Below are 72,089 nucleotides of genomic sequence, written 5' to 3'. Positions count from 1 at the left end.
AGGTCTATATAACCAATGATGGATATAAGCATTGTGTGGTAACACATATGTGCATAAGTCATATTCCTTAATCCGAAGTTTGCGAACTTTGTTGATTGAGAAAAACCGGAGGAATTGGCTTTGCCAAGTCCGGGAACTCAGTTTGCGAACTCAATCCGCGAACTGACGGAAGTTCTATTACCGAGAATTTCTGTTGGGATTTCCAAAAACTCGTTTGCGTTTTTAGTCCGCGAACTCAGTCGGCGAACCTAGTCCGCGAACTGGCGGAAGTCTCTTTGCCGAGATTTTCTGCTGAGTTTGGAAAACTCTGCCGGTTGCCTTAAGTCCGCGAACTTGTTTGCGAACTTGAGTGGGTTATGATCTAAAGATGTGCTCTGAACATGAAACTTAAATTACTAAGGAATGCAGTATGCAAACCTTGGCTATAAAGTTCATGAGGTGATTCAAATCGAATCGAATCATCTTTGTTTCAATTGTGTCTTGTGTAGGTACATAAGATCTCATAGCAATTGAACAACTCTCTAACTAGTTCGTTTGAGTCAATTGAACTAGTTATGGTGAAGAAGAACAAGGTTAATATGAAATGCTCATATGGTTAACCTTTTGGGTTACTATGTTGAACCAACATACACGTACACGTTTGGGCACGGTTTTCACAAATCCAGTAAACTTATATCTCAAGTGTGTGTGACAAGCTATGTTTTCGATCTAACGGTTGAGAAATATTAGTTTGAATCTTAATCAGGTTTTCATCTAACAATGAATATTGATTGCTTTGTACCTAAGGCAAAACCCTGATTTGAAGACTATATAAAGGAGACATCTAGCATTGGGAAAAACCAATCCCCACACGTCTGTGTGATACTAGTGCGCTCGCTAGAGTCGATTTTCCTATAACCTTTGGTTTTCTTCTCTAAAACCAGGTTAACGACTTAAATACTTCATTGGGATTGTGAAGCCAGACCGATACTACTTTTATCGTAGTTGTGTGATCTGATCTTGCATCTTCTGGCGTACGAGTACAATCTTATTGATTGGCTTGATCGTGAGAGTTCTCCGATAGGCAAGATAAAGAAGTCACAAACATCTTCGTCTCACTGTTTGTGATTCCTCGACGTCCTCTTGTTTATACAAGTAAGACTATTTAGAGGTGATTGATTAATCTAGGGTGTTCTTCGGGAATATAAGACCGGATTATCAATTGGTTCCTGTTCACCTTGATTCCATATCATAAGACGGAACAAAAACCTAGGGTTCTTCTGTGGGAGACAAATTTATCCTTTGATAGACTTTTCTGTGTGAGACAGATTTGTTTATTATCAAGTCTGCGATTTTGGGTTGCAACAACTCTTACTTGTGGGTGAGATCAGCTAAGGGAATCAAATGCGTAGTGTCCTGCTGGGATCAGAAGCGTAGGGAGTACAACTGTACCTTGGATTAGTGGGAGACTGATTGGGGTTCAACTATAGTCAGTCCAAAGTTAGATTGGAATAGGCTAGTGTCTGTAGCGGCTTAATACAGTGTGTATTCAATATGGACTAGGTCCCGGGGTTTTTCTGCATTTGCGGTTTCCTCGTTAACAAAACTTCTGGTGTCTGTGTTATTTATTTTCCGCATTATATTTTTTATATAATTGAAATAATACAGGTTGTGCGTTAAATATCATCAATTGGAAATCCGACCTTTGGTTGTTGATTGATATTGATTGATCCTTGGAAATTGGTCTTTGGTGCCGTCCAAGTATTCCTTGTGTTTGATTAGGACTCGCTGATTTCTTTTAGCTTGAGTAACATCAAAAACAAGAGAGAGATATTAACTCCTTGAGATATTTTTATTTAGATTGAGTTTGATTGTCTAGTTGATTCTCTAGAAAAGTATTTCGGAGTTAGTCCATACAGATTGCTAAGTGAAATATTGGGTGGTGTTGTTAGACCCCCGCCTTTTCAATTGGTATCAGAGCAGGCAAACACACTAAGACCTCATCAGTTTGTGTTTGTAGCGATCTGACTCTATGGACAGAGGTGCTATCTCTACTAACGTACCACCAGTCTTCGATGGCTCTAATTACTTATGATGGAAAATTGTTATGCGAGCCTTCATACAGTCGCGAGATTTTCAATCATGGGTATATGTTGTCAATGGCTATGATGCGCCTGTTGCTGCAGCTGGAGATGTAAATGTTCCCAAGAATATTGGTGAATATAATGTTGCCGAGATTCTTGCTGCAAAAAAGAATTCTGAAGGGTTAAATGTTATCATACATGCCATTGCCCCAAGTCTTCAACACCATGTGTCTAATTGCACTAGGTCTAAAGATGCTTGGGATATTTAAGAAAGCGTATTTGAAGGTAACTCCAGTGAAAAGGAATCTAGGATTCAAAACCTTAATTCCGATTGGGAAAACCTTCGTATGGCAGATGAAGAGTCATTTGATGAGTTTAATCACATAGTGTCTGAAATTGTTAATGCATCTTTTGCATTGGGTAAGACTATTCCTGAAAAGGACATTGTGATGAAAATTCTCAGATCGCTGCCATCTAGATACGAGTCTAAGAAGCATGCCATCGTTGAGGGTAATAACCTCGATAATCTTTCCAGAAACACCTTGGTTGGAAAGCTAAAGATCTTTGACCATGAGCATACATCCAAAGTCGGTAAGGATGCTGCCTTTAGAGCATACCTCGGTCGACCTCGCATGTGTTGCTATATCAAGCATGTTTGTCAACGTTAGTGATCAAAACTATGAGTCTTGATTTCTAGTCTACTTAGCTAAGTCTCGGACTATGATAGAAAAGTGTAGTTGAGCTCAAGGACTTCATGGCGATTCATCATACAACGACGAATATCTACTCAAGGAACCGTGGAACTTCATCAACAAAAAGGTATGTTGAGACTTGAACTTATCTATCACTCAAAAGTTTATCTCTTCTATCTCCTACTTCTTATGATACAAAAGTCGTATGCTATATAGACTGGATCATACACATTTGATATTTCGAGCCGAGTATATCTCGTCTATCTATATCTCGAAATCATGTGTTGGTAAAGCATTTCACGTTGATCGGGTTTATCTTCACCTAATGACGAAAGTCATAATGTCTCAATCACTTTGAAAATCGCTTTGACGAGAAATAGTGTAACAACTATATAACGTCCTCTAAGAATATTTCAATGGTTGGAATGAGAGTTTAGGTCTATATAACCAATTATGGATATAAGCATAGTGTGGTAACACATATGTGCATAAGTCCTATTCCTTAATCCAAAATTTGCGAACTTTGTTGATTGAGAGAAACCGGAGGAATTGGATTTGCCAAGTCCGCGAACTGACGGAAGTTCTCTTACCGAGAATTTCTTCTGGGATTTCCAAAAACTTGTTTGCGTGTTTAGTCCGCGAATTGGCGGAAGTCTCTTTGACGATATTTTCTGCTGAGCTTGGAAAACTCTGTCGGTTCCCCTAAGTCCGCGAACTTGTTTGCGAACTTGAGTGGGTTATGATCTAAAGATGTGCTCTGAACATTAAACTTAAATTATTAAGGAATGCAGTATGCAAACCGTGGCTATAAAGTTCATGAGCCGATTCAAATCGAATCGAATCATCTTTGTTTCAATTATGTCTTGTGTAGTTACATAAGTTCTCATAGCAATTGAACAACTCTCTAACTAGTTCATTTGAGTCAATTGAACTAGTTATGGTGAAGAAGAACAAGGTTAATATGAAATGCTCATATGGTTAACCTTTTGGGTTACTATGTTGAACCAACATACACGTACACGTTTGGGCACGGTTTTCACAAACCCAGTAAACGTATATCTCAAGTGTGTGTGACAAGCTAAGTTTTCGATCTAACGGTTGAGAAATATTATCTTGAATCTAAATCAGGTTTTCAGCTAACGGTGAATATTGATTGCTTTATACCTAAGGCAAAACCCTGATTTGAAGACTATACAAAGGAGACATCTAGCATTGGTCAAAACCAATCCCCACACGTCTGTGTGATACTAGTGCTCTCGCTAGAGTCGATTCTCCTCTAACCTTTGGTTTTTTTCTCTAAAACCAGGTTAACGACTTAAAGACTTCATTGGGATTGTGAAGCAAGACCGATACTACTTTTATCATAGTTGTGTGATCTGATCTTGCATCTTATATCGTACGAGTACAATCTTATTGATTGGCTTGAGATCGTGAGAGTTCTCCGATAGGCAAGATAAAGAAGTCACAAACATCTTCGTCTCACTGTTTGTGATTCCTCGACGTCCTCTTGTTTATACAAGTAAGACTGCTGAGAGGTGATTGCTTAATCTAGGCTGTTCTTCGGGAATATAAGACCGTATTATCAATTGGTTCCTGTTCACCTTGATTTCATATCATAAGACGGAACAAAAACCTAGGGAGACAGATTTATCCTTTGATAGATTTTTCTGTGTGAGACAAATTTGTTTATTATCAAGTCTGTGATTTTGGGTTGCAGCAACTCTTAGTTGTGGGTGAGATCAGTTAAGGGAATCAAGTGTGCAGTGTCCTGCTGGGATCGGAGGCGTAGGGAGTACAACTGTACCTTGAATTAGTGGGAGACATATTGGGGTTCAACTATAGTCCAGTCCGAAGTTAGCTTGGAGTAGGCTAGTGTCTGTAGCGGCTTAATACAATGTGTATTCAATCTGGACTAGGTCCCTGGTTTTTTCTGCATTTGCGGTTTCCTCGTTAACAAAATTTCTAGTGTCTGTGTTATTTCTTTTCCGCATTATATTTTTTATATAATTGAAATTATATAGACTGTGTGTTAAAGATCATCAATTGGAAATCCGAACTTTGGTTGTTGATTGATATTGATTGATCCTTGGACATTGGTCTTTGGTACCGTCCAAGTATTCCTTGTGTTTGATTAGGACTCGTTGATTTCTATTAGCTTGAGTAATATCAAAAACAAGAGAGGGATATTAACTCCTTGAGATACTTTTATCTAGATTGAGTCTGACTGTCTAGTTGATTCTCTAGCAAAGTATTTCGGAGTTAGTCCATACAGATTTCTAAGCGAAATATTAGGTGGTGTTGTTAGACCCCCGCTTTTCAATAGGGGTTATCTTGTATCTTTATAAACTCCTTGATGAATGCATTTAGTTTCGACTATATGATTGCATCTAAAAAAGTTGATATGTACTTTCTTTTGGTAGAAGTGTCTTTATGGAAATTTCATTAGGATCCCACTAGTTTTCATACCTTTGCCAATTTTATTGAAAAAAAGGGGGAATCAATGTGTAGTTCACACTACAAACACATAAGGTTTTCGGATCTTTTTGTAAGGGGAGTTGCTTTCATGTGAGATGAAGTATTGACTAAGGGAGAGTGATACATATCACCATAGTATTCTTGTCGAAGTTGTGATAAATTGAACTTTGATGTTGTGTAATAATACTATGACATTGTATAACAATGATTGAAAGCTATTGTTTTCTCATTTTTGTACGGATATGGATCTTCAACTACGATGATGCTGAATTGAATACCTTTGGAATCATTGGAGTACTTGGAAGTTACGAAGATTTCGAGTAATATTGAAGAACCAAGGAGATCAAGCATGTGGATGAGAAGCTGCAAAGTTTATTTACTTTGTATTCCATTTTGTTACTAAAATTGACAAGGGGGACATTATTAGAGCACTGCTCGGTCGAACTCGCAAGCATTGCTATCTCAAGCTTGTTTGTCAAGTTTAGTTGCCAAAACTATAAGTCGTGATTTCTAGTCTACTTATAGCAAAGTCTCGGACTAAGATAGTAAGCATAGTTGAGTTCTAGACTCCACGACGTTCATCATGCAAAGACGAAGAACTACTCAGGGAACTAGTGGAACTTTATCGATAAAAAGGTATGTGGAGACTTGAACTTATCTATCACTCAAAAGTCTATCTATTTTATCTCCTATCTTGAGACAAAAGTCGTATTGCTATGTCGACTTCGATTATACACATTTGCTATTTGGAGCCGATTTTATCTCGCTTATCTATTTCTCGAAATATGTGTTGGTAAGATTTCGCTTTGGCCAAGTTCATCTTTACTCGTGACTAAAGTCATGTTGATTATTTCAATAATTTGAAAATCCCTTTGATGAAAAATAGTTTCTAAATAACAACTATATAACATCCTCTAAGAAAGTTTCAATGATTGAAATGAGAGTTTAGAACACGTAACCATATTTGGATATAAGCATAGTGTGTTTTCACATTTGTGTAAAAGTCCAAAACCGGGAACCCAAAGTATGCGTACTCGTACACGTACTGGCGGTTGTTGGAAATCCGGGACAGTATGCGTACCCGTACGCGTACTGGCGGAAAGTTCACGTCCGTGAATTTCAGCTGGAGTTTGGAAGTGAAAACAAACTCAATCCAGTTACTTAAGTACGCGTACCCGTTTGCATACTTAGGTAGGTTACTTTCTAAAATCGGTTTGTTCATGAACTAAAATATTTATATATTAAGCAATGCAATCTTTGCAAACCAGAGCTATAATGTTCATGAATCAATTCGAGTGAATCAAAACCGATTTTGCTTTTATTTTTTCTTATATACTTCTATGAGATCTAAGCAATTGAACAACTCTCTAACTAGTTCATTTTAGTCATTTGAACTAGTTATGATGAAGATGAATAAGGTTGATATGAAAGTGATCATATGGCTAACCATTGGTTAACTATTGTTGAACCAACTAGGTGTACACGTTTAGGTACTTTTACTCAAACTTATATGAAGTTACATTTCATTTGTGTATAACAAGCCAAGTTCGATCTAACGGTTGAAAGATATTAGCTTGAATCTAATCAGGTTTTCATCTAACGGTGAATATTGAATGCTTTGTTACCAAGATAACTTAGATTGCAAACCCTGATTTGGAGACTATATAAAGGAGAATTCTATCAACTGGGAAACCTAATCCCCACACCTCCTGTGTGATACTAGTTGTGTAAACTAGAGTCGATTCTCCTTTAACCGTAGGTTTCTCTTGAGACCCTGTAGGTTAACGACTTGGGGGCGAGGTGTAAGAAGGTGGAGAGGTGAAAGAAGATGGGGTGGCGAGGATAGGGGGTTGTCTTATAACAGTATCAGGCAGAAGCCGCACAACAGTAGGATGCATGATGGGTATGGTGATTAAAAGACTGATTGTTTTGAGAATGGGTTTAATGATTATTGCAAAAAGTTTTTACTGAAGGGAATGGATGAATTTCTGGGTTGTTTTAGGTGAGTCTGAGATATGGTTCACTGAGTTTTCATGGATATTTATCCTAGAAACTGGACAAACATCAATATTCATGGGGTACGAGTCTGACTCAACAATATTAGGTAGTGCAGAATGTCTCTCCGTCCAATTCTGAATAGGCTTTGAATGGTTTTCCTTCTTCTTAGACTTGGACTTTTTTTTCTGGATTTTTTCTTTTTCGATTCTGAACCATGATGAATTGTCTTCCGTTCAGCATATTTGAAGAAATCTTTCTTGACCCGCAAGTCAGGCGCCGAAGAATCTGCAGATATACCTAAGTCTTGAATAGATCCAACCAAGCTGCGAGATTGATGCTGAAAATTACCTTCCACAGTGCGAGATTCATTGTAGGATTTGTGAAGCTAGATTTTTGGGATGACTGATATTCAGAACTGTGAATTTTGAATTTTCTGGCGACAAAGGTTTAAGGTTCCGATAGTTAACTGGTGCTCCGACGATGAAAATATTTGCATTGAATATTCCAGTTTCCGTTACCAAAGAGACAGCTCTAGGAATATTATTAATTCCCCCTTGGGTTCCTGATATTCATCCTGATGGCAGTGAGATCTTGCATCTTCAATTATGATGGATTTATAAACAAAATATCACCACAAAACTTACCCAAAGAATGAATTACTTCTGATGACCAATATTGAGAAGGCACCCTAAAGATTTCAATGTTGAAATCTGTGTTTAATTTTGTACTAGATTTCCATAAATGATTGTTCCATCTAAACACAGATAAGTCCACATTTTCAAAAGAAAAACATCAAATCAAGAGCAAAATCAGTTGCAGAAGCTTCGTCAACATGAAAAATATCTTGGCAGGAGTTGATTGGAAAAAACGTTAAAGGGATTTTACGTTGAATCTTAGCATGAAGAGCTTGACCAATTATATCCCAAGTGTTAATTGGTATTGGGGATGAGATGAAAAAAGCATTTTCCCATTTTCCTAAAGAATGATGATTTCCCAGCTCCTTAATATTAATAGTTGCAGTCTGCCGAGAGGTTACGATGTGGATAGAAATGGCAAAACTATCACAGAAAAAAGGATATTGTTTTGAAGCTTTTGGTATTGGTCGATTAGGTTTAGAGATTGGATGATTTTAGGTCAATACTTGAACATAAGACCGGGTAAAATTGTTCTTTGTGGGATGGACATTAAGATATGTTGATGGATTTAACTTAAGAATTTCTCCTAGTGTAGATGCAAATTGTTAGAGCATAACTCGGTTGAACCCACCAAGCGTTGGTATGTCAAGTTTGGTTATCATATCTTAGTGAACCAAAACTCATTTAAAGAGGCGCTTGATTATTTACTAGAGTCAACTTCGTATAGGTTAGCTTGAAAGTATTAGGATATGAGACATTACAAGTATTACGTGAAGACTTGAAGAATGTGAAGAAGTAAGGAGCTACAACGATGACATCATCCTTCCACTTAAGGTTAGTAATATTTGACTTGAACTGTTTCATTCCCTAACGTATCTTTCAAGTCGTGCTTACTGAAAACATGACTGCGAAGCTGTGAATGATTATACTCTAGTTAGACGTAGTATTAAGGAATACAATACGAAGTATAACGTTTATCTTTTGAACTTCGTATATAAGACATCGGCATAATCGTATGAATGCTATTGTGATTATGTATGGGTATGGGTGAAGTTTTCGTCCTAGGAAATAATTATTTACATTCGTTTAAAGGAAGTACAATTCATAAACTTTTTTTATGAATCGAAAGGGAAATCGCGAGGCTTATTGGTATTGTTGTTCATTGCAAATCTTTGGATTACCAATATTGTGTTTAGTATAACAGCTCATGACTTGCTTATGTTCTTGGTAAAACTATTCACAAGGCTTGACTTTTGTATTGGTATGACTTTTATTAGTGAAACCGATCTTAAGTAATCACCTGAGATGGTATGATCGATTTGTTGTAATTGGTATGATGATTAATATTTTTGATTGTGGTTGTTGTAGTAGTAAAGATTCGAACTCTAAGACTTGTTAAGATTAATTTTAAAGGAATAAAATAGAGAGTTACTGGGTCTAGGATTCGACCAAACTCATATCAATAGGTTCAATTATTCATTCTCAAACAATTATCGCTCGACAAATAAAACAATATCGACTCTTATTCTTGCCAAGGTAGATTCTCCAAACATTAATTATAAATCGTAAGCATGGGACATCAAACATCTAAGCAAGCATGATCCATCTAATAAAATAATAACTAATTTTTTCAAATCATAATTCTATTTTAATTAAGTGCAAAAGTCAAATAGAAAATAAAACAAATTCACCCAACTATGAAGTCCGGCTTCCTCCGTCGACCCAGTGTTGGGGTTTAGCTCCACATGGTGAAAACACTCTCAAAATAATATTTCATTGCTCAAAAAGGTGTTTACAAGGAGAAAAGGTATATAACAGGGCTTTTGTAACAGTTATAATTGTTACAGATACAACAATAAACTGTTACCGACGATGTAGCTTCTACGACTGTCACTATGTGTCGCAACCACTGTAGATATACGACCCAATGCTAAGTGTCGTTGTCACTGTTGGAAAACAACTGTCTTTGCAAGTCTATTCTTCATTCTTCACTGTTTTTCTGCTGCTGCTGTAGATTTTTCTACAGCAATTCTCTCGACTCTGTAGCCTCCCCCAATCACTCGATGCCCTTCTTTGGAATGCCAACAACCTATTTATACTTCACAGGCGCATCAAATCTCTGTGCAGTTACTCCAAATATTCGACAGTAAATAGAAAATATTTTCTTCATTTTTCTTTCCATGCTACGGGATTTCCTTCCCACTTTCTCTCTTTCACGCGTCTGATATTTGAGTAGACACCTCATTGAGTGGTAAACACACGCCAAACTTCGCCTAATAATCCCGAGTCATACTCCAAACTCTATTTTCATGAGGCAAACATATAACTTCCCTGTTTTATAAAATCCACGTACACATCCCTTGTTTTATGTTTCTAAGCCTCATATCAATCCTGTTTTGACTAAAAAGGATATTCCCAACTAATTCCAGCGATTAAATCTCCACCGAACTCCTCCAATATCTTCACAGAATCTCGCAATTAACTCCATCCCCTGCTTTCTTCAAACCTTCGATTTTAACCAATTCTGGTTGGTTCAAGCAGCCTTACCAACTCTGTTAGGCCCAAAGGAAGATACCCAAACAATTTCAGCCATTGAATCTCCCTAGAACAGCTCCGAAATCAAAACTCTAATTCCGGCAGTTCAATAACCAGTTTTCCCGCCAATTTATGTTCTTCCTGTTTTCATCAATCCGTGATTATCCAGCCCATCTTAACTGATTTAGAGCACATTACCATCCCTGTTTAGGTTCTAGGAACAAACCCATTTGATTTCAGCGCTTTAATCTCACCCAAACACCTCCAAAACCGAAACCCTAATTCTGTTCCATTGAAAACCAGTTTTTCCCGCCATTTTTCAAATTCAAAAGGAAGAAGATGACCTCCCCCTTATCCTGGTCTGGTGTCACTTTAGCAATAGGTGTTGAATAGTAAAGAAGGCGCCCCTTAGTTATTGAGGTGCCCTTTAACCAACAGTGAGAGTCCGAATAACACGTGTCCTTCGGGGTGCAAAAACCACTTTTCGAGCAACTTTCTCCATAAGAGCTTATTTCCTTGAAAAGACTTAAAACTATTTTATTAGAGAAATAATGAGTCCTAGCCAATGTATTTATGGGTTAAAATGCGTCGCACTTTCGTGCTTATCATATGACCAACTCTAGACATTGGGGACCGATCCTAGGAAGAGGTGCAACCGATCATAAAAGGGGAATCGATCCTTGTAAGAGGTGCAACAAGTTTTTAGTAATTGGGGAACTGATCCTATTAACATGTGCAACAAATACAATTTAGATATCATATATATGTGGGAACCAATCCTAGTACCTAATCAACCAAGTTTTGGTAACTAGCGTGACTAATTCTAGTACCCACATGGAGGTAGAACCGAAACTTGTTTTGGTAGAACCGTGAAACCCATGATTTGTGATTTGATAGGATAATCAATCACATAGTTCTTGGAAGTCAGATGAACCAATTCTAAACTTGTTTGGAAGTGTGGAAAATCGGTTCCAAGATTGTAAATATGAAAAAGAATTTACAAAGTAAAGATGTCGACATACTTTGAACATGTGCAGTAACTCTTATCTTTTATTGTTCAAAGATATTCCTTAATAGCTAAAGGAGAATCCCGGATCGAAATAAATTGAGATTTTTTTAATTAAGGTTTTTAGTTATATATGCTTTTAATTTCCAGCAATTAAAATGCATATCTTTAGAAAATAAAAATTAGCAATGTGCATTTACTAGTTGGACATTTTCTACTGAGATTTTGGTCATTAATTGGAAAGAGCATTTCCAGGAATTATGAAAATCGATTTGGTGTTTATTGCATATCTTTGAGAATATTCGGTTTTGGAAATTCCTTGGTGTCCAAACTTCCTTGGTCTATAAATATTAAAGTTTGCATTTCAAGCGAACTAATTCTCAGAGACAACAAAACTACCTAGTTGTGTTGTTACTGGTGGAGCCGCCTATTCGGAGAGGAAAGTACCATAATTAGGCGAAATCTCTTACGACCGCTCGGTTTAAAGACTTCTTTGGGATTGAGAAGCTCTATTAGTACCGTTGGTGGGAAACTAGATAATTGCAATTTATTATTAGTTTTCGATTGATTTGATTGACTAACGGTTGTTGAACTTTGATTGCACCTAGTTTGTTTATGCTTGAGTATCTTCTCTTCTGATATAAGATTCGCTCAAACTAGATCGAAGTTTCGACGGGGATCTTTAGACTGTTTGTAGTTCTAAAGACGTATTGTGATAATCCATTGTTAATAAACTCCGTTCTATGTGTGATTGATCACAAGAGATTCAAGTTGATTGTGTGCAAGTGTTTATTGAAGATCAAAGATGATTTGAAGACAACGAAAATATTTGGGTTCATAATCTTTGGTGTGCACAAAACTTGTTTCGGCTGAAAAGGATCCAACTATAACCGGTTTATCTTTGTGATAGATTTGATTGATTAGTTGAGTAGATCGGCATCAATACAATTCTTTGTGATTCAAAGTATTGATTGCAAAATATTGACAATTACTTTGGTAATTGTTATTTGACCTGACTAAGGAGTTTATTGGGATAAACGGAAGAGCCTTTTATCAAACTCATATCACGTGGTTGAAAAGAGATGTTACTGAACAGATTTATTGTTCCTTTACTGTTTGGAATACGAACCAAAGGAATTATTCCAAGTGCGTGACTTATTGCAAGTTGGAGGCGCAGGGATACAGACGGAACTAGGTGAACTATAGGTTTAGTTGCTTGGTCTCAACTATACGAAGTTGGTTTAGATTTTATATAGCGGCTTAATCCTGCGAGTATTCAATTCTGGACAAGGTCCCGGGGTTTTTCTGCATTTGCGGTTTCCTCGTTAACAAAATCTTGTTGTGTCTTTTACTTTTCTATTTCAGCAATTATAATTATTTTATTATAATTAGAAGTAAAATACACAAACGTTAATTCCTATTTACTTGATAGCAATCTTATTGTGTTTGGTTAAGTCCGAACCTTTTATCAAGTAAACATACTTCATTGTTGTATTGTCTCGATCTTGTATCCATAGTCAATCACACAAGTTATCTTGTTGTCGTATTGTCTCGATCTCGTATCCATAGACGATCACACGAAGTGTGAACCGATTAGTTGTATTGTCTCGACTCAGTCCATAGACAATCACTTTCGGAGAAGGACTTATAGGTGGAATTTTTTTAGATTGAGGTATATTTGGGTACCCTCGTCTTTTCACAAATGAAAACCATCCTTCAATACAATTTCCAGAAGGAATATAAAATGAAACAGGATTATCTTGGGGGTTTGGTATGGATACGAAAATAAATAGATAATATTCATTTGTTTTTGATCGGTGATAAAATTCATTTTTATTAGACTGTTTGTGGACCATGAACCAGATCTTGTTGTCTTCATGTTTCCAACTCTTCCTAGCAGCGTCTCCGTTCTTAACAACTTCAAAAACTATGTTGTGTAGACATTTGGAAAGAGGCAAAGAAAAAATACCTTGAGCTGAACTGTTAGAATAGAATTCAGTCAAGATGACGGGTGAGGAAGGAATGTGTTTTCTGAAAATAAATCTGAAGAACTTACGATCAATTTTTGAGTAACGATGTTCAGGATGCATGATTATGGAAAAACCTAAAGGAAACTAAGAAAACCTAAAGGGATCTATGGATTCTAAGAGGATCCAAAATCTAAGAATTCGAAAAAATGCAGTGATCGGAGAATGGAGATAGGGGATGAGGAGAGAGAAAGGTCGTTGTACTGACATATGTAGGTTTGGCCACAACCGAGAATAATTATGCATATGTAATCTAGTCTTTAAAACTTTAAGTTTATGTAATTGATTTAGTTCTCCCTTTTTAATGTAACCTTTTTTATTTGAAAAAGAAAATATATCGTAGGGTTTGTCTTCGAAATTCATGTATTAATACTGGTCATGAGTCCTGCAATATACTACTTATTTTTGTGATACGAAATATAATTCATATATCTCGTATGTTCAATGTATTTGATAATGTTAATAATGTATTCTTGTACAATGTGATTACAAGGATGTAAATACCATCTGAATTCAAAAGAAAGGATAGAAAAGAAACTCCATATCGTCAGTCACTTGTGACTTCGTGAGCCCCTATTGATGGGAACAATCTTCCTCTTACACACTGTTAAAGGGTTTCAAATCAGAACCAAATCTACATAGAAGCTAGCGCCTAAAGATAACAGTCACCATGGTCCAATTGCTGATCGGCAATTGCCAATTGACATCCTACACAGCAAAACTAACAACATCCTACATATTTCACGTTAAGGGGCACCTATGGTACACAATAGCAGAAGGCATATAAGCCAATGACCTAATTTAACAAACAAACAGTTCTACAGAGCTCCTGCATTTTAAAACTGAATTAAACTTTGTCCCTTCTTCTCTTCTCAATTAATCAATCAAGTAACCAACCTTTCGAGGATCTCAAGGGCCTTAAACCTTCGATGCCTCCAAAGCTCTCCTCTTTTCCTCTCTCTCTTTAGAAATTTCAACTCCTTATTAAAACAGAGCAATTGAAACGTACCATTTTGAAACAGAGCACCTGCAACAACCCCTTTCTTAATCTTAATTCAATAATGGCAGCCCTTTCTTCATCAACTTGTTATTCATCTTCGTCATCATCCTCACTCTATTCTCCTTCTTCTTCTTCATCTGGGAATTATGTACGCAGTGTATCAATTTCTTCAGTATCTAAGAGATTCTTACCTAAGAAGATCTCTTTATCATCACCTCGATATTGGAATGTTGTCAACATGCAAGATGGTTGGTATTTTTCTTTATTTTTTGAGATATGTGTTCTCTTCAAAGTTTCCATTTTTAGCTGATTTTAGGTGCATTTTGAATCTGGGTTTTAATAATTTTCCATCTAATTTAGTGTTTTCTAATCCGGGTTTTATTAATTTTCGTCAATTTTTTTGTTTTTGAATCTGGGTTATTGAAAAAGGCATCAGCTTCATGAAATTTGTTATGTGGTGTTAGGTTTAATTTGTGGAAAGAAGATTAGATTGGTGCTAATTAGGTTAATTAAATGGTTTTTAGGTGCAGTGACTGCTAAAACAACACCATTACTTGAAAATGTAATTCCTGTCAAGGAGGAAAAAGCGAAAGTGGGTGGTTTATCAGTGGAAGAAGAAATACTTAATGTTGTTGGTTCAATTCCCGATGAAAATGAGACAGTTAGTATCACTGTAGTTGGAGCTTCAGGTGACCTTGCTAAGAAGAAGATATTTCCTGCCCTTTTCGCACTTTATTACGAAGATTGTTTACCCAAGGTTCGGCTTTTTTTGTTAAAACTCGATGCATCCTAAGTCTAGTAACTCTAGTTTGTTGTAGACTTGAAAGTGTTTCGATGCAATTTGAACTGAATGTGTGTATGTGGTTCTGTAATTGTAGCATTTCACTGTGTTCGGATATGCTCGGAGTAAGATGACTGATGAGGAACTACGAGACATGGTTAGCAGGACTCTTACTTGCAGAATTGATAAAAGGTCTGTAATGTCTACGGATTGCATTCTTGTCAAGGTTGTGGGTTCGACTTCTTATATAAGTTTGTTGAAAGATAATGAGTTTGCTGTGGTACTTTGCTGTATTTAATGAGAATACCTTTTGGATTTCAGGGAGAACTGTAGTGAAAAGATGGAGCAGTTCTTAGCAAGATGCTTCTACCATTCTGGTCAGTATGACTCGGAGAACAATTTCAAGGAGCTAGACAAGAAGCTGAAGGAGCATGAGGTAATGTAATGGTGTTTTATTGTTCTTATGTTTAAGTTTAATAAATGAATAACTCGGCATCTAAGTGTTTGGTCCCACTACTGTCTCCTTGCTCTTCGGTAAGACTACTTTTAATGTATGTTAAGTGACATAGGTTTTATGGGCATATGTTTAGTTTTGTACAACTAATGAGTGATAAGATTAATTTGCTAGGAGTTTAAACTTTAAAATTGCAACTTAGCTGTTGGTTGTTTAATATAGGTGTTGTTCTTTTGTCTTTATGGGATGAGACATATCTGGAAGTAGTTTTAAACTGTCCTGGATTGAAATTCCTAGCAACTTTAGTGTTTCAATTTCTATATTACTGAGGGAAAATGTTACTGTTGTACTATGGCATGCCTTTCATTTTACATAATAATGAAATTGGGAGAAAGAATGATGAAATTGCTATAGCTTGTCGCTATTTTGGTTCTTCGTCTGTGGTGTGTTCTAGTTTCATAAATTGACATTGATAAATTGGTTAATCAGGGTGCAAGGGTTTCAAACCGTCTTTTCTATCTATCGATCCCTCCAAATATATTTATAAATGTTGTAAAATCTGCAAGCTGCTCAGCATCTTCATCTAATGGCTGGACTAGGGTCATTGTTGAGAAGCCCTTCGGCCGAGACTCTGAATCCTCTGCTGCTTTAACAAGAGGCTTAAAGGAGTACTTAGTGGAGGATCAAATTTTCAGGTTGGGGCAAGCCAGACTTGAATTTATTTTTTTCTCTTTCACGAGGAATTTGATCTCTAACATGAGAACTGTGGTATTTTGTTTGCAGAATTGATCACTATTTGGGGAAGGAACTAGTGGAAAACCTTTCTGTTCTTCGTTTCTCCAATCTTATCTTTGAACCTTTATGGTCAAGACAATACATAAGGAATGTTCAATTTATCTTCTCAGAAGACTTCGGTACTGAAGGACGAGGAGGGTAAGCTGAGATTTTGAAATGGCTTGAACTGGGTTTTGTTTTATTAAAATAGTTCATGATCATTTTCAATGCTTCTGTCTTGTTCAGGTACTTCGACAGTTATGGTATTATAAGAGACATTATGCAGAACCATCTGCTTCAAATATTAGCCCTTTTCGCCATGGAGACTCCTGTCAGTTTGGATGCTGAAGACATCAGAAATGAAAAGGTACCAATTGGTCCAATTCACATTAACCTTTGCTTTTACAGTATGGAATGTTTTGTACTCGCTTGCTGCTAACTTGAGTGGTATGTCTTAGGTAAAAGTTCTACGCTCAATGAGGCCTTTGCAACTTGACAACGTGGTGGTTGGACAGTATAAGAGTTGCACTAAGGGGGGTATTAACTATCCAGGCTACACAGATGATGAGACAGTACCTAAAAATAGCATAACCCCGACATTTGCAGCGGCTGCACTCTTTATAGATAATGCCAGATGGGATGGAGTTCCCTTTTTAATGAAAGCTGGGAAAGCCTTACATACTAGAAGGTAACTTTCAAATCTAGATGAACCTAATGTGCCAATACTGTACCTGTATTGTCCTGAAGGTTATTCTAAGACCTATTTAAACATGAACTATACAATATTCAGGATCCATCTAATACAGCTTTAGTACCTTCACGTATCCGCACATATATTTTCTTGATCCCCAAAAGTGACATTCTTGAAATGGTTCTTTCTTCACAGAGCAGAGATCAGGGTACAGTTCAGGCATGTTCCTGGTAATTTGTACAAGAAGAATTTTGGAATGGACCTGGACCGAGCAACAAATGAACTTGTCATCAGAGTGCAGCCTGATGAAGCTATTTACTTGAAAATCAACAACAAAGTCCCTGGTTTGGGCATGAAGTTGGACCGCAGTAATCTAAACCTTCATTATGCAGCAAGGTACCTATCTAAACTTCTGGAACCTACAGATAGTGACATAGTTACGAACTTTGTAACTCAGGGATGATTGATTATGATGCCACTGTTAATTTGTTTTAGAGTGCTCAATCTGGTAATTTTTGCATCCTCATTTGCACATTATATAAGTGTCATCATATCTCCTGGACTTCCTCCTTAAGCTGATGTTAAATGATTGCCCTCAGATTTTCCGAGCTTTTAAGTTAATATTGGTTAAGAACATTTCTGTAAGAGAAGTGCAATAAAATTGTAACCCACATGTAGCTACCATATAATATCGTCTAATTTAAGTGACTGTCCTTTTGGTATACTAATGGGCATTTTGTGTTGGTATTCATAGATACTCCAAGGAGATTCCAGATGCTTACGAGAGACTGTTACTTGATGCAATTGAAGGAGAACGACGTTTGTTCATCAGGAGTGACGAACTGGATGCTGCATGGGCCCTCTTCACACCTCTGCTGAAAGAGCTAGAGGAGAAGAAGATAGTCCCTGAGTTGTATCCTTATGGTAGTCGAGGACCTGTTGGCGCTCATTATCTTTCAGCTAAGTATAATGTTCGATGGGGTGATATCAGTAGTGCAGACTGCCAGAATGAGTGAATTAGTGGTTGAGGCCACAGCATTTTTCATACAAAGCACAGTAAGAAGTTATACTCACAACGTTCGACAAGGGAAAAGTGGAATGAGAATACAGTTTTTACAGGTTGAACTTTCTCTACAAAATGGAGATTGGTGGTGTTATTAAAGGTGTAGCCGAAGATAATTTACTGAAGAATAGAGAATAGAGAACTAAATGTTCTCTTCAGATATGTAACCGGCCGGTGGCTCGATCTCTTTCTCTGAAGGTTATTGTTGTTGAATTATGTTGGTAGGCAAACATGGGAATGGATAGAAAACTTTTTTTAGCTTTTTTTCTTTCTTCTTTATAGCAGGTCCAACAAAGGGTACTTGCTTGGGTTATTTGGAGCCACCAAGAATAAATTTGAGTAGTTGTTTTTTCTGTCATTTGTTATTTTGTTTGAACACTGAATTCAATATAACAAAACAAACATCACTATGCACCAAAAGGAGGCACTTTGTTTTCTTTCAGATAGTGAAACAAGAAATGGTCCCAAAACTGATCTCATCTCTTGTCAGTGTCTGAACTCCAAAGTCAAGTAGTGAGCAAATTGAGCTTTGCAAGTGCATGATGGCTCTCTACACTCTACACAGTGCAAGTTGTGGCAAGTAACAAAGCCCATATCATATACAATGGAAATTGGAAAATTGTCATAAAATAATAAAATAAAAATAAAAAAATTGAAATTGGAATGGGACCCACAGTCCAAATTCTAAGTAGAACTGATGTGTCACCCGAAATCTGAAGCTAATAAAACCATTCCAAAATTTATTTACCTTGTCACCAGGAAATTTTCTAAATCATGGGACAGTGTTTGGGTCGGGTGGCAATTTATGTTGACAAGGTAAACAAGTTTTGGATCACTTAACAATTTCAGCTTTGTGAAGGTAAAAACTAGTAAAGCAATTGCTTGTGTATTGCGAGAACTTCATACATTACCTAAAATTTACATCTCATCAGTTGCTGTTCAATTTTTGTAAATTTCAAATTTGGGTTTCTGTCACAATATGTGGATGTTGCAATAGAAATTCCCCCAAAATCAGTTGCAAACAATCGTATCATAAATAAACACAAGGTACAATGTATCATGAAAAACAAATAAAACAATAATTATGGATCAACACTATTTGCATAACGATATTCAATAGACATAATCCTTGCAAACAAAAGATTTTAAGCTATCTTCCATCAAATATTTATATAATAGGCTTAAATTTTGTATTTGTCAAAAGTTTATTCATTCTTTTATCAATACATGCATATTGACATGCGAAAGACTTTACTTTTGAAAAGGTATGGGACAATCATAGTTCACGGACGCAAACACACATATCCCATAACAATATTGCAATATATAAAACCATAAAGACTAATACTGCAAAAATCATCCTCCAAACAAATTTAGAATTTAACCAATAAATCTAAAAACATGAAGATGAAAACGCTGGACATAGCTATGTGTAATCACAATAATGGCTATTCCAAACTCTAGTTATTCTTCTAACAAAAAAAGAAAATAAAATTCTTATTCGAAGACTTACTAGTCGTTGTAGATCTTTCTCAGAGCCTCTACAGAGAATTCCTTCTCATTATTGAAAAACTCATTGATGATGGGATCGTTCAATTCCTCCAAATCTTCAGAAATATCAGTCAACTAACTAAGTTCTCTCTTTAGCTCACACAAGGTGTTCTTTGAAAGAGGCAACATTTGTTCACAGTGAGCTATCTATTCTAAAGACGAAACAATTTGAGATTTTAAATTGTTTCTTCTATTGATGAAGTCTTTCACCATACCCCTGAAGTTATCATCAAGCTGATAAAAAGACAAGAGGTAGTTAGAGGAAAAACCTTCTCCATAATTTGTAGTCTTCACTTTCTTCACCCTTGAGGAAGAGATTCTCTTACAAAGATACACATTGATTGCTTCGACTGCATCTCTGCTTGTGATGCCTCTAGTTACTGGAGCCATGAAACTGTATCTTTTTAGGGAAGAAAGAAAAAAGTCTACAAATGAAATAAATAGACTAGTGAGCGTCTAAAACCTAAAGGAACAAGTCTTCCGTAGTTTAGAGAATCAATATCTATATTGTTAGGAGAATATTTTCTTAACAACAAAAAATACACTACTTGAGCCACAAAGACGCAGAACCCCATTTTCTCAAGTTAAAGATGAGGATGCGAACGTCTCTAACATTAGATAGAGACTTTGTGAGCCAAACACTCTCCTTGTTTATCACATAGTGATTTACCAAGGTTTGTCGTGTAAACAGAATTCCTACCTCTTTTGATTCTGGAAACACTAGTTTTATGGGAGCCACGATGATTATCCAGACTCATCTTTTGCATGTTCTTCTGCAGTTTAGAGAGATTCTTATTGATCCTTCTGAATCTCCAGCACATACTTTGAACATGATTTGCGTGTCCACAAAATGAATAGATCACTCCTTTGTCTTGTTGAGGTGCCTTCTGTTTAACACAACAGTCAACCTTTATTTTTCCCTGATCAATAAAAACAACTGGGTTAACAATGTCTGCACACTTGCTTTTAAATCTTAAACCATTAGTGTTTCCAAAGGACTTCTGACCAAATAACATTGCTGAGATCTTGTCAGAGCTTCCAGACAATCTTTGTAGATCATCTTTAAGAGTATTAATCTCTTTCTCCTTTAGAGCAATGGTTCTGGTGAATTTATCATTAAGACAGTCTATCTCAAGATTTTTCACCTGCATTAATGATTCTAGTTTCTTCACGGAATCATTAGCAGTGAAGGCTGACAAAAGATGTTCGTCACGTCTAATGCTTCTTTTTACAAATTCTTTGATCTTTTCTGTTATCAATGGTTTTTCAAACCAGATACCATCTGAACAGCATTCATCAGCACAAGATAAGGTACATGATTTACTTGTGTCAGAAACAACATTGAATGCAACAGTTTGAACAGAATTTTGATCAAAAATTCTTACTTTTCCAAAAGAAATATTTTCGGAAAGAGTGTTGAGGTTATTTCCTCCATCAATGATATACTTCTTAGAAACGTATTTGTTGACTTCAAAGGTAGTTTCTAAAATATCCCAGGCATCTTTAGACTTAGTGCAAGCAGACACATAATGCTGAAGTTCTGGGGTAATGGCCTGTCTGATAGTATTTAAGCCTTCAGAATTTTGCTTTGCAGCATGAATTTCTTCTGGACTATAACTACCAACATCCTTAGGTATAGATACATCGCCTTTTGTATTAACCGGAGGATCATAGCCATTAATAACATGTACCCATACTCGAAAGTCGTGAGCTTGAAGAAAAGCGCGCATAGCAACTTTCCACCATGGTTAATTTGAACCATCGAAGACTGGTGGTACGTTAATTGATATAGCACCTCTGTCCATAGAGTCAGATCGCTACAAACACAGACTTGTAAGATCTTAAACGTGTTTGCCTGCTCTGATACCAATTGAAAAAGTGGGGGTACAACAACCACTCCCAATATTTCGCTTAGCAATCTATATGGACAAACTCCAATATACTTTCTAGAGAATCAACTAGACAGTCAGACTCAATCTAGATAAAAAGTATATCAAAGAGTTTATATCTCAATCTTTCGATTTGATATATACTCAAGCAAATAGAAATCTGCGAGTCTTTATCAAATACTAGAGAGATAACTTGGATGGTACCAAAGACCAATATCCAAGTGTCAATCAATTTAAATCAACAACCAAAAGGTCGGATATTTTAATGATTGAACAACGCACAACCTGTGATATTTCAATTATATAACAAAATATAATGCGGAAAAGAAATAACACAGACACCATAATTTTGTTAACGAGGAAACCGCAAATGCAGAAAAACCCCGGGACCTAGTCCAGTTTGAACACACAGTGTATTAAGCCGTTATAGACACTAGCCTACTCCAAATTAACTTCGGTCTGGACTGTAGTTGAACCCCAATCAATCTCACACTGATCCAAGGTACAGTTATGCTCCTACGTCTCTGATCCCACCAGGATGTGACGAGGTGTCAAACTCGCAAATAATATTTTCTACTTTTCTTTATACTAGCAAGTAATATATGAAAGCAGATTCGTCCCAAGGGAGGTATTTGAGCAAAAGTTGTTATGCAAATACTCTTAGCAAGATTGTTTTGTTATAGAAATTCTGAAAATTGTAAAGTTGTATTCAAATATGAGATGGAATTGATTAAGGAATCATTCTCGACCACGAAACATAAACCAAATCGATATATAGCACGTTCTTTGCATTATCTTGTTACTAACAACCATAGGATAATTAGTACGCCCAACTATCCCGTTATTATCTCCTAAGCTCACCGGATACGGAAGCGCTCGACTACCGGATTCTACTTGCCAAGTTTCCTAGAGGTACGCTTACTAGTTGGGACTTAAACAAATGCCGTAAGTTTTATGAGATAAGATTGTTCCTAGTGATGAACTCAAAAGCATGAATCACCTACTAGTGTCAATTTCTACATATGAGTACTTAACAAAGTCCCATCATCAATACCTTACATATTGCTACTTGTGTTTAATTCTCTAGACAATTACGGGTCGAAAAAAATCTAAACTAGCAATAAGATTGTGACATAACTATTTAATTTTGAACTTAAACAATTAAGGAACAATCCATAAGCATTATTAGCATGGTAGAAATCGAACAATAACTAAACTTGCGAGAAAACGAGCTATTGCATATCAATCACGAGTTCATATTTCGGGCTTTGAAATCACCCTTAATCAAAGATTGTTTTAGCTACTCATAACTATGGAGTTCATCATAATCACAATCATAGTTATAAAAATAGGTGGTGTTTGTCTCCTTGATCAAAGAGTCAATCAGTGGACAGGATTTACCGAAAATTATCATCCCACGGTCGGGATCGTCCGGATTTCATTTGACTTGGACCGCTGGGAATAATAGGGGGCACACTTATTTAAAACGATGGAAAAAAAAAAAAGCAAATAAAACGAGATTTACCTTACTAAAACGATGGGAGAAAAAAAAAACAAATAATGCAAATGGTATTATACGAAAACTAATTCTTTCAAACTCATTGATCGAGTTTTCTGTCTGCTCTGAAATTCTTTCTCATTGTTTTCCCTCTTCACACAAACCCTAGACCCTTGATTTCCTGTTTGGTTCGATTGTTTGATTTTTGTTTCAATGTGTGTTTCATCAGATTTGATTTGTGTACTGAGAAACAATGGGTATTTCATCAGATTTTTGTTTCTAGGGTGAAGCCAGCTCTCAAATTTCCCGAAGTCTTCAATTTCGTAGGTTCTCCACTTTACTATCAATTAAAGCTTCATTGATCTTGGGTTTTCTGGATAATTTCTATTTAATCGTTGCAGAAGAAATATCATATGGTTCAATCATTCAAAGGGAATCAAATTTTTTTAGGTTTCTTTACAAAAGAATTATATTTTCCCGTCTAAATCTTCGTTACTTTGGCTTCCCAATCTCGATTTCAGAATTATAAAAGATTGGGTATTCAGTTGAAGATGTTACACCTGATGAAATTTAGGAGGCAGAGTTTAATCACAAAGACGATGCAGAGGAAAGGAAGAAGAAGGTAAACATGTGGAAACCCTAGAATTTTTAAATCTGTATTTTTTTTTATTACAGATTGATTAGAATCAGATTGGGTTGTTAGAGAAAAGCTTTTGTTGAATTAGTGATGCCCAGTATTCTGTCTCTTTCTGTTGTTCATGAGTTTCCAATTGATATTGATTAATTCAAGAATATTTTCTCAGTTCACTGTTGTTATTTCTATATATTGTTGTTATCAATCCTAATGATCTTGCTGATGATGAGATGCTTATCTTTGTGTTCCCTACCGGATTTAGAATTATGGAGAATTATGGAAGCTCAATGCAAAGTTTTTCTGGACTCACAGGGGTTCTATGGAGAACACAATCTTTGACCCGCAAACCTGCTGGAATGTTATACAGTACTGGAATGTTTCTATGGAGAACAACTGCGTAAGTCTCCCTCTGCTCTCTCTACCTAAGCAGTAACAAATTATCTGCTACTACGAATCTTCTCCCCTGTCGTGCAGAAGTAATGGATTCTTGCTTATCTATTTATATTTTTGAAATTTAAATATCCTTTATGCGTTTTATGTTTGCAGAATATCTAGGAAGAAAAGTTGAGCATCTTAGGAGCACTGCATTAGCTGATACATTATCCAGATGAATGATCTCTAATTATAAATTTATGACGGATAATGGAGCGAGTAGACACAGCTTATTAGCGTCTTCATTCCAGAATGAGCATTATATTGCGTAAGCTCAGGTACAATTATAATTGATAATTCTATATGTTCTTAGCCAGCTCCTGATACGTATACCTTGGGTTAGCCATGTATAAGTTCTTTTGTACATCTCAAGCATTTCTAAATAGCTATAATGTTCAACTGGAGCTACATCTCCAAGGTTTTTATTTGGGGGTTTTATGGAAAGATACTTGAATCAAGTTCAAATTTTTGTGTTTGCAGGAATACGGTTCTTCACAAAATCTTGGAGCTCTTTTGACATTATTTGGTCCTTCGAATTTTTTTGCAATTAGTTCTGGACCACGGTCAGATTAAGGTAAACGACGAATCGAGGATTCTGAATTTTGTTGGAGGATGTTCAGTTAGATATAAATATCTCCAATGCTGGAGAGATGGGAATTTTAGTATTCGGAATGGATAATGATTTATATGAGTATGATAGGGTTCTGATGTTGAAATACCTTACCTTCCATTTTGCATTCACTTATATCTAAGTCCATTGATGCTACATGATTCTTACTCTAATTTGGCTGTTACTTTTTGTCGTCAAACAGGAAATTTCCGGTGACTCTTTGATGGAACACAATCTATTTACCGCTGCAAAGTTAGACGATCAACGAAGACAAGCGTCAATGGTAAGATGTTTAAGATTAAATTTCTGGTAACCTTCAATGATAAGCTTATTCTCTTTCAATCAAGTAAAAGTAATTTTTTACTTTATTTTTATTTGTTGTGGGTAAGGGTAATTGATTTGGTGGTTTCCGGATCAATTTTTATTGATTAGTTATGAATTGCTTAATTTTAGATACTTGATCTGATCTGTTATGTGCATACATTTATATATATAATATGCTTTCTCTTTATTTCCTATTAGTTTGTGATTGCAATTTAAATCGTGTGTGGAAAGTTAGAATCGTTAGCCTCATTGGGGGTGTTATTGTTCACTCTTATTACTGTTGTCCAGAGCAAGCACCGAGCTTGCTGCTGCATATGGGGCACCTAAATAGCACACAAGCATGCTAAGATTTTAAAGTTTCACAGTTTTGTCATAAACACAACCAAAGAGCACTGTAACCCTCTGTGCGTCTTCCGCTCTTTTGATTTGGTGAGATGCCGATTATATAGTCTCGGTAAATGTATTGATGTTATAGGGTCTTTGAACCAGCAATCCCAAAGCAAACACATCCAAATCTTAACCATTAGAATAATTTTTTCCCCTCATATCGTCCTTCTGATGTGATAAATACAACAAAGTTCCATTGGCCACATACCCCCATATTTTACTCAGTCCACAACCGTCGGCCAGAGATGTTAGTATATACTTTTTCAAGTGCACTATTTTCTTTTTCGTCATTTTAATATAGTGTTCAGTATGACTTGGTATAATTCGAAAAGGAACTTGAGATGTATTTTTGTTTCCAATGCAGCATGCCTAGACTTTATAGACGAATCTCAATTATATACGACTGGCTGTGTATATCGCAACCAACTTATCTACTATTCCACCACTTCTGTATTTGGACATGCATGAATATAGATCCAATTAATCACAGATGCGGGTAGCAGTTTCCTCCACCTCCTTGAAGAAGTACCAAGGTAATCCCAACTCTTCCGTTTATACGTAGTTTGTAACTTAGTAAATATGGGTTACTGTACCATAATGTACAGTTCTGTTTTACCCTAATTTTTGTTTTTTTAATTTTCTGTTTCTACTTTGTGATCATTTTCTTTGAATTCTTTGCAAGATTTTGATTTGTTTTTTAGGTTTGGTTATAAGGTTAAAAACTGAGTAGTCTTGATCGTTTTCTTTTAAGTTTTAACCTATTCTATGTTTTGGCGCGGGGGCTCTAAAGCTTAGAGAAGGTGCAGCTGAGTCGGTGGATTCTGGGCTGGGTATATATACTCTTTATCGTTTTTTTTCTTCTGATAATTGGGTGTGTAGTATATTGAGTGAATTTTTTTTTTCTGATCATTGGGGAGGTCATGGAAAACACAAACATCTTCAGCAAACGTAAGTTTGATCATGAAAAGTTGCCTAATTTGGGTCCTTGATTCATGCATTGCTTTTTCTTATATTGCTTTCATTGCAAATTTTGAGGGTCATTCGATACATTGTTTTTGGATTCACATGTAATTCAGTTATGTTGCTCCTGCATGTATAATATAATTGGATATTATCGATGGTATTTGAGTGTATTATGCTCTCATTGCTTATACAAACTTGGACAGTTTGAAGGCATTTCTTTTGTACATGTGGTCATGCATACTATAGCAGTTTAGAAGTTAAGTACTTCCATATAATGATTTTCCTCTTTAATTGTAATACACTTGGTTCCTACATATGGCTGCTTCAAGGTAATGAGTTCGGAGGACGAATAGTGTTTGAATTTAATTTTTTAATTTTTGGTTAACTTTATAAGATTACTGATTTTTCTAAGATACAGTGGTTACTGATTTTTCTTTGACAAATAGTTACTGGGGTTTAAGGTACCTCATGGAACCTGGCAATACAGTACACAGGTTTCGAAAAAATTAGAAAGTATAGAACTTGCAATTCACAGGTGTTTCCTTTTGTTTCGCACTTTCCCATTTTTTCTGAAGCGTGCAGTAATCTAGGTTACAGAACTTAAACCCCATTTACTCACTTTTAGAGAAAAATCATAAGGCATCTTTTAGGGATCTTTTAGGGTAAGGGGGTATAGGCTTGGTAAGCACGAAAGATGACTATTAAAATTTGCTCACTTCCAATAAGCAATAGGTTACATCCTAGCCTCACATTGTTGGTATTTTGGGTAGATTGTTTAATTGGCGACTTTCACTGGACTTTGATTGTGTTGTCGACGTCTGTGTACATGTATTTTCCTGTGTTTCAGGTAGAACATTAAGGGAAGCCTCTCTCCAATCTCATTATGGTCGACAAATGCATGAATATGATATATTGTGTTTCTTCCAAATCTTGTCTGCTTAGAACTAAGTTTTTTAGACATATTGGAACCAGATAAGAATAGCCAAGTGGTGTGTACTATGCAGGAACCACATCTTGATGATTTAACGACTCACGAATCTCAACTAGATGATATGAAGGCATATGAGATACTTGGTCGTGCAGCTTCTGCTTTTGTATAACTGAGCTTTGGATTCGTCTGCATTATCACGACTAATGGGTCTTACATACCTAATGTATGTATCCTATGTTGTCTGTTTGAGGAAGATACCATCCAACTCTTCATACAATGCTCCTTTGCTCGCTCCATATGGTCTTACTGGGAGGTAATTCTTTATTCTGTCGTAGGTTTACTCTCAACTTGGAATACTGCAGGTTTGTCCACTTCGCCTGTATTGTGGTCTCTCATGTTGTCAAACATGAATGAGACAGACATTAGTCTATAGACTCTACGCAACATGCATAATTATCTGGCGAGGCTTGACAAAGGGACTACTGAAAGCAATCCATTTTGTTAACTAAATAGATTTTTTTTTTTTGTACATCCTAGATCGAGTCTGTGTTTGTCTTCGTGCATCTGGAATATTGCACATATTTAGTTGTATCCCAACAAATATGTCTTCAGTTTCATATATATAGTTGAGTTATTTGGATCCTGTCATTTATGTGCACGAGTATGAATCTGTGGCGCAGTGGTAGCGCGTCTAACTCTATGTCAAAAGGTTGCGTGTTCGAATCACATCAGATTCACTGTCTGGCTTTAACTGAGTGTTCGAATCACGTCAGGTTCCCTGTCTGGCTTTAACTGAAGTTAGATACTGGAATCTGGAGTTGGGACAGATTTGAACAATTTGGTTATATTGAGATGTACTTAATATTCTCCAAATATACAATAAAGCTGAAATATAACTGGAAGAGGAACCAAGGTACTTCTCCTCAACAATCAATTCTTTTAAAATTACTAAATTAGCTCTAGCGTGTGATTAAAGTACTCTGTCCCTATTTTTGGCAAGTCTTGAATGTTATTACAACTAACAATTATGTTTTTTTGGGAAGTTGGAAAGTTTTATAATGTTTGACATTTTCTGTACTTCTAAAAGATGTGAACTTAGACTGTTTAGGCATATTAGTTGTTTTGTCCCATCTTATATTATCTTTATGTATTTCTTTAGTTCCCTGTGCACAATGATATTAATGTTAGCTTTTTTTGTGTAGACCTGATCAACCACCCTCATGGTTTCTTCACCCATGGTAGCAAATTTTACTATCATGGTTACATATAGCAGTGAGGATGGTGGAGTACAACTTTGATGGTGATGCTGGAAAGTTGTATACTATTGTTTATAGCTAAACTCCAAAGACAGGGAGAGTGATAATGATAAAATGAATGAGACTTTTGAGAGAAAAGATGAACATGCTGATTAAAATGCAATTTATGAGAAAGAAGAAAAAAAAGACTGTATTCATTCTAGGCTCTAGCAATTACGAAGTTTGACTTTTGTTTCCTGTTCTTGATAGGAATGTGTCTACTATATTTTTGTGATGCAATACTATTGTAGCCACCCCTATTTTATGCAAGACACATGCATATGATATTTTGTTTCCTCCCAAGGTCCGTCTGTCTGAGCAAGCCGACATTGAAAATAGGCATTCCAAAATGTCGTCGTCTTTTATGCTGCCATACCGATTCACTACTTCTACGGGTAATTTCGACGTTGTTGCTTCTTTGAGTATTGTCAGTTGTTTATCCTTACCTCCACCGGATATGTTAGACAACAAAAACTTTGCACATAATCAGTGCGGTTGATGCAATTCCTCAACGAACTGAAGATATAGTTTATAAGTCTTAGCGCTAGACATATCCCTTGATACATTCAATTCTTTCATGATACAATGGTTGAGATTCTTGAGAACATCTGTGAATCATTACCCTCACAAATTACTAAATTGTATTATTGCACGAATTTAACTCTCTTTCAAGTGAGATACCTTATTTTCTAAGTACAAAAATAGAAAGGTAACAACTTGGTCGGATATGTTGCTAAGAAAGCCGGTTTGCGTAATTTAAACTTTTTAGTTTGTGGTGACTTATATGTTGCTAGAAACTAAGCCAGAATTCGTAATTTAAACTTTTCAATTTGTGGTGACTTAGATGGATCAGGGCCATCAGGCTCTTTATTATGCTATATAATTTTGGGCAGCAAACATCTTTTGATCAAAGAAAGGAATAAGTTAGTGTAGTCTTACTTTTACAGTGAATACATTACACTGGGTCGTCAACACTTCTCATTCATAAACCACACAAATGATCAATGACAAAAAAGGAAACTCTCTGCAAAGCTTTGTTTGTAAAATTGACATTTTTTAACAGTAAGGATAAGCTTAAAGAAAAAGAAAAGACACACCAAAGATAATTTACAAAGTTTTGACTATCATATTGGCGTTCTGTAATAGGGTTAAGAACATATACGGTGTTCTTCACCTTATGATATTTTGTTTTGTAAGAAGCGTACGATGCAAGTAAAAAACATAGCATCCATTAAAATTACTAATAATTTTAAAATTTCGGTTATACAACATCTAAATAGGAAAAAAATACAAAGAATAGATATTGGATTTCAAGCATTATATGCAGGTTTTGATTACAAAGATATCGTATGCAATCTAGGGACACAGTATTTATTCAATGAAAGCAACAAAGACGAACAAGGAAAAAGAAATTATACAAGTTGAATGAGAATGCAATCAAAGTGCTCATAACTTTAGACAACTCGATAAAAGAAACACGGTATTATAAATACACAGTAAAACAAAATAAAATGCATAGAAAGATATAATTTATGGGGTGACATATATATATTGGTTTACGACCAAAACTTGATGGAGAAGATAACGATGGAGTATGATTTTTCATTTTTATATGTATGGTTTACGACCAAGAAAGAAGTTGGATATGTATGAAATAAACAAAAAAAATCTTATTCTAGGAGAAACTCACTTCTCCGCCTATACATTGGGAACATAAGGAGTATGCTTTTTCTTTTTTATAATATAGGTATGTGTTGTTAATTATGTAATTGATGTCCATGTGCAGTATAGTATTATGTGACAATGTGATTTTGTAGGGATGTCATCTGCCCAAAAAGCACGTCGTGAAAAAGAAGCACAACGACATAAAGAAGCAGGGGAGGGTCAAGAACTATAGCAATGCAGGAACCGCATAAGCTAACTTGATGTACAATTATCTAATGAATTTCTCGAGAACATGGGTAGATTGCTTCTCCATTTCATTAGTCAAATTATTTAATAGCCTATCCGACGTGATATGTAATCATTATACATAATCTTCTACTACTCAAGTGCATTAGTCGAGTGGATGAATTTAGTTTGGAGTAAAAATACAGGGAGCAAATGTATAAGACTCATGGAATTTATGTTGTATCTATGTATCGTGGTGTTTGCACTAAATTCTTGCCAATAACCTTAAAATATTATGCTTTTCGTTCGACTAAAATCGAAGAGTAGCCTAGCAAGCATTTTGTCCAGAGGAAGCTCTGCAGAAAGTAAATGTGGTCTCGGACGAAGTACTCACAGTGCACTAATTTACAGTTTTAAATGTAGATGTTAATATTTTCGTGGTTTCTACTGAGGTATTGGCTTTTATGCTCTTGACATAATTCATCAACATTTACAGAGTTCCTAACATATATGTATGTGTTAATTTAAAGAATTCATGTAAAATTATTATCCCAAAAAAGTCGACAAGCATCTGATTGACTATATTTATGAGCTTTGTCATGTTCGTAGATCCATGATCCAAAAGAATGGCCAGCCGAATACAAGTTAAGAAGTCGGGGAGTTCAAGCAGCCATCCTAACGATTTGATTGGTTAGGAGCATATGCGGGTTCAGTTGACAGCGGTTTGGGTTATATATATATATATAAACCTAATTTCTCTACTGAATTTTTACTTGGTTTTGTGCTCCTAGATGTGATTATACGTATATCTGTTATCGATTGTAAGCATTTCTATCTATGTACAGAATAATTGTTGCTAAATGTTCATATCCGATAGTTCAAATAAATTTTGTGGTACGTCAGATGTAGAAGACGATGTGGGTACACAAAGCATTATAAAAAAAACTATAACTTATCTATGTGTATCATCTTAGAAAAATGGACATTGCGTGCTCTTTCTGTGTGACCATGTACTGGATTGACGAGAGATTGACCAGATCATCCTAGAAAAAACCAACCTTCAGGGAAAAATGCAAATCCCTTTAAAGGTGATGACGCCATGTCAAGATGATTTTGTATCCATATCCGAGAATACAATGTTTTGAATATATGTACCCGTCTTGGTTGTAGTCTAGATAAAAGAGCTCTAAAAAGAAAGGGTCCACAATAATTTTCAATAAACGGGAATGTCAACACATGAGTGAAATAAATTTTTTTTCGATCGGTGACATGAGTGGAATATTAATACTCGATGAAGGAAATGAACCATATTCTTTTGAGATTTATATATGGGTCCGGATTACGCGATTTATGAATTTAACGCAGGGTTTGAACAAAATTCTTTACACGTCCTTTAAGTTAGCAAAGCCAAAAAAGAACAACAAAGCTAGACAAAGCCAAGAAAAAACCAACCAAGTTAGACGAGGCCAAAATGTTGGTGGGAGGACCTGGAAAACTTTCTTAGTCATGTAATGGAAATACAAGAGGTATGAATGTGTGACTGTGGTATAATGGTAAAGTTATTGGGTGATGATTGTAGTACAATGGTAAAGTTATTGGATGATAACACTGAAGACCTGTGTTTGAAACTCACAAGCATCAAGGTGGGTGCTTAAAAAAATAGTCCAAAAAAATAAATGCAATGCAAGAGGTATATATTATTTTTGAAATTTGTTTGTGAACTGGAGAACTTCTTGCAGGATCCAGAGTAACAAAACAACGCCGATATTTGGGGATGATCTAAACCTTTCTAGTCATTTGAATCTAAAAAGGAATTGAATAAACATGAGCTTGAAATGAAAAAGTGTATGAAAGATTATGAAGAAAAAAATATGTTAAGTTATAAAAATTTAAATAATATAAAAAAAACTAAAAAAATATTAAGTTAAAGTCAAAATTGAAACATTGAGCAAGTTAATTCAAAGTAATGTGTGAAACGGAAATACAAAACCAGAATAGAAAAATAAAGAACACAACTACTGCATGCAAGAATAGTGGAATTGCCTAAAGAAAGAAGATTAAAATTCATAGATGGATGAAAGACATATCCATTCACTTTTTTTCAATGGATCAAAATATTTTGTTCTTTTATTCGTATATATTCTTGACAAGGTATGCTATAACCCAAGATTATATTGTTCATACTATCATATGTTGCTTTTGCATTATTCACCTCATTATCTATCTTATTATTGTCTTAGCAATTTGAATTTTTATTCAGATCAAACTGTTTTTCTCTTGGATACAAATTTTCTGGATTGCTTTCATAAAATTTAGACTTATTGCTTTTAAATCCTTAAAAACTTTTCTCTTTAGAAAAATTTATTAAAGAAAACGATGGAATTGTTCGTTTGTTCGTTTCATATAAATAATTGTTCATTTTCTCTTTGGTTAAAAGATTCCATGCATTCACACCGTGTTTGCATGTTCTAATTTGTTAGATAAATAGCCCAGTATCATCCTCATAAATTACATCATACTCTTTTGACTGCCATTAACTTTCAAAGGTCATATTCACATTTAATCAATGGTCATGGTCATCATTTAATTACAATATAATTAACGAAAACGGACACGAGATAAAATTTAGGTAATCATTAACGATGATATCTAGATAACATAAACTGTAATATATCAGTAACGATACATGGATAACATAAGCATCTGAGTATTAGGTCAGCAGCGATGCATGGATAACACAGCATCTGATTATGAGATAAAAACCTAAGTAGAGCGGAAAACACAAATAATAACAAACTTAAAGAAAAAGATTGATTTAGGTCTAGAGATCGAACAACCAAAAACAACGGAGAATATATCATTATCATAAGCCATCAATAAACAACAAGATGAAAAAGGTTATGTGATACACAATATTGAGATTAATAATTATCAAGGATTATTTCGTTCATGATAATGCTTATGATAACAATAAGATGATCGAGGCTTATTTAAAGGATGAAAATCTTACTGAAGATAAGACAACCGCGATTTAACACTCAAAGAAATTAACAAGGAAATAATTAAATATTCAGGAGATCAGGTTACAGAAACGTTGTGTAAATAATCAGCATATGCATAAGTTTTTTTGCACAGGGTAGTTCTGACAGATACTTTACAAATATATGATAACAATCATAAAATTATGGAAAAGTTAAAATCAAAACAAAAACACAAGCTATGATAATTCAAATAACATCTAGACCAGATATACCTAACCGACATTGAAAATAATCTGAACTCGAGAGAACAAAATTATGCAAGAATATTGACCAAGAGAAGCTTGAAATTCATGGACAGGTCAAAGACGTACTCATTCACTTTTCACTTTTGAGAGTAGTTTTAAACGGATATAAAGTCTTTTGTTATCTTAGTAATTAACATTCATGGCAAGACATGCTATAACTCCATTTTATATTGGTCACATTATCTTATGGTTCACCAGATTTTTGGCTATGTCAAAAGGCATTTTTTACGCATAATCAATGATCACCAATTTATTATCCTGGGATCAACGAATAAAATAGAAATCAGGGAATTTGTTTTAAGAAATCGCCAACGGTGATATCTGGATAACATAAACCAGGATAATTACAGAAGCATATTAATCATACTTTAAAATATTCTCACAGAACATACCAAGCTATAAACTCTGGGCCGGATACCGAAGATTATATGGTGCATGACACTAAACAGTGGTTGAGCCGGGGCCACAAGGCCCCTGTGATACCTAGTAATAATAATGAAAAGAAAATAGAAAATAAATACGAAAGCAAACCTTAATTGCGGCTCTCATTTCAAAACTCTAAGTAGAATACGTGATATCCAAAGTTGTAGAAATCTTCCCTTTTATGTCTCTTCTTAGGTCAAGTCTTCAAAGGTACAATAAATAGAAGTCCACCAATCGCATGTGTGAGAAGAACCCATGTGGAAAATACACCAAAAAAATATGTTGCTGAAGTCCTAAAGGTTGGCCAGAAATTGGCGGGAGATCTCGTCGGGATTTGGTCGGAGAAGTCATCTTAGGTGATCGGAATAAGTGTCTCAGGTACCGGTAAACGATCCATCACCGAGTCAACTCAGTCGGTACCGAGTCAACTCAGTCAGTACCGAGTCAGATGGAGTCAGGGTCTAACTAGCCTGACTGGGCTTGGCATGAGCCGTTGCAGTTTTGCACAGGCTGTAATTCTTTCATGCACCATGATGGCGCTTCAGCCATCAAAACAACTGCAGTTCCTTTTCTTCCCTGCTTACACAGACATTCATCTAAACTGTGGATAACTCATTCTTATGTCTTGTAAGCCACTTCGTTTGGCATTCTATGCAGCACACACTCAATTTCCTTCATTCATCTGTTTCCGCAGCTCAAGCCATCTCTTCTCAGTAGCATAAAAGATAGAACTGCATCTGCAATTCAACTTCCTCCTCTAACTGACAAACCTTCTAAAGCTGCAGCTGTAATATGCATTGTCTCAGCACCACCAACTTTATTCTTCCATCGTAACATCAGCTCAACCCACGACAGCAACAAAGCTAACACTTCTCAACCAAAACTGAACACAGCACAGCCAATCCATTGCACCATTCTAGACCTACAATTGCATAGCAGCTTCATGAACTCCATTGATTGCAAACAAGCGGCAACATCTCACCACTTCGGCATCTGTGTCTCCTTATAGTTCCCAGCAACGCACAGCCATTCTCTTCTTTACTGCAACTGTTCACTGCACATTCAGTTCAACCACCAGTGCCTTCGCTCCCATTCTCCCAATGGCAACAGCACTATCACAGCCTCACTGTATCGACAACATCATCAGTTCAACCTGCAATTGCTTCATACCAGCATAACATTAACTCCAACTGCATCACCAAACAACAGCTGCCGCATCTCACTATTCCTCCTTCCATTAGCAGCAACACCTGTTTTCACCTGTACCTAAACATTCATCTACCCATTCTTTCACGGCAATTGCAGCTTCCGCAGTACTGCCATCTCCCTGTAAAACCACCAGTTCCACTCATTGCAGTTGATCTCATTCTCTGCTTTCAACATGACACTCTTCTCAGCTACACTGTCAACAACATCCACTTCCTGTTGTTTTTGCTCTTCCATTCTACAGCTTCAACTCCAGCTGCTACTCGAATACCTCCAAAACTAATAGCACCATTTCAGTTCATAGCTCATTCCCTCCAAACTGCACCTGCCACTTCATAATTCAGCTCAACTTTAATTCTCTGTGATTCTTGGACCTTAACAGCAAACAGCATCACCACCAACATCATTTCTTCCCTGTAAAATTCAAGTCCAGCATCAACCCATCTGCACTGCAATCAAGACAATCATCCCCTGTATCCTAGGCATACATCTACCAGATTCAGTTCACTTTTTTTGTAATTTCAACACATAACTTTGACAGCCAGCACCAATTCCATTTCTTCTCACAGATCCACCACCTGTAGTAGCAGCTATCACACCCATTTCAGGTCTTCTTTGTTGTCTCCGTACCAACACCACATAACTCCTTGTTTGTTCCTTTCTAAGCTTCAAATCAGTAACAACAACAACCATTAGAAACCCATTTTTCAGTTTCAACATAATCAACCATTATCCCTTATAATTCCCCTTGAATTTCTCGATTCACACTGAGTTCATCTGGCTCTCAATCAAACCCCATGGAAAAAAATTCATCTTCTTCTCAATTTGAACAATCACCACAAATTCTTCGAGAATACAACATCAGATTCAAAACCCCTCTTCTTGCTTCAAACCACAAACCCTAACAGCTATTTCACCACAAACCCCTCATCAATTCCTCCACCAACAGAAGCTCTCGAATTAGCATCATCATCTTCTCATCTCCCTGATTCCTCTGAATCTCTATCACCAACTCTGAGACAGCAGCCATCAACGCCTCTCTCATTTCTCAAATTCAGGCAAAACAAATGATACGAGAAGATAAACTACTCTGACTTTTAGGTCGTGTTTGGTATCCTCGATATCCCATCCTAGATTAGGTTATCCAGTAAAAAACTATTAAAATGTATTTGTCTCACTGCAATTCCAATCCTGGATAAGGATTACTAAACCTTTCTTGATTTTAGGAAGCTAAAAAAGTAAGGTCAAGGTATTCTTCCAAATACCTGGGATACCTGTATCCTCACCTGGGTTAGACAGTTATTTTCCTTTAAAATAAGTAATTGTCTAAGAAATAATTATTTATACTAACCTATTTCTGTAGTCAAACAAACACAATTTAACCTAGCCCAAGATATGATAGAATTTTAGACAAACACTATTAAAACTAACCATGAACAAGATTATCATAAATTAAATTAAGGTAAACCTTTCCAGGATATGTTATCCCATTTTCAAACTCCCAAACAGACCCTAGTGTAGGAGTGGCAAAAGACACAGGCACCCACTGATGGATACGGGCCACCTGATGGCAGCCCATTAACTCTCATTTGAACCAGAGCTAGCAGCCCCTTATCGTTGACTTGACTCCGCACAGCACTCGCCGTTGAACGCTTTTGCCAACCTTGCTCTAAATGAATGCTTTCTTCTTTCTCGAATTCTTCCACCAACAACGTACATCTCTTACTTCTCAGATCTACTTATTCTCTTCAATGTCTCTTCATCACTAAAGCTGTCACGCTTTTCAGACAGAAATTGCATCACTAAAGCCGACATGCTTTTCAGACAGAGATGAAGAAATAAAAGAAAATAATGAGAAATAGTTCGCCTCCAACACTTTTGTCCTGTTTCTTCTTCTTTTGTTCCAAATGACTCAAAAGCAAACATAAGATACATAATTTACAAGAAAACTTAGCAAAGAAAGCATAAACAATAGATAAATATTAAGGTGTTTTAGACACCTATCAAATACCCCCACACTTAGACTTTGCTAGTCCTAGAGCAAATCAAACAAAAGAATTTTAAAACATACATACAACTCCGTGTCATCGAGGTTACAGTTAATTTTAACATAAATAACAAGCCTTTGAACCCCTAGGTGTCCCTAGTGGACGAGTTTTAGTCTCTTGAAGGTATACAAGAGGTGTACCTACAAAAACTTTTACTCCAAATTCCAACTACCTGCGAAGAGTCTATGAACGAATCCAAAATGACTACAGGAGGAGGTACCTTGATGCAAATCCACTTCATATATAAATAAACAAAGCTTTACTTAGAAATTTAAACAAACCACAATACTCGGAATCTAACTAACCACAATCACACATGAATACATTAAGAAGATGAATATAGAGATAGATGGTTACGATGTTTCCCATATCTGTCTGAAGGTCACCGCCAAGATGAACCTATGAATCCTATTGGATTGAGATACTGGTCTGAATTCTAGTGTCAACACAGCTGGTATATACAAGGGAACCAGCGGTCGACAATCTTAATTCTATATCAACTCAACTGGCATATATAAGGGAACCAGAAGTCGATTTTATTGAACAATAATAACAAATTTTTTTTCCTTTTTTTTCACTTTTTTTTTTCTCTTTTTTTTTCTTAAAAAAATTTGACAACATGATTAGATCTTTTGGATCCAAGCGCATGTTTCTTGTCAGCAGATTACTTGCTAATTCCCATGGATCCTGTGTTCCACACTTGCTTAGGCGACGGAGACAGGGAGAACACACACATATTGCATCAAAGTGTCAATCTTTTTTTTTTTTTTGTATATACACTCGGGTTGGTCTAATTGGTCTGGTCTTTTTTTTTTAGTAACTCAATCACTCTATTTCATCCTAGCAGTAATAACAATTCGATGTTAGTGACCCACCAAATCACTTAAAGAAACAAGACAATATTGCAAAAATAAAAACAGAAGGTGATATGGTGACATTCCTAACAACTATCATATTATTTCTAACACATGAGCTCTGTCCGTCCTTTTAGTTAATGGGTTCCTCAACTCCTGCAACCAAAATGGTTCCATCCACTTATATTGGTAATGTCATCCTAAAGGCACGAGTTTCTAGATTTCGGAGTTTATAAAGCAATTTTTTTTCTATTTTTCTATTTTTTTAACTAAAGGCAACAAACTTTAAAAACATATAAATGCTCCCCCACACTTAAACTTTACATTGTCCTCAATGTAAAATTTAGTCATTCAAAGTAAAGTTCAAGGTGGAAAATTTCGCAAATGATATGCAAAACAAGAAAACAAAGATAAAATGCTTAAAAATAAAAAGATAAAGATAAAGATACAAAACCGGTGGGTTGCCTCCCACTTAGCGCTTGGTTTAAAGTCGTCAGCCAGACTTTCAGCTCCAATTACTCCTTCAGAAGGAGTGGATCACTCAATGTGACCATATCCAGATTCTCCATCACAAATTGCTCATAGTATGTTTTCAAACGATGGTCGTTGACCTTGGAAACCAGCCCTGTTTTGGGACTAATAATTTCAACTGCACCATGCGCAAACACATTAGTAACAACAAATGGTCCAACCCATCTGGACCTAAGTTTACCGGGAAACAATTTAAGACGAGACTGGAATAAAAGAACTTTCTGCCCTACTTCGAAACATTTTCGGGAAATCATTTTATCATGGAAAGCTTTGGTCTTTTCTTTGTAAATGCGTGAAATTTCATATACATCATTACGTATCTCTTCTAACTCATTGAGTTGAAGTTTCCTATGTTCACCAGCTGCATCTAATTCCATATTACATACCTTGATAGCCCAATAAGCTTTGTGTTCAAGTTCGATGGGAAGATGGCAAGGTTTAACATAGACAAGCCTAAAAGGATAAATACCGATGGGTGTCTTGTAAGTTGTCATATACGCCCACATAGCGTCATTGAGTCTATAACTCCAATCTTTCCTTGTAATGTTCACCGTCTTCTCAAGAATGGACTTAATCTCCCGGTTGGGAATTTCAGCTTGACCGCTCATTTGTGGATGATAAGGTGTGCCAACTTTATGAGAAATATTATACTTCTTTAAAAGAGCGTGAAAGGATCTCTTGAAGTGCGAACCTCCATTACTAATCACCACTCGAGGTGTACCAAATCTAGAAAAGATATGTTCCTTCACAAACTCACAAAAAACTTGTGAAACATTAGTCGGGGTGGCTTTAGCCTCCTCCCACTTAGAAACATAATCTACAACAAGAAGTATATAAAATTTCCCATTGGAATTCACAAAAGGCCCATAAAATCGATACCCCAAACATCAAAAATCTCAACAGCGAGAATTGGTGTTTGCGGCATTTGGTTTCTAGCACCTAGATTGCATGTCCTTTGACACCTATCACGAGCCTTGCAAAATAAATATGCATCCTTAAACAATGTAGGCCAATAAAAACCACTTTCGAGAACCTTGAGGGTTGTCCTCTTGGCTCCGAAATGGCCACCACAAGCATATGAGTGACAAAAATTCAGAATTGATTGGAACTCGGATTCGAGTACGCACATGCGGATCATTTGATCGGAGCAATGCTTCCACAAATAAGGTTCATCCCATATATATTTCTTGGAGAACTTCTTGAGCTTGTGTTTCTGAAATGTATACATGGAACTAGGTACTTGTCCCGTCACCAAGAAGTTAACAATATCAGCGTACCATGGAGTTGTGCCAACAACCGCAAAGAGTTGCTCATCCGGGAAACTATCGTGTAAAGGAATCGCTTCTTTGGACACAACCAATCTACTTAGATGACCCGCTACGGTATTCTGACTGCCCTTCTTGTCCTTAATTTGCAAATTGAACTCCTGAAGAAGAAGAATCCACCTTATGAGCCTTGGCTTAGCATCCTTCTTTGTGAGCAAGTATCGAAGTGCAGCATGGTCGGAGAAAACCACCACCTTTGTACCCACCAAGTAAGATCTAAACTTCTCTAGTGCAAATACTATGGCTAAGAGATCCTTTTCAGTAGTGGAGTAGTTAATTTGTGCTCCGTTGAGAGTTCTAGAAGCATAATAAATGGCATATGGAACTTTACCATCTGGCTGTCCCAACACGGCTCCAACGGCATAATCACTTGCATCGCACATCAACTCAAATGGCTTGCTCCAATCGGTAGTTTGATGATTGGTGTGGTAGTCAACAACTCTTTCAAGGTGTCAAAAGATTCCTTGCATTCCTTGTCACAATCAAAGGCCACATCTTTCTGCAAAATTCTACACAGGGGCATTGCAATCTTGGAGAAATCCTTGATGAATCTCCTATAAAAACCTGCATGACCAAGAAAAGAGCGAACCTCCCTCACAGTTGTGGGGTATTGTAAGTTTCGAATAAAATCTATCTTAGCCTTGTCAACTTTTAACCCCTTAGAGGATATAACATGGCCAAGTACAATCCCATGATTCACCATAAAGTGACATTTTTCCCAATTAAGCACAAGATTAGTTTCTACGCATCATTTAAGAATAAGTGCAAGGTTATCTAAGCACTTTTTAAAAGAATCACCATACACGCTAAAATCATCCATAAACACTTCTATGATGCTTTCCACATAATCTGAAAATATACTTACCATACAACGTTGAAAAGTAGTTGGAGCGTTACACAAGCCAAATGACATACGTCTATACGCAAAAGTGCCAAAAGGACAAGTAAACGTCGCCTTTTCTTGATCTTCTGGAGCTATTACAATCTGGTTATAACCTGAAAAACCGTCAAGAAAGCAATAGTGAGAGTGTCCAGCCAATCTTTTAAGCATTTGTTCAACGAATGGTAAGGGAAATGGTCCTTTCGGGTGGTAGAGTTGAGCTTTCGGTAGTCAATGCAAACTCTTCATCCGGTATGGATTTTAGTTGGAACCAAGTCATGATCATCATTTTTCACCACCGTGATTCCAGACTTCTTTGGAACGACTTGAACCGGGCTCACCCATTTGCTATTGGATATGGGACAGATAACCCCTACATCCAACAACTTCAGGATTTCTTTCTTCACTACATCCATCATCGGAGGGTTAAAGCGACGTTGAGATTCTCTTTTTGGTTTTGCCCCCTCCTCAAGTAGTATTCGGTGCATACATGTGGAAGCGATGATTCCTTTGATATCGGCAATGGTCCACCCAATGGCAGACTTGTACTCTCTTAGCACTCGAACAAGTTTCTCCTCTTGCACCTTGGTAAGGTCTTTGGCAATGATCACCGGAAACTCTTCCTTATCACCTAAATATATGTACTTAAGGTGATCCGGAAGAGGTTTCAACTCAAGAATAGGTGCCTGCACAAGCGATGGTAAAAGTTTCTCATTAGTAATCGGCAAGGAAACATAAGATGCATTATACTTTTGTGGAACTTCTTGTAATGAGTTAAGAGCTAAAATAGCCTCTTTAAGTTCATCACAAATAGACAATTCAGTTTCAAGGTCTTTGTATTTTCCATAACCTAAACCTTCCACTATGGTGTTTTCTAAAGCATCATCACCATTCAGTTCAAAAATCTGTTGAGCTAGAGAATCAATAATATCAATAGAAAAACATGAATGCACATCACTAGGATATCTCATACCCTCAAAACGATTGAAACTTATGATCTCATCATCAAATTTCATAGTTAAGGCGCCTTTGAAAACATCTATCTTCGTTCTAGGGGTTCTCATGAATGGTCTACCCAACAGCAAGGGAGTAGACGATGGTGAATCTCCATCCATCATGTCAAGAACATAGAAATCCGCCGGAAATATGAGCTGATTAACCTGCACCAAAACATCTTCAATAACCCCTTTCGGGTAAGTATTAGATCTATCAGCCAGTTGTATAACAATACCGGTATCCTTAAGAGGACCAAGTTTCAAGGATTCATAAACTGAAGCGGGCATGACATTAATGGATGCTCCTAAATCTAGCAAAGCACGTTCAAACCTGATTTTACCAATAGTACATGGTATGGTGAAACTACCGGGGTCTTTCAACTTAGGTGGGAGTTTCTTTTGAAGATATGCCGAAGCATTCTCCCCCACACCCATTACCTCATTACCAGTCAATTTGTGCTTGTTAGTGCACAATTTCTTTAAGAACTTTGCATAACGAGGAACTTGTCTTATTGCCTCAATGAGTGGAATGTTCACTTCAATCTTCTTAAAGATCTTCCAAATCTCTTGGTACAATGTCTCCTTTTTCGACTTTGCAAACCTACTAGGAAAAGGAGGAGGAGTAACATAAGTAGAAACACGAGTTTTAGAGTTATAATTTGTTACCGGGTCAGCCTTTTTAGGGGTTGTTTCACCCTCTTCTTTCTCCAAGTCATGTTCATTGGACATCGGTGATGATGTCGGTTTATCTACTTGCTTCCCACTTCGTATCTCAATAGCATTGGCATTCTCCTTTTGATTTAATGGTTGCGAAGGAAGTTTTCCAGCTACTTGTGCTTCCAATTTGCTCACGGTAGTAGCTAGTTGACTCATTTGTGTTCGGATGTTGTTAGAGCATAGCTCGGTCAACCTCGCATGCGTTTCTATATCAAGCATGTTTGTCAATGTTAGTGATCAAAACTATAAAGTCTTGATTTCTAGCCTATTAGCTAAGTCTCAGAATAGGATAGGAAAAGTGTAGTTGAGCTCAAGGACTTCATGGAGATTCAACGACAACGACGAAGATCTACACCAAGGAACCGTAGAACTTCATCAACGAAAAGGTATGTGAAGACTTGAACTTATCTATCACTCGAAAGTCTATCTATTATTCTCATACTTCTTATGAGACAAAAGTCGTATGCTATATAGACTAGATCATATACACTTGATATTTCAAGCTGAGTATTCATTGCTTATCTTTTACTCGAAATTATGTGTTGGTAAAGCGTTTCTCTTTGATCAGGTTTATCTTCACCTAGTGACGAAAATCATGAAAATTTCAATCACTTTGGAAATTGCTCTGACGAGAAAGGTCTGTTGTTCTTCACGACTGAATATCGCCCTCTGAGAATGTTTCAATGATTGAAATGAGAGTTTAGATTATATAACCATGTATTCCTTGAACCGAAGTTTTCGAACTTTGTTGATCAAGAGAAATCGGTAGGATTGTGGAATTGCATTTCCAAGTCTGCGAACCCAGTCCGCAGACTCAGTCCGCGAACTGACGGAAGTTCTCGACCGAGAATTTCTGCTGGGATTTCCAAAACTCGTTTGTGTGCTAAGTCCGCGAACTGGCGGAAGTTCTCGACCCGAGAATTTCTGCTGAGTTTGGAAAACTAAACCGATTAACTTAAGTCCGAGAACTTGTTTGTGATCTTAAGAGGTTATGATCTAAATATGTGCTATGAACATGAAACATTAATTATTAAGGAATGCTTTATGCAAACCGTGGCTATAATGTTCATGAGTCGATTCTAATCGAATCGAATCATGTTTGTTTCAAGTGTGTTTTGTGTAGTTACATAAGATCTCATAGCAATTGAACAACTCTTAACTAGTTCATTTGAGTCAATTGAACTAGTTTTGGTAAAAAAGAACATGATTAATATGAGATGCTTATATGGTTGAGCTTTTGGGTTATCATGTTGAACCAACATACGTGTACTCGTTTAGGCATGGTTTTCACGAACCCAGTAAATGTGTATCCAAGTGTGTGTGACAAGCTATGTCTTTCGATCTAACGGTTGAGAGATATTGGCTTGAATCTAAATCAGGTTTCATCTAACGGTGAATAGAGATTTCTTTGTACCTAAGGCAAAATCCTGATTTGAAGGCTATATAAAGGAGACTTCTTGCATCGAGCAAACCTAATCCCCATACGTCTGTGTGCTACTAACGCTCTCGCTAGAGTCGATCTCCATTAACTCTTGAGTTTCTTCTCTAAACTCGAGTTAACGACTTAAAGACTTCAGTGGGATTGTGAAGCCAGACCGATACTACTTTTATCGTAGTTGTTTGATCTGATCTTGCATTTTCTATCGTACGAGTACAATCGATTGATTGGCTTGAGATCGTGAGAGTTCTCCGATAGGCAAGATAAAGAAGTCACAAACATCTTCGTCTCACTGTTTGTGATTCCTTAACAATCCGTTTGTGTAGTCAGGAAGGATTGTAGAGAGGTGATTGATTAATCTAGGTTGTTCTTCGGGAATATAAGTCTGGATTATCAATTGGTTCCTGTTACCTTGATTTTATATCTAAAGACGGAACAAAACCTAGGGTTTATTTGTGGGAGACAGATTTATCCTTTCGATAGACTTTTATGTGTGAGACAGATTCGTTTATTATCAAGTCTGTGATTTTGGGTTGCAGCAACTCTTTGTTGTGGGTGAGATCAGCAAAGGGAATCAAGTACGCAGTGTCCTGCTGGGATAAGAGGCGTAGGAGTACAACTGTACCTTGTATCAGTGGGAGATTGGTAGGGGTTCAACTATAGATCAGTCTGAAGTTAGCTTGGAGTAGGCTAGTGTCTGTAGCGGCTTAATACAGTGTGTATTCAATCTGGACTAGGTCCCGGGGTTTTTCTGCATTTGCGGTTTCCTCGTTAACAAAACTTCTGGTGTATGTGTTCTTTCTTTTCCGCATTATATTTTATATAATAGAAATAATACAAGTTGTGCGTTCGTGATCATCAACTTCTCTAATCCAACTTTTGGTTGTTGATTGTAGTTGATTGATCCTTGGACATTGGTCTTTGGTACCGTCCAAGTTATCTCTCTTTGATAAAGACTCGCTATTGATTTTAGCTTGAGTAGAAATCAAATCGAGAGATTGAGATAATAACTCTTTGAGATACTTTTTATCTAGATTGAATCTGACTGTCTAGTTGATTCTCTAGCAAAGTATTTCGGAGTTAGTCCATACAGATTGCTAAGCGAAATATTGGGTGGTGTTGTTAGACCCCCACTTTTTCAGATATCCTTCATATCCATCTCTGACTTTTGCTTATCTTGCGCCATTGTGTTGAGAATGAGATTCAACTTGTCATCTATACTCATGCCTTGAGTTTCTTAACGTAGATTTTGCAAGAATTGGTACCCACCTTGTTGATTAAAAGGAGGATTGGAAACTGCCGCTTGCTTGTTGGCGTAGCTTAAATTGGGATGATCTCGCCAACCCGGATTGTATGTGCTAGAGTATGGATCATATCTTGGCCTTTGCTGATTTTGGTACATGGCACTTGCTTGCTCAACATCTTCGGTGTATGATGGTGGTATGACGGCAGCTGTTATTTGTTGCATCATCCTCTCCATGTTACCCATCCGATGTTCCATATGTGAAGAATCACCAACTTCATTCACTTTCCTTACCACTGATTCACCTCGAGTGTAGAATTGTTGAGTGTTTGCAGCCATGTTTTCTAACAAGCTTGTAGCTTCAGCAATGGTTTTGTTGGTGAGTGCACCACCACTTGAGGCATCAATCAAATTTCTATCATTAGAAAGCAACCCCTCATAGAAATATTGAATCACAAGTTGATCGTTGATTTGGTGGTGTGGACAGCTAGCTAAAAGCTTCTTTTAGCGCTCCCAATACTCATAGAGAGTCTCCCCCGATACTTGTCTAATACCACAAATCTCCTTGCGAATCACAACTGCTTTTGATGTCGGAAAATACTTCTCAAGGAACAACTTCTTCATTCCATTCCATGTGGTTATACTTCCAGAGGGTAAGCAAAAGAACCATTCTCCTGCAGCATCTATAAGGGAGAAAGGAAAAGTTGTCATCATAGCCATATCGGCATCTGCAGTTGCTGGCTTCAAACTAGTCACAACATGATGGAATTGTTGTAAATGACGATTAGGATCCTCTCCCAATAAACCTCTAAATTTAGGCAGCAAGTGAATCAATTGCGGCTTCAACTCAATGGTTCCATTCAGCTGAATACATAAAGGTTGCTGGTCAATGTTTGGAGAAGTGAGCTCCTTGAGTGTTCTTGGAGCAGGTGGTCGACCTCCCATTGTGTTGTCTTCCTCTCTGTCCGAGTCCGAAAATTCATTTGGTGTATAACTAGGAGGAAGTAGAGTATTCACTGCTCAAATGAAGTCTTTTAGTAAAGTTCCCGAGCGAAGACGTATACCAATAGGACTTGGTCTGCCCTCTCCACGCATTCACCAAAGAAATGGTACCTGAAAAACAGATTCCCGAAGATTTAATGAGTAAATGAAAATCGAAAATAAAAGCAAAAGTAACAACTAAGAATAAAAATAATAACTAAACTTGCCACTGCCTCTATCCCGTTATTATCTCCTAAGCTCACCGGATATGGAAGCGCTCGACTACCGGATTCTACTTGCCAAGTTTCCTAGAGATACGCTTACTAGGTGTGACTTAAACAAATGCTCTAAGTTTTATGAGATAAGATTGTTCCTAGTGATGAACTCAAAAGCATGATCACCTACTAGTGTCAATTTCTACATATGGGTACTTAACAAAGTCCCATCATCAATACCCACATATTGCTACTAGTGTTTAATTCTCAAGACAATTACGGGTCGAAAAAAAAATCTAAACTAGCAATAAGATTGTGACATAACAATTTAATTTCGAACTTAAACAATTAAGGAACAATCCATAATCATTATTAGCATGGTAGAAATCGAACAATAACTAAACTTGCGAGAAAACGAGCTATTGCATATCAACCATGAGTTCATATTTCGGGCTTTGAAATCACCCTTAATCAAAGATTGTTTTAGCTACTCATAACTATGGAGTTCATCATAATCACAATAATAATAATGAAAAGAAGATGGAAAATAAATACGAAAGCAAATCCAAATTGCGGCTCTCCTTTCAAAACTCCAAGTAGAACGATCCATTACCGAGTCAACTCAGTCAGTACCGAGTCAGATGGAGTCAGGGTCTAACTAGCCTGACTGGGCTTGGCATGAGCCGTTGCAGTTTTGTACAGGCTGTAATTCAGTCATGCACCTTGATGGCGCTTCAGCCATCAAAATAGCTGCAATTCCTTTTCTTCCCTGCTTACACAGACATTCATCTAAACTGTGGATAACTCATTCTTCTGTCTTGTATGCCACTTCGTTTGGCATTCTATGCAGCACACACTCCATTTCCTTCATTCATCTGTTTCCGCAGCTCAAGCCATCTCTTCTCAGTAGCATAAAAGATAGAACTGCATCTGCAATTCAACTTCCTCCTCTAACTGACAAACCTTCTAAAGCTGCAGCTGTAATATGCATTGTCGCAGCACCAGCAACTTCATTCTTCCATTGCAACATCCGCTCAACCCACGACAGCAACAAAGCTAACACTTCTCAGCCAAAACTGAACACAACACAACCAATCCATTGCACCATTCTAGACCTGCAATTGCATAGCAGCTTCATGAACTCCATTGATTGCAAACAAGCAGCAACATCTCACCACTTCGGCATCTGTGTCTCCTTATAGCTCCCAGCAATGCACATCCATTCTCTTCTTTACTGCAACTGTTCACTGCACATTCAGTTCTACCACCAGTGCCTTCGCTCCCATTCTCCCAACGGCAACAACACTTTCACAGCCTCACTGTATCGACAACATCATCAGTTCAACCTGCAATTGCTTCATACCAGCATAATATTAACTCCAACTGCATCACCAAACAACAGCTGCCGCATCTCACTATTCCTCCTTCCATTAGCAGCAACACCTGCTTTCACCTGTACCTAAACATTCATCTACCCATTCTTTCACGGCAATTGCAGCTTCCGCAGTATTGCCATCTCCCTGTAAAACCACCAGTTCCACTCATTGCATTTGATCTCATTCTCTGCCTTCAACATGACACTCTTCTCAGCTACACTGTCAACAACATCCACTTCTTGTTGTTTTTTCTCTTCCATTCTACAGCTTCAACTCCAGCTGCTACTCGAATACCTCCAAAACTAATAGCACCATTTCAGTTCATAGCTCATTCCCTCCAAACTGCACCTGCCACTTCATAATTCAGCTCAACTTTACTTCTTTGTGATTCTCGGACCTTAACAGCAAACATCATCACCACCAACATCACTTCTTCCCTGTAAAATTCAAGTCCAGCATCAACCCATCCCCTGTATCCTAGGCATACATCTACCAGATTCAGTTCACCTTTTTTGTAATTTCAACACATAACTTTGACAGCCAGCACCAATTCCATTTCTTCTCACAGATCCACCACCTGTAGTAGCAGCTATCACACCCATTTCAGGTCTTCTTTGTTGTCTCCGTACCAACACCACATAACTCCTTGTTTGTTCCTTTCTAAGCTTCAAACCAGTAACAACAACAACCATTAGAAACCCATTTTTCAGTTTCAACATAATCAACCATTATCCCTTATAATTCCCCTTGAATTTCTCGATTCACACTGAGTTCATCTGGCTCTCAATCAAACCCCATGGAAGAAAATTCATCTTCTTCTCAATTTGAACAATCACCACAAATTCTTCGAGAAAACAACATCAGATTCAAAACCCCTCTTCTTGCTTCAAACCACAAACCCTAACAGCTATTTCACCACAAACCCCTCATCAATTCCTCCACCAACAGAAGCTCTCGAATTAGCATCATCATCTTCTCATCTCCCGGATTCCTCTGAATCTCTATCACCAACTCTGCGACAGCAGCCATCAGCGCCTCTCTCATTTCTCAAATTCAGGCAAAACAAATGATAAGAGAGAAGATAAACTTCTCTGACTTTTAGGGTTGTGTAGGAGTGGAAAAAGACACAGGCACCCACTGATGGATACGGGCCACCTGATGGCAGCCCATTAACTCTCCTTTGAATCCGGGCTAGCAGCCCGTTATCGTTGACTTGACTCCGCATAGCACTCGATGTTGAACGCTTTTGCCAACGTTGCTCCAAATGAATGCTTTCTTCTTTCTCGAATTCTTCCACCAACAACGTACATTTCTTACTTCTCAGATCTACTTCTTCTCTTCAATGTCTCTTCATCACTAAAGTTGCCATGCTTTTCAGACAGAAATTGCATCACTAAAGCCGACATGCTTTTCAGACAGAGATGAAGAAATAAAAGCAAATAATGAGAAATATTTCGCCTCCAACACTTTTTCCATGTTTCTTCTTCTTTTGTTCCAAATGACTCCAAAGTACCTAAACACTCAAAAGCAAACATAAGATACATAATTTACAAGAAAACTTAGCAAAGAAAGCATAAACAATAGATAAATATTAAGGTGTTTTAGACACCTATCAGGATGCTACGTACTTGATTCCCTTAGATGAATTCACCCACAACTAAGAGTTGCTACGAACCAAAGTCGAAGACTTTAATAAACAAATCTGTATCACACAGAAAAGTCTACGGTAATAGATAAATCTGTCTCCCACGAATATACCTACGAGTTTTGTTTCGTCTTTTGATAAATCAAGGTGAACAGGAACAATTGATAAACCAGACTTATATTCCCGAAGAACAGCCTAGTATTATCAATCACTTCACAATAACCTTAATCGACGCAGCGAAAAAAGATATTGTGGAATCACAAACAATGAGACGAAGTGTTTGTGATTTCTTTTATATCTTGCCTATCGGAGATATCAATCTCAAGCCAATTATTACAATTGTACTCGTACGATAGAAACAACAAGATCAGATCACACAATTTCAAGAAAGTAGTATCGGTCTGGCTTCACAATCCCAATGAAGTCTTTAAGTCGTTAACCTGGTTTAAAAGAAGAAACCAAAGGTTAAAGGAGAATCTACTCTAGCTTAGCACAACTAGTATCACACAAAAGGTGTGGGGATTGGGTTTCCCAGTTGCTAGAGTTCTCCCTTATATAGTCTTTCAAAACAGGGTTTACAATCAATGTTAGCTTGGTAGCAAAGCATTCAATATTCACCGTTAGATGAAAAACTGATTAGATTCAAGCTAATATCTTTCAACCGTTAGATCGAAAACTAGTTTGTTACACAGAAATGAAATGCACGTTTCTAGGCTTGTGTAACCGTTCCCAAACTTGTACATTTGTTGGTTCAACAATAGTCAACCAAATGGTTAGCCATATGATCACTTTCATATCAACCATATTCTTTTCATCATAACTAGTTCAATTGACTCAAATGAACTAGTTAGAGAGTTGTTCAATTGCAAGGAAATCTTATGTGACTACACAAGACACAATTGAAGCAAAAAAGATTTGATTCACTCGAATCGGTTCATGAACTATATATCCACGGTTTGCAATTTGCATTCCTTAGTTTATATAAGAATAAGTTCACAAACATCGTTTTTAGATATAACCTACTCAAGTTCGTGGACTTAAGTTCTTGGACGGAGTTCACAAACTCCGGCAGAATTTCTCGGGTCGAGAACTTCCGCCAGTTCGCGGACTTGGCTCACACCACCATTCTGGTTCTCTTGATCAACAAAGTTCGCAAACTTCGGTTCAAGGAATAAGGATTTATACATATATGTGTTTCCACAACAATGCTTATATCCTTCAATGGTTATATTATCTAAAATCTCATTTCAATCATTGGAACATTCTTAGAGGACGTTGATATTCTATAGTTATTATTCACAAACTATTTTTCGTCAAAGTAAGCAATTTTCAAAGTGATTGAAACTTGTCATGACTTTCGTCACTAGGTAAAGATGAACTTGGATAAAGAGAAATCTTACCAACACATATTTCGAGAAATAGATAGGCGAGATAAACTCGGCTCGAATTAGCAAATGTGTATAATCTAAATCTATATAGAAAAACGACTTTTGTCTCAAGATAGGAGATAAATAGACTTTTGAGTGATAGATAAGTTCAAGTCTCCACATACCTTTTAGTCGATGAAGATCCACCGGTTCCTTGAGTAGTCCTTCGTCTTGTATGATGATTTCCATGGAGTTCTTGAGCTCAACTACACTTTCTATCCTAGTCCGAGACCTTAGCTATAGTAGACTAGAAATCAAGACTTATAGTTTTGATCACTAACATTGACAAACATGCTTGAGATAGCAACGCATGCGAGTTCGACCGACCAATGCTCTAACAATAACTTCGACAACAATACTATGGTGATATGTATCACTCCACCTTAGTCAATACTTTTATCTCAACATGAAAACCACTCCCCCTTACGTAATGACCCGTAAAACACGTAAATCATATGTATTTGTAGTGTGAACTACACATTAATTCTCCCCCTTTTTGTCAATAAGATTGGCAAAGGTACGAAAACGGGATCCTAATGAAATTTCCACGAAGGTGCTTCAAGACCAAAGAAAAGTACATATCAACTTGTTTAGATGCAATCATAAAGCTGAGGCTAAATGCATTCATCAAGGAGTTTATAAAGATACAAGATAACCTCTAAAATAATTCCACATCCGCACTTCCACAAAGATATGGAAATTAAGCGCAAGTTCAAAACAACTCTCCCCCATTTGATGTCATTCCCGAAAGAACAACAAGAGCGACCTTACTTTTACAAGAAAAGAAGGATTTTATTGGACACCAAAAACCATAGTGAGATGATTTTCTATATCCAAAATTCTCAATTAAAATAACCACAAGTAAACCCATGATCAATTTAATCGGAATACACAATCAAATTAAACACAAAAGTGATCAATTTAATTGAACATGATCAACATAAGAGAACTTACGGAGCATTGCAGTATACACATAAGATATGGATTAGGGAATGATCAAAACTGCGGCATATACAAAGATTCATTCTATTTTCCATCACTATTTGCACAATGACATACAATAGACATAATCCTTGTAAACAAAAGATTTTAACATATCTTCCATTAATAATTGACATAATAGGCTTAACTTTTGTTTGTCAAAAGTTCATCGATCTTGTATCAATACTTGCATATCGACATATAAAAGAGATAAATTTTGACATCGTATGAGACAATAATAGTTCAGGGACGAAAACACACATATCCCATAACATATTGCAATATATAAAACCATAAAGATTAATACTGCAAAAATCATCTTCCAAATAATTTTTAGAATTTAAATAAATAAACCTAAAAAATGAAGATGAAAAATGATGGACATAGCTATGTGTACTCACAATAATGGCTATTCCAAACTCTAGTTATTCTTCCTAAGACATAAGAAATAAATTCTCATAAGAAGACTTTCTAGACAAAAATAATCTAATCACCAATATAAAGAAGCACAAGAGGCTACTCATCATCTTCATCTTCGGAGATCACGAAGGAGGAACGAATTTTGTCCATGTCTTCTTAAATATTGGGATACTTGGTAGCAATCACAAGTAATTGTTCTTGAACACGACTTACTTTGGTATTCAATTTACAAACACCTTTGTAAATTTGGCGAAGAAGCTTTGTAGAAGAATCACTTGAGCCATTAGTTGTGTTACACCTTTGCGTCTTGCAAGCATATTCCTTCATTCGATTGAAAGTACACGGCCGAACAAGCTTGGGGGTTCCAATGGAGTTCCCAATGGGTTCAATGGAGAAGTTGCGACAAATACGCTCAATCAAGCATGGATAGCCTAACTTCTTGTCAACGGAAGTCATGTCTAACATTTGAAAAATAATGAAACCACAAATGTCAAGACCTTTGGTTTCCATCACAAGGTAATAGACCAATTCCGCAAACTCACGACTCCAACGAGAATTCTCAACCGTGGAAGGACAAAGGTTAGAAATACCCAATTTTCCAAAAGACCTTAAAGGAAAATCTAGTTGATTAGTAGGAAATTTTCCTCCATTCCGCACAACACTCTTTCCACAAAGCTCTTTTGAAATAATTTCTTGTGAATGTCGTTCATCACTTGGTCTAGGAAGGCGAAAATCTCCCAACAGAATTCCGGTAATTTTCGAAATCAATTCTCTATTAACTAGAATCCTCACTCTATTAACCATGGTCTTGAATTCCATGTCCTCAGAGACAACATCATAAATGTTGGCATAGAAGATCCTAGTAAGAGTATCAAAACCTTCACCAAGGCCATCAAAGATGTTTCCAAGCTTGAATTTTTCAAAACAAGATAAATCATCCTTATGCCCACTTGTAAAATCCAATTTCTTTTCTAAAACAAACCCAGAAGTAGAAATCTTTTCAAATACTTTGCTACAGGATTCATCCACAAATCTAATCCTAATAGAATCTTGATCAACATGAAGATCAACTGACGAGGATGAAGAACCTAGGTTGTTTGAAAAACCTTTTGAACCCTTAACATTCTTCATGATTCTAGAAGGAAATAAGGGAGTGGGAAAGAGATTACTTACTTGAAATTTATCTTGAGAAAAAAAGGTTATCCAAGAAGCTTTAATGGAGAAAAATCATGAACCCTAGAATGGTTAACGTAGGCGGACTGATGAGGGAGGAAGGGAGGTAAGCGTACCCGTTATTCTTTCATACCCACAGTTGGTCTTGGACCCGTTCATGAACCGCGACCCACATAAGGAATGTAGGATTTTTAGAGGTAAGTACTGTACAAACCCTTCTTGAAAATCTTTTGTCACACGAAAAAAACTTTAAACAAAGTCAACCATTTACTTGCCCCATTTCAAGTTATATACAAATGGGGTGATGCCATTCCTGAAATCAGGTGGTATAGTATGCAGAGAATTTCTCATGCAAATTTTTTGATTGACATTTGTGACCAGAACTCGGAGTAAAACCATAATGATAAAACTCAGAACCCGTTGGTCTTTTTTCCTTATGACACAGAGAAGACATTTTCTGATTAATGGTTCCTTTACCATTCTTACAAGAAATATTTTTATTAACTTCAAGAGAGCTGGTAGTTGGAAAAATTTGTACATTATTAGAACATGATTTGACATGTACAAAACTTTTATCAGAACGATTCAATTCTTCTATGGAGTTAAGCTTTTCTAAGAATTTTAACATGTTCTCAAACGCTCTAAATAGATATTTGTCAATAGATCCTTTATGATAGTATTCCTCAAAAAGATTAAGTGTGATTCTTGTGAGGGTCCATACCTTTGAGCGTTGATCAAGTTTTCTTTGACGATTCTCATTAGAGAATTTTTTTGTTTTTCCTTTAGATTTTTTCTTCACTTCTAGATTTTCCGATGATCTAGATGGCATAAGATTATCATGAGAGACGGTTGGTATGAACAATAATCTCTAAGCAGTCTTTAAGGAGATCTGGTGTGCGTTACAGATTCAATGAGAAAGTCTCCCAAAAAGATTTCCCATAGGGATAAACTTTTGAGGATCGGACAAACACAAACTTATAAGGTTTCACGTGTTTTCCTGCTCTGATACCAATTAAAAATGCGGGGGTCTAACAACCACACCCAATATTTCGATTAGCAATCTGTATGGACTAACTCCAATATACTTTCTAGAGAATCAACTAGACAGTCAGACTCAATCTAGAGAAAAGTATATCGAGGAGTTAATATCTCTCTCTTGATTTGATTTTACTCAAGCAAATAGAAATCTGCGAGTCTTTATCAAATACAAGGATAATAAAATTGGATGGTACCAAAGACCAATATCCAAGGATCAATCAATTTCCAATCAACAACCAAAGGTTGGATTTCACTATTGATCGATACAAACGCACAACCTGTGATATTTCAATTATATAACAAAATATAATGCGGAATAGAAATAACACAGACACCAGAAGTTTTGTTAACGAGGAAACCGCAAATGCAGAAAAACCCCGGGACCTAGTCCAGATTGAACACCACATTGTATTAAGCCGCTACAGACATTAGCCTACTACAAACTAACTTCGGTCTGGACTGTAGTTGAACCCTAATCAATCTCACACTGATTCAAGGTACAGTTGCGCTCCTTACGTCTCTGATCCCATCAGGATACTACGCACTTGATTCCCTTAGCTGATCTCACCCACAACCAAGAGTTGCTACGACCCAAAGTCGAGGACTTTAGTAAACAAATTTGTATCACACAGAAAAGACTACAAGGATAGATAAATATGTCTCCCACAGATAAACCTAAAAGTTTTGTTCTGTCTTTTGATAAAAATCAAGGTGAACAAGAACCAATTGATAAACCGAACTTATATTCCCGAAGAACATCCTAGTAGTATCAATCACCTCACAATAATCTAAATCGTATGGTAGCGAAACTAGATGTTGCGGAATCACAAACGATGAGACGAAGATGTTTGTGATTTCTTTTTATCTTGCCCTATCGGAGATATAATCTCAAGTCAATTATTCGATTGAACTCCTACGATAGAAAATGTCAAGATCAGATCGCTCACCTATAAGAGAAGTAGTTTTGTCTGGCTTCACAATCCCAGTGAAGTCTTTCAGTCGTTAACCGACAGGGTCTCGAGAAGAAACCCACGATTAAAGGAGAATCGACTCTAGCAAACCAACTAGTATCACACAGGAGGTGTGAGGATTAGTTTTACACAGTTACTAGACGTCTCCTTATATAGTTTTCAAATCAGGGTTTGCAGTCTAGGTTACCTTGGTAACAAAGCATTCAATAATTACCTTCGAAACTTAGCTTTCACACGCAAATGAAATGTATTCATTTAGATTTGAGTAACCGTACCTAAACGTGTAAATTGGTTGGTTCACAAATGGTTGACCATGGTTAACCATATGAGTACTTTCATATTAACCGTATTCATCTTTCTCATAACTAGTTCAAATGACTCATAAGAACTAGTTCAAGAGTTGTTCAATTGCTTAGGTCTTTATACATAGACACAATTGAAACAAAATCGGTTTGATTCATTTGAATCAATTCATGAACATATACCCACGGTTTGCAAAGATTGCATTCCTTATAATTTATTATTTTAAGTCCATGAACTACCGATTTGAGAAATAACTAGCTTGGGTACACGTACGGGTATGCGTACCTTAGCTACCGGATTTTGAATTGGTTTTAGTTTCCAAACTCAGCAGACTTTTTTGGGTGAAAAAGTTCCGCCAGTACGCGTACCTAAGGTGACTGGTTTTTGAGTTCGTAAACTTCAAACTCAGCAGAATTTCACGGACGTGAATTTCCGCCAGTACGCGTACGGGTACGCGTACCCAACCTGTCTCTTTCACCAATACCGCATGCACACATATGCACGTACTTGGTTTCCGGCACATGGATTTATACACTAATGTGCGAACACACTATATGCTTATATCCATAGGTGGTTACATATTCTCAACTCTACATTTCAATCATTGAAACATTCTTCTATAATGTTATAACAGTCGTTAGACATAAAGAATCGACTATCTTCATCAAAGATATTTTCAAGATTGAAACATCATCATGACTTTCGTCAATGGTAAAGATGAAAATGGTTAAAGCAAAAGCTTACCAACACGTATTTCGAGAAAAATATAGGCGAGTAAACTCGGCTCGAAATAACAAATGTGTATGTATGAAAACTATCATACTTATACAACTTTTGTCTCAAGAGTAGGAGATAGAGTAGATAGAAGTTTGAGTAATAAGATGAGTTCAAGTCTCCATATACCTTTTGGTCGGATGAAGTTCCACTGGTTCCTTGAGTAGTTCTTCGTCTTTGCAAGATAATCGCCATGGAGTCTGGAGCTCAACTATTCCTAACTATCCTAGACCGAGACTTAGTCATAAGTATACTAGAAATCAATACATATAGTTTTGATCACTAACATTGACAAACATGCTTGAGATAGCAACGCATGCGAGTTCGACCGAGCAATGCTCTAACACGACGTAATTTGAATTTGTACCTTAGGTTAGGTTTAGGCTTTTTCTTATAGTTTGCAGTTAATTTTTTTAACATGGAGCATGTATGTTTATGTACTATTTCGTGTTGCAGATTCACATTTGCACCGATTGTATACTAATGCGATGCAAAGTAACATATATGATGTTGTTTATGCTGTTTTTTTTGTAGCAAAATCCTTGTTGTTGACATAGATTTTTCATTTGTTAACACTGAAAATTTGTACAATATCTAGATTATTTGTATCAACATTGGTTGTTGATGCTGGTTTGTAGGATCAACTTTCATTGTTGATGCAAATAACCTGGATAAATTTCTGATTATGGTTGTTGATAGTTGTTTTATTGGATCAACATTGGTTGTTGATGCAGATTTGTTGGATCAACTTTCATTGTTGATGCAATAACCTGGATAATTTTTTGATTATGGTTGTTGATAGATGTTTTTTTATTGGATCAACATTGGTTGTTGACAGATTATGGTGTCAACATTGGTTTGTTGATCTCAAATTTTGTTTTTGTTTTTATGTTTTATTAGTTTTTGTTGATCTGTTATGATTGTTGCAGGCCAAAGATGGTTGTTGCAGAGTTCACTTTATCCAATTTGACCGTATCGCATGTTGTTTCGGAATCAACTACTGTCAGCGAGATGATTAGTGTGGTGAAACAATACTGGCCTTATGTCCCTTAAGACCTCGTACTTTTTGGTTATACTGTAGATGGAATTTCACATGTGATTAATCACGATTTGGAGTTGAGGTTTTTCATTCACTACTGCATCTCGAAAGGGATTGATGTGTTGAAGTTTAACATCCAGTTTAAGATTTATGTTGATTCTGTTCCTCCTTCTTATTCTTCTGTTGCTCCTTCTTCGTCATCATCAAGTTGTGTTTCAAACAACGATGTGGCTATTATAGAAGATTTGACGGATGATTCATCTTTGGTCAAAAGGGTCCCCAAGAAGTCAGATGCTTGGGACAACGTCTTAACCGGAGTAGGGATGTTTTTTGAACGATTGTCGTGATACTTTTAAGAAGTGTGAATTTCATAGTGGTTACAAACTTGACGTAGGTAAGAGTGACAAGAAACGTTACGCTGTGGAGTGTATGAACAAGAAAAGTCAAAATTATAGCTGGAGGTTTCATGCATCTGTCGTTGCCAAAACTAAAGGTGTGTTTCAGTGCAAGAAGTTTCGCGAAGAGCATTCATGTGATTTAGCTTCTTCTGATCCAGCAAAAGTCAGGATGACGAAGTCTTTTCTGAAGGATATCTTAATGGATGAATTTCAAGTATCAAAGAAGAAGAAGACTGCATCTGATGTCCAAGATCTGCTCCATCTGGAATATGGTATTGATCTCACGTATAGTCAGGCATACCATGGTTTATAGTTCACTAAGGAGTCTCTTTGGGGTGATGACATCAAGTCTTATTCAGACTTTGTTTGGTGTAAAGACTCAATTGAACGTTATAATCCTGGAAGCATCGTCAACTTTGAGTATGATGGTGTAACGAAGCAGTTCCAGAGGTTTTTTGTTGCTTTCGAAGCTTCCATTACTGGTTTCAATAATTACTGTCGTCCGATGTTATTTATTGATTGAACTTTTCTCATTGGGAAGTTTAAGGGAGGTCTTATGGTTGCTTGCGACTGGTAACCAAGGTATATTTTTTAATTATTAATTTGTTTTAACTTTCGTTGTTTGAATCACACAATATAGTCTGATATGTACCTGGATTTCAATTCCATGGATCACATAACTTTTGTTCATCCCATAATTATTGTTGTTGATCCCATAACTTTTGTTGTTGATCCATTATTTCAATTGTTGATCCCATAACTCTTGTTTTTGATCCCATAATTGCAGTTGTTGATCCCTTTTATTTGTATCAACTTTTGTTGTTGTTCCATAATTTCAGTTGTTGACCACATAACTTCCGTTCTTAATCCCATAATTCTTGTTGTTGGTACCATAATTCTTGTTGTTTGTCCCATAATTTTTGTTGTTCACCCAATAACTTGTTCATGGATTTCAGATTTTGAATCTTTGTTTTTTTTTTGTATTTCCTAGAGATCTATCCAGTTGCTTTTGGTATTGTACCTTGCGAAAATTGTGAGAGTTGGGAATGGTTCTTAACTAACTTGAAGGGTATTATCAGGGAAGACCATCCACTGACCATCATATCATACCGTGGAGCTGGCCTTCTGAAACATGTCCCCGTGATCTTCCCAAAGGCTTACCATTCTTACTGTTTGTACCACATGAAAGGGAATATTCCGGTTCCAAAGGGTAAGAGCAGGCAAACTGCTGTGAAGTTGTTTGAAGAGTGCTACACTGTTTTAACAAAGGAGAAGTATTATGCCGCTGCCAAGAGTATGAGCAACTTGAAGCTGGATTCAGTGATTGGTTGGATGGTAAAGATTCCATTCCAGAACTGGGAAGCTCATGCTTTTCAAGGAGAAAGGTTTGGTGATAACACATTGAACATTGCGAAGAGTTTTAACAATGTGATTAAGCATGATAAGCGGCTTCCAGCACTTGAGCTTATCGACTGTATTCGTGCTAAGGTAATGGATCAGAACTACAAGAGGTTGGTGGAGTCTAGTAAGTGGACTTCAAAGCTTACTCCCAGTATGCAAGCTAGGCTCAACAAGAGGGTGACCGACTGTCGTTTTTACAAGTTCCGAGTGATAAAGTATTTAAAATAATTTCTCCTACTGTAAAGAACACGGTCAACTTGGATGTTAAGACTTGCACTTGAAATTGGTGGCAGAAGCATAGTTTCCCTTGTACCCATTCGATGAAATCTATGTTGCAGATTGGGCCAGATGAACCTTATAAGTACATTATTACGTATTATACCACTGAGTTCTACAGAGGTCTGTATGCTCGTCCTATCTATCCTATTCCCGACAGTGAGAAGCCGCCTAAAATTAATGAGGAAGGTTATGTATTTCCTCCCAATGGTGGTCGAGCGTAAGCTAGAAGGCCAACTACTTCAAGGTACAGGAGTTCTCGAGAGAAAGTTCGCAAGAAAAGGAAATGTGGCCAGTATGGGAGATTTTCCTTCCACAACCGTCGTAGATGTCGCAGAGCTCCTTTGGCTCCTCGTGCACCAGTGTTCCGCAAGGAGTCTAATTCCAAGATGATCAACTTTTTGAGGAGGATGTTTTTCTGAAGTTTTAGTGAATGATTTACTATTTTTCTGAACTTCCTTTTTACCTTTTTATGCTAGTTCTTGAATGATCAACATGGATGTTAGTTATTTTTATGCTCTTCCTATATTTTCTTGTTGGATTTGTTGTGTTTTTAATGACATACATTCTGTTTTATTTATTTATGAGTATTATTCTTGTCAGTTTATGTCAGTTTGCAGGTTCCAGGTTTACTGTTTTTTTTTACAGGAAAAATTACTATGTAAACAGTATCAACATATCAATGTTGATCCAAGTCATGTGATCAACTTCAATTGTTGATCCCCTATTGATGGATCAACTTCCATTTTGTTGATGCTTACTGAAAATAAAAAATTTGCATGGTTACAAGTTAACTCCATTAGTTGTGCATACATGCAGTCTTTACTATGTAAACAATATCAACATATTAAAATGTTGATCCAAGTCATGGCATCAACTTCCAATGTTGATCCCTATTACTGGATAAACTTTCATTGTTGATGCTTACTGAAAAGAAAATTTTTGCATGGTTTTATCTGTATATACAAGTTAATTCCATTAGCTGCGTACCTGCAATCTTTACTACCAACATTCATTCACTTTGATAACAAAACCATTCATTCACTTGATAATAACTTGATAACTAATAGTAATATTAATTCATAACAAACTAGTACTAAACATATCCTCCAAATTGTTTCAGAACATAAACATACTTTCAGACATAAATTTACAGTAACTATAAGATGTCTTGATAATCAACTAGCAGACCTATACAAATTAACTAAATTACTTACCAGCATATGTTAAACTACGCCACCTAAGTGTATTTGCACTAATCTAATATTTCAACAGAATCTTGTATGTTGAGTACTTCTTTGATTAAGTCGGTAAGATCTTGAACTTGCTTAATCTCTTCGGCTGAGTCTGTAACTTCTTGTACTTGATTACCTTCTTCTTGTGTGTCAATAATTTCCAAAGTTTTTTTTCATGCACCAATTTCTTCCAAGATCCTGGCAGCCATCTTCACTCTCTTCTTGTTAAAATTTTCATGGTATTGAGCAGTCTTACCATTTAAACCCCAGAAGTCTCCATGCTTCACCATACACTTCATGAACAAGCAGATGTGGATTGCACAGTCCAAGCCTTTTTGTTGTGGTACAGGGAAGTGGTCAAAAGCTGTAGTTACTGGTCCATCTGTCTCAACATCTTTTTTTTCCATTTTGTTCAACACATCAGTCAATGGTTGTACCATGACATCGTATTGTTCGTTGTATCCTTTGTTGTGATATATGGTGTTGATAACGAACCATCTTCCACCTAATAAGGCAAGCAGCACCTAATGGAATGGTTTCTTATTCTTGTCTTGGAGACACATTGGTATGATCAAGAATGCGTCATCGACATTCACTGGGTAATTCTCACTTACATGAGCTGCACATTCCTCCACTTTCGTGCTATTTTTGGTAGCTATTGCGCCTCTCACCAGATGTTGCATCATATTCTTGACATTAGTTTGTTTTTGATATTAAATAATAACAAGTATACTTGAACCATTCCTAGCACACTAAATTGTTTTATCTCACCTAAATAAGATTTCAACTGCGATCATATAAACCTAAATAAGTTGATTTAACAAGTTATTGAAAAGACAGATTAAGAGTTTCGGCTTATATAAGCATTCATAGACAAGATCAAGTGCTTCTTACCGTAGTATTTCGGCTTGCTTGGATCTTGCATCTTTCCTTTCAACATGTTGTTGTAGTAATCAACTATCTCGTTGTTAATGTTTTGGTCATCCGTTAGAAATTGGATATGCTTTCCATAAATGAACTCTTCCACCTCATTGTTGAAAAAAAAAGTTATATGCTATGTCACTGCATTTTTTAAAATGGAAGTATTATTATCAGATGTTCTATGGCATCAACTTTTATTGTTTATACCTATGAATGAACAAGCAACTTACCTTTCTGTATCTTTCTCAAAGAATGGACGAAGGACCTCTTGTTCTTCCTCGGTGCAGGATTTCCAGAGTTTGAGTTTTTCTGGCTTCTTCAGCATTTTTGGATCAGGTGGCGTCACATCAATGTAATCATCAAGGTTCATTATTTCTGGTTCTTCTTCAACACCCCCCCCCCCCTTCTTCTTATTCTTTACCTTTACTCCTTTCTTCCCCTTGTTCACTTTAGTTTGAGGTGTGTATTTATTTGGCGGCTTCCTTGATGACCTTGTGTTATACCTTGCTGCTCTTCCAGTAGCTTCAGACTGATTCCTTTGGCTCTGCGTCGCTTCAAAATCATCATCTTGGGTGGTGTCTTCCTACTTAGTTGGTCCATCAATTTCATCTAATTGGTATAACACTTTAAGCCCTTCCAACACATTATCATCATCTGGAGTTTCAGAATCACCCTCTTATGTTTTCTGTGTAGGAGTATATTCCATTTGTTGAGTCGGAGCATCTTCCATCTATTCTAGAGGAGTAGGAGTAAATATTCCGGCAGTGATCGCACCGAAGCTTGGAACATCGAAGCTTGGGGTAGTACCTGCATGGAAATAATCTGATTAGATCAATAGGCAAGAGTCTTATGTCAACATATCATTGTTGACTCATTGTTTTTTGGGATCAACAATTGTTGTTGGTTCTTCTATGGGATCAACTTCCACTGTTTACCCCACATTATTGGATCAACTTCTACTGTTGATACTTACAAAAATAAAAAAGTATGCACGGTTTTATGTGTATGCACAAAGTTAATACCATTATCTGTAAATACCCTGCAATGCTAACACTCATTCTCTTCTTGGTGTTCAAACCAATCATTCATTATTTGTTAATCCATTTCTTTCGTGGACCAACTTTCATTGTTGACACTTAATTAAAAAAAATACAATCTTTCATTATTTGTTAATCCATTGATTTCATGGATCAACTTTCATTGTCTGTTAAATTGATTACTTCTTCAACTGAGTTAAAATAGTACCTGTAGCCACATGATCCGATATTTCTGGAAGTATAATTGTAAGTGGAGGAGTTGAATAAATAACTTCATCTCCCACGATCTCCTCTTCCTGCATGTTTGTACTTCTTTCTCCTGTTTTGCCTTTATTCTCCCCTTCTAACTGTTCAACTGAGTTACGAATATCTGGAACCACATTAGCAATCTGAAGATTCGGTTCCTCAACTGAGTTACCAGTATCTGCAACCACATTATCAATCTGAATATTTGCTTCCTCTTGTCTTATTCTTTCTTCTTTTCCTACATCGAATCCCATCCTCCATCTTGCCAATACATTTGTGTCTACATTTACCTTGAGCTTCAATCCACTTTGATAACCCTTCTTAAAGCTTTTTTCCAAATCACTTTGACATGCATCTGAAAGTGACAATGCCAGTTGACTTGATTCTTGTTCTTCTTCTACATTCAAGTCAGCTTCATTCTCCTTTTCAAATGGTTCTTCACATGTATTCTCCACTGGAGTTAATTCAGTCTCAAACAAATCCTTGACTGCTCTATTGAATTCATGTTGAGTACTCTCTGATCTTGCTTTATGGAGATATTTCTCCTTTTCTTCCCATTCCTTCACTTCCTTAGCAATATCTTTAAGTCTCGCTTCATCTGCAGGCTTCAACTAAATCTTGTCCTTGTTGTTGTCAATAATTTTCTTCACGATTATTATGTTGATCATCGATGTATTTGCTTGGCCCTTCCTTTGATATGTTATCTCCTGCTTTTCAAGTTCAAGATACATGTTTTGTTCTGCCAGCTCCTCATTCCTCGGCCTCTCTTCTTCCAACTCTCTTGCTAGTGCTGACAAGTCAATCAAATACATCTCTTCTTCTGTAACCGGATCAACAAAATCTTCATGAACCTGCAAATATCAGTGAGCAATACAATGAGCAACGTATTTTTTTTGACAATAATATTTTTTTTCTCACATTCTACCCATAATATATCTTTCACGAGTGGGCGTAGCTCCCGAGTGAGGTGCGACGTATATGAAATTGCAACAATATATAAATGGAGTACATTTCAGATATGATGTCAAATTTGGTTGTTGATTCCATTCATTGGGGATCAACTTCCATTGTTGACACAAACAAAGTGGGGTACATTTCAGTTACTGTGTAAACCTTGGTTGTTGACTCCATACAATTGCATCAACTTTTATTTTTGATATACAAAATCTATAAAATATTTCAGATATTGTGCCAACTTTGGTTGTTGATCCCATTCATTGGGGATCAACTTTCATTCTTGATACACAAAATCTGTATTACATTTCATCAGATGGCAACTTAGTATCATTTCTTTAACTCTATCATCTGAACCTAATCCTAATCTGAACCACCTCTAACTTAAATACATAGATACAATAAATGTGCATATTCATACAAAAAATCAGTATTTTGTACTAGGAAACTTATCGGTATACATACAAATGTATCAAATTCAATTGTTGATACACAAACTTTGTTTTTTGTTTTTTGACTCCCTAAACTGGTATCAACTTCCTTTTGTTGACATGATAAAAACTGAAATCTATTTGAAATATAAATTGAGTAAATAAATATTTTACTTTATGATTAATCCAAGTCATGTCTATTCCCTTGTTAACTTTCTCTCCAAATTATTTTACCAGTGTTTTGCACATTGCATGTTGGCTCCATTTCAGGAATCTTGGAGTTGCGCTTTCAAAATTTGACCTCTTTGTGATGTATTTTTCTGTATGGTCGCAGAACCAATACTGCATACATAGAATCAATGAGGTTAGTTTGACATACAATATGCATTTTACTATCTTCAAAAAATAAACATTATATGAAATGAACTTTATATGAAATGAAAACTTCTTTTCTTACCGACAGTAGAGTTGTGCAGCCAGGAACACTTCCATACTTTCCCTTCTGCTTTCCAATGTATTTAAGCAGATAGTTTACTATGTGATATGGCCATGAGACTTGTCCATGTTTAAAATATGAGGAAGCCATTGCTTTGCTAATCTTGTTGCACAAACATCTATGAAGAAAAAAATCTTGCACAACCACATACCAAAAAGTCTCACAAAATGTTGTGGGTCAGACTCATCGCTAGCTGCATCTCTTAGTTTGCACTCAATTTCAGCCTTCGTTATTTTATCACTGATATCTTCATTTATCCCTGGTCTGAACTTGTTCTTTAAACATGTAGTGACTTCAACATCATTCTTTCTATTCAGCAACTTCTTCAACTCTTCACTCCCGGTGACCCTTCTTATCTTAAACATTATTGCAAAATCTCTTGCTTCTGGTGAGCACTCACAAGCAGTTTCCTTTTCTCCAAACTTGAACTTGTTTGTATTCTTATCGAATGCTCCAATAAGTAGCTAGATTGCAAGGTTGACCTTGGTTAACCACTTATCAGTCGTTATATAGATCATATGTGTTGTGTAGAGTAGGCTGATGAAGTCCCAAAACGAACATTCCTTTAGTGCTTTCTTATTTTTGGAATCTCCTGCTTCAAACAGTTTGTATAGAAATTTACACATTCCAACCAACGACATCAGACATGATTTGAACTTGGATTCGTTCTTCCTTGACCTACCTGCATACATGTAACTCATTCATTTATTTTAATACTTAATATAGAATGAATTTTATTATATTGCAGCATACAACTCACCTCAATGTTTTTTTTTACCTTTTAGTTTTTGCTTCGGTTTGGAATCTGCGGCTACTTTTTCTTCTTCCTTTGGTTCCTTTTCATCTTCTTCTGATTCTGTCTCTGATTCTACTTCTTCATCCTCTGAATCTACTTCGTCTTTTTCCTCAATTACCACCCTTTTCTTTCCTTTACGTAGTGGTTCTTGTTCATTCTTCTTCTTCGTTGCCTTTGCTTCTTGTTCTTAGTCATTATTCTTCTTGTTCTCCCTCTTTCTTTTTGTTGCTCCAATTTTTTGACTCTGTTGCGATTCGTCTCCTTCTGAATCTCCTTCTGGTTCTTCATTTTTGCGTTTTCTTCTTTCAACCCGTTGTTGTTCTTCAAGCATTAACTTCTTGTTAACCCTCTTCCTTTTCGGGGCTACATTTTCATCAATCGGTTGTGAATCATATTCTTCTATACTCTTCGGATTTATCCTTGGTAATCTTCTCATTCCTTTCATCTATTTCAAACAACATTAATCTAGTCAGCCATCTTATTTATTCAATAATCACAACAATAATAATTGAACAGTTAGTAAAAAAGTATCAACATCTGTTGTTGATCCTATCTAATGGGATCAACTCCTGTTGTTGACAAAAATTTACGTGTATAACTCCTGTTGTTGATACCATCAAATGGTATCAACTCCTATTATTGATTTCATTTTATGTGATCAACTACTGTTGTTGATCTCATTGTACTTTTATAATTATAGTTGTTTTTCAGTTTTATGGCATCAACTCCTGTTGTTGAACCATGTTACTGGTATAATATGTCATCAACTACTGTTGTTGACACCAACAACAACAATTATAACAAGAATTACCATTGTTTGTCCATATCTATCCTTACATGAAAGAGAACAAACCAAAACAGATATTACATGACATGATTTTGTAAGTTATTAGTTGAGGTTCATTCATTCATTTAGAATCACTAACAACAATTGCCATAACTTGTTCATATGTAGTCTTTGATGAAGCAGAACCAAACTCAATTACAACCAACATCAATTAGCACAACTTGTTCATATCTAGCCTTACATATGAAAGAGAACCAACTTCAATAATCACAACATTAGCATTAACATAAACATTAGCATGAAGAACTCAGAGAACAATAACATTAATGGATCAACTTCTATAATATGGCATCAATTTATGTTGTTGATCCAATAAATTGCATCAATTACTATTTTTAAACCATGTTACTGGAATAATATGGCATCAACTCTCATTGTTGACCCTAATCTATTGTTTAACATCAAAATCAATATCAACTGTAACTTCTCTTCTTTTGCAGAATCATCAACTCTAAACAAGGAATGTTTAATTATCATGCAAATACTTATGAACACACACAGAGAGAGTACAATAATTTGAATACACTTTTCTTACCTCTATCAACTGCGACTGCGACTGCAACTTTGAAATCAGATAAACCTAAAATCAAAATCAAAATCAAACAAAAACAGTTGATACAAAACTAATTCTATCCCAAACCAAATCATAGTATCTAGTAGCAGTAATCGGCATCAAATCGTACATGCAATTTTTGTCTTTCAGAAACTGAAAACTAAAATCGAAATCAAAACCTTAAAAAATCGCCATCAAAACCAAAATCTTCACCAATAACAATAAGTAGAAGATGAAAATCGTCTTTACCTCTTTGAATCTTGTGTTTAAATCTTCAAACTCAGAAAATCCTAGTTTTCTATCATTTCTTCTCAGATTTTTTGATTGTTGAAACTAAAAATGATTCTAATGAGTTCGGTTACTGAGATTTATATAGATTGACGGTTTATCTTTTTCAGTTTTGATCGACGGTTTTGCTTTTTATTTTGATTCAAAAAAAAATTCTTTTGCAGTTACAGAACGAGAGAGAAGAGATGAAGAAGGAGAGAGAGATCGTGTGCGTGTGTAACGGCTACTGGAGTAAATGAGTTGTAACGTTATAATATTTAATTATATTGAGGGGAATTATAGTAATCTAACCGTCCGTGTTTTTCAGGGGTGGGTATTATTATTTTGGGGGAGGATATTTGTGTTGGGCCTCTATTATAGGGGCATTTAATTAATGTACCCTTGTATAAAGCAGTGATTGGGTCAGATCCAAACCAACGTTTTCAAGAATAACATGAATTAGGTTTTTAAGTAAAATGGACTAATGCAATTAAGATAACAATGTCTCATGTAACACTAGCTGTAACAGTGTCTCAAGCAACATTGATTATCTGAATCGGTCTTCGTTAGTCTGAAATTGGACGAATCGGTCTGAATCGGCTTGGGAGATTTATAAACAGCTGCAGTAGTATAAGAACTTAATGATAATCTTGATCTAAATGCAGATGTCTTTGTTTCCGTAGAAAGAGCTATTTTTGTTTTTTCTTTTTAAAACCTATCTGAATATACTCTATTAGAAACAAATGATGTCAAAATACCAACCTTGGTCAAACTATTCGGTAGTATCCGGGAAAAATGAAGTTCGCCGGCAAACTCGTCGGATCTTCAAATTCTGCCATAAAGTTTTTTCATCAAAGCTCGGGTAATAAACCACTCGGAGTAAATCATCACCATACTTGTAACAAATATCAATCAGATTCCAGACAACCCGTACGATCAAAGCTAATGAAATTATCACAAGATTTAAATGTGTGGAATTTAAATCATACAATAAAACCCTAAAACTAGTATATATGATTAAAATTAAAACAAATAGAGTTACTACTAAGCCATAACCGAAGGATAAAACCAAAATAGAACATCTCAGCATCCACATCAGAGATGGAGAAGAACACTTTAATAACCCATCACCACCCATATCGTTGAAAATCACAGATCTGCTTTGATAAGTTTAAAGGGATGTCGTTGCTAATACCGTTGATGTTTCTTCGACACGATCAATAATTGGAACCCCAGATGCTGATGATATGCTTTGTTTTCTTATTTGAGAAATCTAGGAATTTCAACCACCTACCGCGAAAGGCTACATATTTCCTTATTGTATTTAAAAAATTGTTGTTTTCGTGTTTGTTGCGGTGTAAATATAGTCTGAATGTCATTTCACGTATTAGGACGACTGAGCGAAGTGAGGGAGGACTCTATATATGGTGAATTTGTGTCAATGTGAAGCATGACTTTTTTTCCAACTTGACATAAAAAGATTGGATTTGGGTGGTTTGGTGGCATACCTTGGAAATTTCCAAATTGTCACTCCCTTTTAGTCCAATTACTATAACTCCTTATGTGTCCTACTTTTGCAAGGGTATAATTGGTAACCAAACTTTAATATAACATATCTAAAAATCCGTGCTTGGAATTTTACAAATTTTATCTCGTTGAAAAGGTTATAAAAAAAATCTACGCAATGAGTATAAACAACAATATCAAATTTAGAGTTTTTACGAAAAAATCGGAGGAGTTTATCATTTTAAGCACAATTTTCGAAAATTAAATGTATATATCCATTAAACCACCACAAAGGATACATAATGCTTTATGCAGCCATATTTTAGTTTATGCATCAACTTACTTTCCATTGCAATTAATAAAATGATGTACTCCCTCCGTTTTAAGTAAAGTGATACTTTCCCTTTAGGCACAATTTTCGAAAATTGATGCATAACCATTATGAAAACCACCACAAAGGATGCATTACGCATTATGCAACAATATTTTGGTTTATGCATCGGATAATTTTCTGTGTCAGGAAAAGTAATACTTTCCCGTCGTGTCAAAAAAAATGATATTCTCGCGTCGATTTCTTCGGTCGGCCGTCCCACCGTGGCAGCGATCATCTAGTTTATTTATTTTATGTTCCAAGAATTTTGGTTGAGCTCTTGATACACCAGACACTCGGTCGCTTAAATTTTCATAATTTGGATCTCCAGACCTGCCTTTTGAGAGACTGTCAGAGTTCAGTATTCTACATACTTACAAGTTCTCCTAATATTGAATCTCTTTCCCTGCGGATATCACAAGTTTTGACCTAATTTATTTGTCATTACTTTTATCTATACATATCACTCAAAATAACTCATTTTAAAGTCAAGATAAGTACCCTGGTTTGACGTTGGTATTGTTCAATTTCCAGCATTATGACGAGCCTCCATTGCATGACTATCGTGAAGAGGTATTGATCAAGCACTTCATAAGGATTTTTTACATAATTATCGAGCTCTATATCTGAGAGATATAAAGTTTGTTTAGTTTTAATACCATATCTGTTTATTATTATCTAGGTAAAATTTAATCCAGAGAATATAGGAGGAGACTACTGGGATGCAGGGTTATCTTTGTCGTCCATGATACGTCACCTAAAGTTTGTCGCGATTAATGGTATTTGTGGATGTGCTGATAAACTGAAGTTTTTAGAGATATTGTTGAAACATGCCACGGCCTTGGAGAAAGTGCTACTTGCCAGTGATTCAACTGAAAAAGACTTACAATCGAAGGAAAGGATGGGAAAATTTAGTGAGATGTTGCTAAAATTTCCTACAGCTTTTAAGAAAATCCTGATCTTGTTAAAATCCTGAGTAAGTTTATCTTGTGATATCAATTTCATTTTTCTTTTTCTTCATTCACTATCTAATCTAAATATCGAGGGAAGATTGCCTCTTTTCTATTGTGAGTTGATAGATAATGAATATTAGATGGACCTTCGATCTTTTTTCATGTTAGACTATTATTTTCTTTGCCCCGAGAAATTTTATTGATGGCTTCATATATCTCTAACTTTTCAGTTACTCTTTTCAGGTGCTTTAGGATGGTCTAAGAATTTGCAGAATAGTAAAAGTGTTTAAGAAATGCCTCCTCGCGGTACACACAGGACTGAGGAAGTCTTCTAGCTAGTACTAGTAGATAAATGTAGTTTTTTTTTTTTTTAATATTCAAACAGAGTGATTTATCATTAATCAGGCTAACCGCCAACAATGTTTGCATCCTCCAGTATTGCAGAAGTAATAAAGCCTGACGGATAATTAATCCAACATTTTGAAACTTTAAAATCCCTTGCGCGCCTTGCTAATTTATACGCAGGCTTATTACACTCCCTCTTAATGAACTTACATGTCCATAGAGGTTTATTTTTCAATCTAGTAATAATATCTAAGATTAAAGCTTGGTTTTCTCATGCTGGAATCTTGTAATCCTTATTGACTGCATCTACCACGAGCCTTGCATCGAGTTCAAAACTGTTAGAGCACTGCTCGGTCGAACTTGCAAGTGTTGTTATCTCAAGATTGTTTATCAAAGTTAGTGATCAAAACTATAAGTCTTGATTTCTAGTCTACTTATAGATGTCTCGGACTAGGATAGATTGTGTAGTTGAGCAGTATACTTCACGGAGTTCATCAATTGAAGACGAAGAACTACTAAGGCGAGTTTTTGGAACTTCATCAACAAAAGGTATGTGGAGACTGAAACTCATCTATCACTTGAAAAGTCTATTTCTATTCTATCTCCTATATTGAGACATAAGTCGTGTTACAATATAGTTTTCTATTATACACATTTGAGATTTCGAGATGAGTTTAAATCGCTTACATATTTCTCGGAATATGTATTGGTAAGCTTTCGTTTCAATCAAGTTCATCTGGATCATGTGAAAATCGCCGAGTAACATCTTACATGATTTGTGTGATACAATCATTTGGTGTAGACTTGAAATGTTTCGTTATGATTATTTCAATAACTTGAAAATTGCTTTGATGCTAATACTGTGTGAAAACGGCTATTGTCATCCTCTAAGAAAGTTTTAACGATTGAAATAAGAGTTTAGAATACTTAAACATATTGTGCATTCTTCATATATGTGATCCATGACCGGAACTAAAGTATGCATACCCGTATGCGTACTTGAAGTTGTGAAATTTCGTGTACCAAGTACACATACTGGTACGCATACTTGTGTAAGGTATAGGTCCGGGAATTTCTGCTGGGTTTTGGAAGTGTACTAAGTATGCGTACCATCTCGCAAACTGGCGAACCCAAACTAAGACCGGCCACTTAAGTATGCGTACCCGTTTG

At 36.3% G+C, this 72,089-nt stretch overlaps 4 protein-coding genes and 1 long non-coding RNA gene across 11 annotated transcripts; 3 read left to right on the top strand and 2 right to left on the bottom strand.

Moving 5' to 3' along the window:
- Positions 1-14,258: 14,258 nt before the first annotated feature.
- Positions 14,259-18,552, top strand: LOC113281005 (glucose-6-phosphate 1-dehydrogenase, chloroplastic-like). Its single transcript, XM_026529634.1, has 10 exons — positions 14,259-14,679; positions 14,956-15,188; positions 15,310-15,404; positions 15,534-15,648; positions 16,156-16,361; positions 16,450-16,599; positions 16,687-16,807; positions 16,899-17,128; positions 17,327-17,527; positions 17,886-18,552. Exons 1-10 carry the CDS (start codon positions 14,493-14,495, stop codon positions 18,145-18,147), a joined length of 1,800 nt encoding a protein of 599 aa, XP_026385419.1. The 5' UTR covers positions 14,259-14,492; the 3' UTR covers positions 18,148-18,552.
- Positions 18,553-23,159: 4,607 nt separating this feature from the next.
- LOC113281004 lies at positions 23,160-29,011 on the top strand. 7 transcript variants are annotated; one of them, XR_003325879.1, is made up of 9 exons: positions 23,160-23,455; positions 23,654-23,754; positions 24,029-24,163; positions 24,313-24,476; positions 24,679-24,772; positions 25,011-25,091; positions 25,884-26,052; positions 27,487-28,326; positions 28,616-29,011. It is a non-coding gene; the product is annotated as an uncharacterized LOC113281004 (long non-coding RNA). The 7 variants fall into 7 exon arrangements; XR_003325880.1 differs by having other exon boundaries at positions 23,160-23,754; positions 27,487-27,726; positions 28,187-28,326; XR_003325877.1 differs by having other exon boundaries at positions 23,160-23,754; positions 27,487-27,726; positions 28,094-28,326.
- Positions 29,012-38,930: 9,919 nt separating this feature from the next.
- On the bottom strand, positions 38,931-39,452 carry LOC113278778. Its single transcript, XM_026527527.1, has 2 exons — positions 39,128-39,452; positions 38,931-39,064 (listed from the first exon to the last, which is right to left on the bottom strand). Exons 1-2 carry the CDS (start codon positions 39,450-39,452, stop codon positions 38,931-38,933), a joined length of 459 nt encoding a protein of 152 aa, XP_026383312.1.
- A 1,944-nt stretch (positions 39,453-41,396) lies between these two features.
- LOC113278777 lies at positions 41,397-43,019 on the bottom strand. The gene is made up of 2 exons (XM_026527526.1): positions 42,593-43,019; positions 41,397-42,457 (listed from the first exon to the last, which is right to left on the bottom strand). The coding sequence occupies exons 1-2, from the start codon at positions 43,017-43,019 to the stop codon at positions 41,397-41,399; spliced, it is 1,488 nt and encodes a 495-aa protein (XP_026383311.1).
- A 14,247-nt stretch (positions 43,020-57,266) lies between these two features.
- Positions 57,267-60,186, top strand: LOC113278776. The gene is made up of 6 exons (XM_026527525.1): positions 57,267-57,275; positions 57,778-57,829; positions 57,930-58,173; positions 58,262-58,557; positions 59,277-59,863; positions 60,025-60,186. The coding sequence occupies exons 1-6, from the start codon at positions 57,267-57,269 to the stop codon at positions 60,184-60,186; spliced, it is 1,350 nt and encodes a 449-aa protein (XP_026383310.1).
- The last annotated feature ends 11,903 nt before the right edge of the window (positions 60,187-72,089 follow it).

Source organism: Papaver somniferum, chromosome 5, assembly GCF_003573695.1.
Source record: "Papaver somniferum cultivar HN1 chromosome 5, ASM357369v1, whole genome shotgun sequence".
NCBI lineage: Eukaryota > Viridiplantae > Streptophyta > Magnoliopsida > Ranunculales > Papaveraceae > Papaver > Papaver somniferum.
The sequence above is the reverse complement of the archived record's forward strand: the minus strand, read 5'-3'. Positions and strand labels throughout refer to the sequence as shown.

What these genes read in the sequence shown, in the direction of transcription:
- LOC113281005 (XM_026529634.1), top strand. Translation starts at nt 14,493, where the DNA reads ATGGCAGCCCTTTCTTCATCAACTTGTTATTCATCTTCGTCATCATCC. An exon ending in TGTTGTCAACATGCAAGATG is followed by an intron (nt 14,680 to 14,955) that starts GTTGGTATTTTT and finishes AATGGTTTTTAG; the next exon opens with GTGCAGTGACTGCTAAAACA. An exon ending in ACGAAGATTGTTTACCCAAG is followed by an intron (nt 15,189 to 15,309) that starts GTTCGGCTTTTT and finishes CTGTAATTGTAG; the next exon opens with CATTTCACTGTGTTCGGATA.
- LOC113278778 (XM_026527527.1), bottom strand. Translation starts at nt 39,452, where the DNA reads ATGTGGGCGTATATGACAACTTACAAGACACCCATCGGTATTTATCCT. An exon ending in TCGTCTTAAATTGTTTCCCG is followed by an intron (nt 39,065 to 39,127) that starts GTAAACTTAGGT and finishes CGCATGGTGCAG; the next exon opens with TTGAAATTATTAGTCCCAAA.
- LOC113278777 (XM_026527526.1), bottom strand. Translation starts at nt 43,019, where the DNA reads ATGAGTCAACTAGCTACTACCGTGAGCAAATTGGAAGCACAAGTAGCT. An exon ending in TAACAAGCACAAATTGACTG is followed by an intron (nt 42,458 to 42,592) that starts GTAATGAGGTAA and finishes GTGCTTTGCTAG; the next exon opens with ATTTAGGAGCATCCATTAAT.
- LOC113278776 (XM_026527525.1), top strand. An exon ending in TCTGCTCCATCTGGAATATG is followed by an intron (nt 58,558 to 59,276) that starts GTATTGATCTCA and finishes TGTATTTCCTAG; the next exon opens with AGATCTATCCAGTTGCTTTT. An exon ending in AAGCTAGGCTCAACAAGAGG is followed by an intron (nt 59,864 to 60,024) that starts GTGACCGACTGT and finishes TCTATGTTGCAG; the next exon opens with ATTGGGCCAGATGAACCTTA.